Below are 72,089 nucleotides of genomic sequence, written 5' to 3' on the forward strand. Positions count from 1 at the left end.
TACAAACTGGCATTAAACTGCCTGTATTTATGACTCTATTAGAATATAGGAAAGGTTAAACATAGTATACCAGCTTGCTAATAGACCTTGTAATGAGTCACTTCTGACCTAGGGCTATGTAGCAGCACTAACACTGAGAGAATGCAATGACATCCACTTGAAAGGCAGATCTGTGCCCGCTATAGCTGCAAAAGTGATTGACTGAGCAGTCACAGACACAAAGTCACATGCATACTGTCTACACACATACTTGGCTCTCATGCATTATTAGACTCATAAAGCTATGTGAAATCCATCCACTTTATTCCTTCTGCATCCCCCTGGCTGAAGCCTAACTATTACCGATGCATATAGGGAGCATTCATCAGGGGATGAATAGAGACATAGAAAGAAAAAGAAAGACAGAGAAGGTGAGTGCATGGCTAGGTAAGGTAAAACAAAGAATTAAAGAAGAAGCACACAGAGGGAAAAAGCAGTAACACATCTGTCAGTAAACAAGAAAAGAGCCTGCTGAATGTTTCAACATTTACTTTTAGTCAGACTAGTCTACATTCAGTGCTGCTCCTTTTCCCTGTAGACCAAAATGACATCACCACACATATAAATGTAGTGTTTTAACTTTGCACTTTGCTATGCATCTTCAAACAGATTATGAGAGCCTTATCATGTCACTGCCAAGAAGTCCACACAAGCTTCCCATTGACAACTCCAAGAGTATGTTTGTGGGCATGTGTGTGTGTGCGCACATGTGCTTGTGCATGCAAGCAAGCAATTTGATGCCAGTGTTCCATTCTGAGAAAAGCAGTCAGTTTTATTTTTATTTTAAAGAAATTGCCTGGTAGGAAAAGTAGAGAGGCAGATTTCTCCATCTTGTGTGAATCATCAGGTTTTCATTGAAACCATGATTAGTTGCTTAGCGTAAAGCAGAGGTGGTGATGTGGATGAGGTGAAAGGTAGGGCCCCCTAAAGCTGGTAAGTGACAAGTAATTTATTTCTCAGTCACAGGAGAACTTACAGAGGTGACATGCATTTATCATCCACCACCTGCCACCTGTCCTCCCACAGTTTTCCTCTCTTTCATGAATAGACTGACCACATGGGTAGATATTGCACAGGTACAACCAGGTAATGTACACACAAATCCACAAATCCACTCACACACTGATGTCAATTATCGTTCTCATTGATTTAAAGTAATTACATTTGCTCCTGACTACTTGCTGCCACTGCCACTGCCACTGCCACTACCGCTGCACTATAGCACTTCTCGCTATCTGCATAATGAATGAACATGGGACACTTTGCTAGGAACTGAAATAAAACATGATTGTTACTATGGCAGAAAATGCACAGCTGTGTGGAGTACCCTACGTCCCAGAGACAATAAAGTGGACAGTTCTGTCACCAAAGCAGCTGCATGTCATTGAAAAAGGGCTTGCTGACCACTGCTGTCTAAAAATAAAGACTGTTGCTATTATTGAGCAGGGTAGAAGTACAGCATCAAGGAGTATCTTAGTAAAACTTCTAGCTGTGAGTGTGAACAGCAATAACTCCATTGAGCTTCTAAAGCATTGCAATGAATATCGTTCCCTATTTTTAGCACCTCTGTGATTATGATGTCTGAATATGTGAGTGCTGGCAGCCAGCACTTTGTCACTCAATGTGCCAAGCACTGTGTATTTGCTGTGGATTCAGCAGCAGTGCTGAAGCAGGCATTCTATACAACTTCCCTTCTTCTAGTGTCGCTCAATCATGGGAATCTATCGGAGCTGAGACATCAATACTTGCATCTGTACTGAATCTTAAACAACTCAGTGTGTCTGTGTGTATAACTGACAGAAATGACAAGCGTTTTACACACACAGGGGGTTAACTATTTCTACTCTTGTAACAATCCAAACAACAATAAAGGCTTGATTTATACACCAGTGATAATCACCCACTCACAGGCATACAAATCTCACTATTTGATTCATCAGTAGGCTTGTGGCAATTGTGCATAATGCTGCTGCTGTGCTCACTGCAAGGTCTTATGTAATATGTTTGCACATATGTGTGTAGTTTTCTTGATTCTTACAAAACCTACAACTCATCCAATGCCTTCTTTTGTCAAGCTCTATGGAGCTCCACTCTCATTCAGTATTGCCAACGATGGACTTGGGCTCTGCCATACACAGTCAGTGAGGCTCATCCACCCACAGAGACTACAGTCGGCATTGTACATACAAAATGACATGACAACCGGAGAATGTTAAGGGAGATCAAACCTGACATAACATCCATTTAAGAAGTTAACCTTGTACTAAGAGGGCTTTTTTTCTGCCTGAAATGCTCCTCATCCACACCTCTTCCTCCTCAGGGATAAATGTAAGTGGAGGAACAACATCCATGAGGAAAAGCAGATGAGTGGTGAACAAAATTCGTGTGCATGAAAATATGATGCAAACATAATTTATGTTTAGTTTATTGTCAGCACTGATCACAATTAAACAAATTAGCAAATTGGTACTTAATACAGTTTAATGGATTTTAGAAGATTTTACAAATTCACCATTTTGTAAGACAGTACAACAGTACAAAACTCTGATTACTTCACGCAACTAAGAAAAATCCTGCAACCACAACTGCTTAAACACACCCATTTCTCATTACTGCATGCATTATCTAATTTACTGTACGATGATAAAAATACATTGTTTGAATCCTGCACATTTCATATATTAAGAGTTAAATGTGTGCTCAAAGATTAATATCAGAGAGAGAGAGACAGAGGGGGAGGGGGATTTACCTTCTTCAGAGCTGACATTCTAGGTGGATCCTCCTCCTGCAAAGCCCGTTCACATGCTGAGGTCCCAAGCCAAGTTTGGAGGGTGCGCAAATCCTAACTCAGACCGGTGCTGATGCTGAGCTATGAGGTGCCTGCTTAGTATTCCCATCTCGCCTCCACCCCGTCCTACAGCTGGCTCGGTGTGCGCACGCCCCAAACCGCTGTTATTACAGGGTTCAAACACACGGGGAGCTCCAGCCCGGTGCATCACACACTGGCACTACTTGAGGGAAAGTTGGCTGTTGAATCGGCCTTGAAAATGTTGAATAGGAGGATAAGTGCGTATATGGTCCTCCTACATTGGATATCCCATAAGCAAATTTGCTTCGGTGAAATCTAAACTTATTATTCGGCTTAGACTTTTTCCCCAAAAAAACACAAAATAGTCGAGCGTTGTGTTTATATATTGTATCAAACGTAGCTGCTTTATAGGCCGATTTGAAGAATGGGCTAGACTGATTCAAACTATATATATGTTGGTGCTATAAATGCTATTTATTTTTCTGAAACGTTAAATTACGAAATATGTGTATGTAGTTTGGTGCGCTCTGGACTAAATGCCAGTCTCCTCTTCCTGTCAGCCCCTCGGTGTGTGTGTGTGAGAACTCGTTGGAGGAGCACAGCTGGAGAGGAACCGGACACTTTGAAAAGCGTACTTGGTTTTCAGTTACTCCAGCTATTCATTTAGCTAAATTTTTTTGACATGGGACGTTACAAACCTCAGTTATTTCACCGAGGTGTGCGATGTGAACCCCTGTTTACTCTCACTTTAAAAGCTAGCATGCGAGCTAACCTAACTCATTCAGCTTGCTAGCATATCAGCTATCAGTTATCAAATTTGCGTTTTTCCCCTCGTTTTCAGTCAGCTAATACATGACAACATGGCACACAGGAAAGAAGGTGAGCACCGCAATGTCGTTACCATTATCATCTCATACAAAACAGGTGTTTGCATTGTATTTAAGTAGCTAGCTAACGTAGCTAACTGGCTAAGTCTCGCGTTAGTACAGGTCGCTGTGCTGTAAACAAATACACGTGTTCCTCTGTCAGACGACAGCTTCACTGTTTTCACACTACATATATGTCGAAACGTTTTTATATATGTATGTATGCGTTTCACACCGAGGTCCAATGCAAAGTAATTGTGATGTGTCAACAGCAGTTCCGTTGAGCGTCACTTCCCAAAACATGTTGATTTCTGACAGCTTGAAAAGGCCTTTCAGATTTGTAAAGCACACATATTCAAATGTAGTTAATATACAGGAAGGAATTAAAGTTTAGGACATGTTGCTAGTAAGGCCACAGTGCAGTGTTATTGTTAATATTATATTAACCTTGGATGTATATGTATGTATGTATGTACGTATGTATGTATATATTACACGTGACTTATAAATCAACACGTTCAAATGAGTTAATCTTTTGACTTCATTGTCCTTTGTTGAAATACTGCACTTGTGGGGTTGATCACTGGCTGTGCAAATAAAGACTACTTAACTCTCCGTTAAAGAGCATTGTGAAGTTGGTTAGGTATATGACAGTAACAATGTATCAGACTAACAGATTGTATTATATCTGTTTTTTTCACTTGTGTGTTGTGTCACTTAGTGTTTCAGTCAAAGGTATTCCAGAGGCTTTACCCTGCAGCTCCCAAATTGGAGAAGGACCCCAGCCCACCACGCATTGTTGAGGCCTTAGCCAAAAAAACCCATGTGAAAAGAAAAGCTTCTCAAGGGGACACAGCTAACAGTAAGAACACATTTAGTTTACCATTGAAATGTGCTGCTTCCTAAAGTACAGAGTACAGTGTTTTCCTGACTTTTCAAAAAATACATGTTAACATACCAGCACATGCATGTTGCCATCCTCCTGCTCTTTTTAGGGTTCATAGCCTTAAGCCTTCCTTTATTTACTTTTTTTCTTAGGAGATGCAGGGATGACACAGAGTGACTCCAATCCCAGCAGGCGCATGTACACAGTCCTACCCCCTCCCGCAGACTACAAGACAGATGCAGAGAAATCCGTCACGCTCCCCCAGCTAGAAAACATAAATAGTGCAGAGAACCCAGCTGGTAAGATGACCATAATCTTACATTTATGGACTTGCGCTGTGCACCATAAACCTAGGAGAGATTTACGGCATGGGGTTTCTCCACATTGGCTCTCTCTAGTATTAAAGTCACTCTTCTTGATTGTCTTTGCTACTCTAGTTAAGGGAAACAGACAGTGATAATCAATTGTGCTCCTGAACTGGAGAGAACTTGAATGCAGCGCAGATGGTGTTTGAGCCTGGGTGATTCTGTTTTCACTTTGATCTTTTTTAAGGATATTCTTAACTCTTATTGATGCCATCTCTGAAGCAGAATTGTGAGTTGATGTAACGTGAAGGTGAAATATACTTGAACTATGAGCCAGATAATTAGCATAAGCATAAGTCACATGTCCAGCAGTTGACTGATGGATCATTTAAAGGCCGTTTATGTTGTCTGCACTCTCTTCTTGCCTCTTCTTGTCAGAGTCCTGGCTCATTACACAACTCTCTGTGCTCATCATCTTCCTTTAATGCAAAATTCACCTCCACCCAACAAGCTTTCAGTGAAAGGTCGGTGAAAGGGAAGAGATCTGTTGGCTCAGACAGTGAAACGTCTGAAAGTGCCCACTAGAATAAATGATGAGGTTAAGTTTGATTAATTCCACCCGTTAGCCTAAAAATGCCCGATGTAGTGGACGGTGAGTCTGAATCAATAATGTAAACTAGAGCCACATTTAAGGTCTGCAAAGGTTTGCTGATAATAAAACCATATATTATAGAAGCAGTACAACAATAACTAGTGAATAAGACAACCTCTACATGTTTGTACAGACTGTTCCAATACTGTCTGAACTCACTTAGATCATGAGATATAGAAACATTAGTCATCTAAAAGCTTTTTCCTTGCTTTTTTGGTGTTCACTTACGTCAAGATGTGTCTAAAGAAATATAGCTGATCCATTATTTCCTGATTGTGTGCTACAGGGCCCACTAGGCTGCAGTTCTTATCCTTGGGCTACCGGTGAGAAGCTCTGTACAGAAAAACACACTGACATGAGATACTTTGTTTAATTTTTCATCTACCTCAATAGGACAGAATTAATAAAAAGCATTATAAATATTGCATCTTTTTCTACATACTCTGGGAAAAAGTGACTCGGTGCACTCGCATGACTGCAGATAATAGGACTGAGCTGCCCAAATGGTAGCAAGAGTAACTACCGAAAGAAGAAGAATATGACAGCTAGTTTAAGTTTAGTTTCACCTTTTGAAAAATTGATGTGCATATAGACACATTGGGATTTTAGTTTGTCGTGACTATAATCCAAGTTAGGGTTAATTGTTGCTCAGCCACTTTGTCAGCTGCAGTATGTGCTGGCTGTTTGCCAGTCATCTACTGCTTGCTGGTGTGAGTGGGTCACTAAGAATTCGATTTGAGCCGGTTTCTTTGACCTCTCAAGACCTCTTGAGTTGTTAAGGAGAGCAGATGTTTGACAAGGTGGAAAAGGAGCTGCTCAGCCAAACAGGAGGGCTGTTTCTACATGGTTCAAATTAGACTGTAGTCATTTGTGGTACAGGTTTAAGGTTATACACAGTTATAAGACAGAACAGAGATTACAATCTGGACCCTATTTTCCCCTTATTTTCTGTTTAGAGTCTAATGAGGACAAACATCTTTGAAACTGGTCCAGTCCTGAGCAAGAAACAGCCTATAATGTAATTTGATGGGGCAATAGCATGGCATCAATATATGGCCACTAAAAGTATTTGTTTTTGCCATTGACAGGCTCAGATTGTGTGTCTAACAAATGTATGAACAGGACCATACAGAGAAATACAATGTTTTTCTTTACCTTTGGTTTGATCCAGTCTGTTTGTTATATCTTAGCAAGTCTCATTCAAGGAGAAGTCTTACTCTGAAATCTGAAAGATGAAAGAGTTTGTTGCGGTGGTTGCAACAGGATGACAACGGTGGAAACGTGAGTGAAAATTGAGGAGGAGAGTACCAAGAAGAGTTTGCTGTGTTGGAGTACAGAATGTATACCTTCATGTTATCTAAAAGATGTTTAAAGCCATGGCTGACTATTTAGCTGCAACAACTCAACCCTCAGGAGATTTCAGAGCGAGACTTCTCCTTGAGTGAGACTTGGTTAAACACAATAAAAAACAAACCAGATCAAGCCAAAGGTAAGAAAAATGTTTAATTTCCATAATGTTATCAGACACACAACAATCTGAGCTTGTCAGTGGCACATTCAAGCACTTTCAGTCGATGTACATTGACAGGGCTCTATATCCCCAGATGATTACATTGCAGTTCATTTTGCAGCTGCTGACTGAAGCGCTCTCTCTCAATACTGGACCAATTTCAAAAATTGTTGTCCCCATTAGTCACGCAAACACAAAATAATGGGAAAATAGGGTCCAGAATGAAAAATCCTTAAGTTTCCCTTAAACTGCAAAACAGCCCACAATTGCAGGAGCCCTAATGATGATCTCAATGAGGTAAGAGGAATGTTACCTTTAAATGTTAAATGTGCATAACCCGAGCTTTTTATTCATCTTCGATCAGACATAGTGCTAGATTCAAAATAAAGGAGCATGAAGTAATAAAAGATACAGGACTGTTACAGAGCAGATTAAAAAGACTTATTAGGAGATTTTGTCTATATACAAGAGGCAACACACATCACACATACAGGCGACTGATTCAACTGTACCTTTATTAACCACCTGTGGTCTCAACTTTGTTCCATGTAAGGCTAAGATTCAGCAGGTTTTTTTATTAGAGTATCTAATTAGTGGAATCACCTGGTGTAGTAATTGGCTGGAAGGGGAGCAGCATTCCTTTGGCCCTCAATGCCACATTGGACATTACCCAGATAAAAAAAAAACTCGACTGGTTTCAGCTTGTCTGTAGGCATCTTTTACACTTTGTCCAGATTGCAAGTGAAACCTGGTGAAATCTGCTCAATCCCAATATGTGACACTGTTCTATTAAAGTTGTGAACTTCACAGTCTGATGTTTTCAGTTCAGATTTAGGAATCTTTTGCTTAAGAGTAAAGGTGCACATGAAGACTAGTGTAATGTATTTATGAGGTCTGTCTTGTTGCCCACAGAGGAGATCAACCATGAGAGCAACGAAGACCTCGACCAAGATAAAGCAGAAGAGGAACAGAAAAGAAGGAGAAGAAGAAGGAAGAGGAAACCAACCTCTCTTGAAAACTCAGGGAAAGATGGAGCAGCTCAGATAAGTAAGACCTGCACAGGTGAGGGTCAGACTTCTGTGGATGAGGGAGCAGAGCGCATTAGCAGGAACAAAAAGAGAAAGCTAAAGAAGAAACGGCACAAAGAGAAGCTGCTCTCCCTGGGTCTAATGCCCCGGGCCTCTGCTCTGGAGTTCACATACCAAAAAGATGGAGAGGAGGAGGAGGAGGACGACGACGACGACGACGACGAGGGAAGAGCTGCTGAGGTGTCAGACTTCCTTAGGACAACATTGGAAATCTATATGTCTGACTGTGAGTGTTAAGCCCAGGCTGCTTCCTTTGGGATCAAGATTCTTACTCTTAACGTATTACATCTTCTAATCCAAGGAAAAGGGTGATTCTTTTTTTATTGCTTTTGTTTGCTGTGATGCCCAAAGCTGGTGGCATTCTGAGATGTAGTTTACAGAAATGTAATTGAATGCTGCCAAATGCTGAAAGTCATGTTTGATATAAGGATTATTGATGGCTGACACGCAATACAAAATCCAGTTGCACTCCGGTCATGGAGTTTTTAATCAAGGCTTTGAACTCGCCTAGAGAAACAAGTTCATTAAGCTGCAGTGTTTGCTGAAGATTAGGCCATGAGCAGTGTGCACAAAGCTCCTTGGTCCTTGATACCTGGTAAAGCAGCCTTCTTAATGACTGCACACACATGAGATTTTGATCTCGATGTCATTTGTAAAATTATACTAGTGATGGCCCTATTTATAAGTTGAGACAGAGTCTAAACAGTAAAGTGAGGAGGAGGCAACAATTGTGTAATAAAGATATATAATGTTATAAGTTAACAACAGCCACCAGTATATATGGTGCAGTGTATAAAGATAAACTGAATGTGTCAGCTTGAGATGTATAACGTGGAAGCCTTTTATCAACAAACCACTTCTCACTTCTTTTGTGCTTCCACCAGCCTTGTTACATGAAAAGAAGCTCCTTCTCCAGTCTGGGATGGTGGACGACCTTCTGAGCAGCATAACCAGCGGAAACAAGCCAGACTCTCTCCTAAAGCAGCTCTACAGCCTCAAGGCCTTTGTTAAAAAGAAAGAGACTGACAGACTAGCAAAGGCACTGGAAGAGCTCCACAACAACTCCTCCCTGTCTGCAGGTCAGTGATCCATCAGTCAGAATATTTGATTTTCCAAAAAGGTTCAGTGGTTTGTGTATTTGATGCTGCTCCATGCTTGTTACATGCCTTCATTTATGCACATTCTTGTCCATACTTGCCTCTTCTTGCTGGGATCTGCCCCAGGCACTTCATTGACCTGTCCCTGCAGGTTAATACTTGCCTCTTTCTGTCTGTGCTTGCCTCTCATGCTATACACGCTTGCATACAATCTTTACTGTTCACCTGAGTATACCTGTCCTTACTTGCCTTCACTGGCCTTCACCTGTACGTACGTGCCCTCAATATGAAATACTAGAGCCGATCTTGTCCACATTAGGTCTCACACACAGTTAACCTGCACTTTAGTTAACAAACATGTTTCAACTTGTTCTTCTTGCCTTACCTCTTGTCAACAGCCCAAACACCTCGAGCCCCTAGACACGTTTTTACTTGTGAGCGTGAGTCTGTGTGTGTTTGCTACCTTGCTGCATAATAGGATCAGCAGGGACTTTGCTGCTGTCACGTACACACTTGTTTATGTGAGAAAGAGGGGTAGAGTGAAAAAAGACCAGCCACGAGATTCAGGCCACTGGCCATAACGATAGCCACAAAGTGATGCTTGTCTCTGTGTTTCCCCGACGCCAAGACAGCACCGTGAAAAAAAAACAGTTTGCTATCTTGCGAGCACAGCCCACAATAGAATCTTCCTTAGTTGTATACCTATCCTCTCCAAGCACCTGCTCCACAGCTGCTTGAAACCTTTTCTAACCACCCCACCTGCCTCGCATTGAATGAGTCATTCTTCAGTTCACTGTTTTTTAATACTACTGCTTTTCAAATGCAACTCCACCAGCAGATCGTATCAAAGCAGCAAAGTAATTTATCTAACCTGAGCCGATAGCACAATTCTTTGTTCTGTTTTAGTGAGTAAAGATTCATTCTACTTAACTCCCCTTTGCTATGTTAGCATTTCACAGGGAAGGCATTGGCACTTTCGCAGGCATTTGACACATTTATGAATCACTGCAATATGTTGTTTTTTTTTAATTATAACATACAACTCGTTAAAGCAGCATTCTTCCATGCAGGAACTAATCCATGTGCTTCAAGAGAAGTGTGTTTTTTTTAAGTCATTCAAGTGAATTCAGTAAAGCTCCCCTCACTCTATCAACCTTTGCAGTGGCAATCAGTTGACTGCAGGAGGAAGTCTAAAGAAGATTTCCATTGAGCATATTTTCTTCCCATGAGTGACATTTTCTTGACTGGTCCCCTATTTATACTGTTCATTTTATGTTCTACATAGATTCACTGATCTAAATCATTTTTTTAAGAAGTAAAAGAAAGATTCTGTCTTAGGTGAGAGACAGGTGTGTTGTGATGAATCACTACACACAGAGAAGTAGGACTTAGATTTTAACCCCCACTGCCGATTTTTGATTTATTATTCTCAAAATACAATCGCAAACAAGTCCCTTTGTGAAAATACTGACTGTGACTCTTGTATTGTGTTGTCAGCAGTCTCAGCTGTAACTGAAATGTTTCTCTTTGTCTCTTTGTGTTTTAGAGGAAACCACTGCAGTTGTTTCACTGTTCCAATACTGGATCACAGACATTCTTCCCATGCAGGGAAACAAGAAGACAGAAGAGTTTTCTACAACACACCCATGAGACTGTCAGTCACACAGAAACAGAGACTCTACTGAAGGATTATTTCCACTGTGTTTCATCATTTTAGACAAGAATATTCTTGAATTTTTTTTCCCCCTCATGTACTGTATTTCAATGGGTATTCTATTATGCTACATGGATATTTTTATTAAATATTGTTGCTTTGTTATACCATCTAATCCTTTTTTATGCTCACAAGAAGAAAAACAGCCAGTTGATCCTGAGCTGGGTCTTTCACCCAACATGAATAAGATTGAAGTTGTTGTTATCGACTGAGTTGTTACTTAACTTAGAGTTAGAGTTGTTTTGTATTAGTTTTTTAATGTAGTTTAAAATGAATTGAACATTTAATTAGCATTAGCATCACACCCGTCCACCTTATCTAATTGCCAGCAAAGCAAATGTCAGCTCTGCCAGAGCTCCAGTCTTGTTTGCAGATGTTATGACATTTAAGCCCAGCCGGCTAACCTAATAGCCCGTCAATTATCTCGACTTTCCCACAAATCAATTTCCTACCAAGTTGCTATTCCATATGCCTTTTCAAATTTAATGTTTTACCTAACTGCACTGGATAGACTGATAGTCTTCAGGAAGGCAATAATAATGAGACTAATGATGTCTCTGCCAATATTACTTATGAAGGAAATAATTAAGAACAATAACTCATTTTATTACCTGCTCCCCACAAACATTTGTTGCAGTTATCTAACTGTATTCTCAGTATAGCAACACAGCAGGTTGTTGATGGACTTTAGGAAACCAGTACCACCCAGGGAGCCTGTGGCTTAACCTTCAGCACTACCATACCATCTACAGCTCAGGTAGTCTATTTTAATACATTTACCCATAGCTTATTGCCAGGGGATGAGTTCAGAAAAAGGGCAGAGAATTATCTCGCCGAGAAGTGCCATTGTGATGACATGATTTAGAACTGTCTGCCACGTAGCAGCTTCAGAGGAATTGTTGTCTTTCCAGAACTGGGATGTGCCAGTATCCACCAGCAGTTTATACTGTACAGTGCAACAAAAAGCTCTGTGCGTATGTGTGTACTATTATAGTAGTGAACAATTAACATGCAGGCTGCCATCTGTGGCCTCCATTCATGGATGGACGCATCAGGTGCTGTGTCTGATGGAAGCTCATGGGCTCATGCTGCTGACATTAGCTAGAGATAACAATAGGGACAAAGACCACATTGCCTATCATTCTTGTATAAATTATTTTTATTGGTTGGGGCGCTTTCTGTTTTTCGTCCTCAGCACACCAGTTAGATATATTTTGTAGCCATTCTGGCAACATAGCTCTAGAGATGGCCATGGTGCAGACTGAAATATCACCAAAAATATAGGATGGATTAACATGAAATTGTTGTACAGCTATTCAGGGTCCCCAGAGGATGAATCCTACTGACTCTGGTGAAGCCCTGACCTTTCATCTCTAACCACCCGCAGATCAAACTTTTTCACTTAAGGGAAATAGCTCAATGTCCACCGCCACGAAAAATTTGGTGGACGACATGGTTCCCAGAGGATGTATCCTGATGACTCTGATGATTTCCTCTAGCACTCCAGCACCTCTATGAGTTTGACATTTTTTGTTTTGTGGGAAATGACTCAACTATAGCATGGATTACCAAACACTGATTAAGACATAACTGGGGATCCGGATGACTTTTTGTGCAGTACCACCATGAGGACAAATTTTGAATTTATCCAATACATTGGTATTCGACCAAATCCCTCCAAAACAAATGACATAACCATCAACCATAGAAAATGATAGCACTGAAAATATGGTAAACAAACCTCCTTAACATTAGCATTTTACTGATGGTGGCATTTAGCTTAAAGCAGCACTGTGAAGTAGTCTCAGAGAAATGCGTGCAAGTCCTCTAAATGTTTGACTTCATTTTGTTTTATATTTCATACTACTGAAGTCAGTGAGTTTAGTTTTTTACTTACTGTATAATACTTACAATCCTGTATCTTGGCATGTGTAACAGAAAGCATTGCAAGTTCCTGTGGCATCATGAGTTTGCAGAATAAATTCCAGTATTTTGAGCTTATTCATGGATGCATGAGTTGGGAGGTAAAATTGGTTCCTATTACCAAACATGAGAGGAAGGTCATTGCTGGTTGCTCCCACTGAGGAGATTTAGTTTGTTGTCCACTGAGAGAAGTTATCAGCACAGCTACCTCATTATAAGACCGCACTCTGAGTTGACAACCCTGGGGCCAAAAAGGATATTAAAGCTGAAAGAAAAATGCTGACATGGCAAGAGAAACCTGTCTTAACATCAACAGAAAAACATCCAAATCAACCAACCTTGCACATTCTGATGGGTTCTGGTGTTTCTGGCTTTAAATGACTTAGCTCTGTCTATACTTTTAAAGGAGCTGCTGAAGTCAAAAAACAGTTACAAGTTACACATTTTGTATATTACTTAAAATTCATATTTTTAATGTAGCATATGCATGCAAGATTTAGTTTTTATTACAATGAACTCTTCTTACAAAACTGCATATAATAACTAAGCATACATTTATTAGTTCTTCATTTGTATACTTGAAGTTAGTCACTTCATCAACAGTATTTTGTAGAACAATAATAAAATCTAATAATTTCATATAATGATTGTACTCAAAGTTGATACACTTTAACATGTAGCTGTCACCCTGCCCTACACTACGCTCAGCCTTCCTTCTGTTCAGACTGACTTCTTTGTCCCAGTCTGCTCCTGTAATCCCCTTAGGCACACCACCTGCAGTCGGCCTGTTATGTAAAAGACAGGAGGGAGACTGTATAAGGGCTGACCAGACCGTCCTGAATCAGAGAGTTGAGCACAGGTTGAAGTGTCCATACCCGGGCAGACCCTCTCTCAGTGGGTTTCTTGTCCTGGTAGTCCAGGAAGAGGAGCTTTGAAAGAGCCATCATCGTTCATTTGTCACCTGCCCTTTAACTCACTCTCCTTTAAACAGGAAGAAAAAAAATCAGTAGAAAGCTCTGATATGTTTTTCAGAATTCCAAGACTGACTCCAGGATACATCAGGCTGCTGCAGGTGAGTGTAAGCCATTTGTTTGAATTCAGCTGTCATCTTGAATATAAATGAATCAGGTAAGACTGCTGAAGAACAATGAATTACAATGGTTTGGATCTTTCAGTGTTACTTTGTTATAAAAGTCACAATTCACAAAATATTTGAAGTCAAGCAGAAAATAATAAGTAAACCACCTACAGCATATTTTCATGTGCTGTGATATTTTTTAGCCTCAGAAGAATAGTGACACTAAAACTGTCAGTTAAACTGGGAAGCAGGAACGTAAAGTGTTGAGTCATTAGATGGTACTTGCCTGTGATCTCAGGAGAAGTGGCTTGGAATTAATTTGTACCAAGTAGCTCGTTTTGTTTCAAAAAGTCAGAAAACCCTCTTAATTTTTTGGAATTGAAGTTTAGATTACATTGACTTGGCATGTGCTGTCTCTATTTGTCTTAAAAGGGATAGAATGAAACAAGTTGACAGTTCTGAGAGCAACCACTGAGGTACAGTGTTTTCAAGGTACTGGTTTTATAGCTATGTAAAGAGGTTTATAGCCAGCAAGTTTGTATCTCTTTAGCTTTATGCTGACATTATGCAGCCATTTTTTGAGTCAAGTGTCTCAAGATGCAGTTGTGACAAGATGATGAAATGCAGTAATATCATATTATACACACACCATCCACCACTACAAAGTCTTTCCAGGCTGCTCTTCCAGTAATTGTAGATGGCATTTGTTTTAGCTCACAAAACACAATCACCTTTTTGGTGGAGTTTCCCACAAACAATGGAAAAATCCAAAATTGTGACAGTTCATTGCATTGTAAATGGAAATGGGAACTGGGTGAGTGAGCTACAGGAATGGCTTTCTCAACTGCCTGTGACGCATCTCCATTAGAAACTATGATGTTTCTATTATTTGCTCCTCTGTGCTCTTTATTATTGTCAAGGGCCTACTGAGGAAATTGCCCATGTCGCAAAATGTATGAGCTTTTTGTTTGTCAAAAGAGACAGACCACGATTTGGTAAATGAGAGAAGATGGGTTTTTAATCTCTTGTGGATTGGTGGGTGGACTGGATGTGGGGCGTGGGCTGAGGTGAGCATATTGGGGCTCATCTGATGCAGACAATAGTTTTGGAAAAGGCCTGCAATATATTCTGCCTTCCTGTGCTGTGCTCCTTAGGCATGAATTGAATCTCTATCCATGCACATGGACAAATCCGAACTCTTTGGCTGTTGTTTGCTTGGAATTTGTCCTATTTTTGGACTGCCTTGATACCATTACAATTTATTTGTCATTGAATCATTGAGAAAACATTCCCCTGATCACATTTTATCTAAACCTTCATCTCCTTTCAGACTCAAGCCTACCACAATGCGACTGTGACACCTCCAGCTGAGAACGCCATGCCTGGCATGGCTATGCTGCTGGGGGCCATGGGGATCGGGATGTGTGGCTACAGCTCCAGGCAGTTGGCCCTCCACCATCGGCCCTCTGCCCGTGTGCTGCAGTGGGTTGGCACACACACTGACGCCAGCAAGGTGGGCACAGCTGCCCACAGGACCCCTGCTCTGGAGGATGTGCATCGGGCTGGTGCCTGCCAGGAGATCCCACCTCTCTCCTTTGTGGCACAGAAGTTCCCTTAAAATAACTTGGTTGGATATAGATTGGCCACCATCATAGGTTAAGTTCCAGTAACTACACTTTTGCATGTTTAAGATTGTAGCTATGCTGGCCCATTGCTTCAGTGTGGCCCATGTGCTCTCTGAAAATATGCAAGTGTGTATGACTGACCTCAACCTGTGTGTTCGCAGGAAGTTGGATGTGATATCTATGTATTAGCAAGTGTAACACATGCAAAAATAGTTGAAATTCTACCGGGTTGTATCAATTACTCACTAATATTAGAGTCCTTAATCCACTTTGTAGGCACCAAGCTATATAAATGATTAGATGAGTATGTAATGATGCTGGAACATCCCAAAGACTGCTGAATGCAGCTTGAATGAGCTAACATGTTTAATTTAGAGACATTGTATGTCTTTTTGAGTCCTGGCGAAAAGGGACTGACGCTTGGCAGTACCCCTTTGTACACAGATGGTTGGTAAACCTCTCTCTGTGCCCCACTCCTCTCCTCCCCAGGCAGACAGCCATGTGTAAGTGCTTGAGTAGCCCATCCCTGCCCATGACTTTAATTGATTTCCTCTGAGGAGGAGCAGGTGCCATCCATCAACAGGCCTTGGCATTTTCTGCCATAATCTGGCAGTGACTGTCAATCAACAGACTGTAGTGGAAGACACAGGTTGGCTTTGTAGCTGAATCAGTGACTGGCACTTCCTGTTATACAAAACAGTTAACGTCTCCAAAGGTATGATCAGGGTGGTGAAGAACAGCAAAAAGTGGCAGGAAATTTTTATGACTAGAAACATTCTGTCAGTGTAATAGAAGCAAGGTGTTCACCATTAATATAAATACCTGCGTCAAGTAAACAATGCTTGTAAACACCTTGCTGGATTACCAATGCTGATTTACCTGGCTGAGACAGTGATGGCGGCAGACAGACAAGGTAGACTGGTGATTCCCCCAGGATAAGCCTGTGTCCTCTGTGGGGATTAAGCCATGTGGAAATCATCCCTGGCACACACTTATTAACCTAATCTGGTATTAGAATCAAGGACCCATGAGAGGCAGACAGTCCTGTGTATCCCAACTTTGTACCATTCCCCCTGCGGTGTCCACCATTTGTCCCATTGTCCCATTGATATGGAATTGGTGTTTCCATTTGTGGTTACGCCAAAAATGTGGCAGTGAAAAGAGACTTAAAATTTGGCGAGGCACTGAGTGTGGTTGAGAATGTGTGCTGTGCCTTATGAAGAGCACAGGGTCATAACTGTCCTAATCCTCCCTGCCTCTTAGTATGGATATGCAGAAATCCATTGAATGTCAAGGTCTGTGTATCAGATGTGCCGGTGACACAAGTGACAGTAATATGCCATAAAAAGGAGAATTTTATGGAAGAATTCTTCATGAGAAGGACACAGACAGAGGAGGTACTGTAATATGCTGGTAAATTGTGAAAAGGAAGGTTGATGGGAAAGTTGAGTATTTTATCACGTAGAGGTCAGCCAGACCTTGTAATCCATTTTTTTGATGCTGAAGAGCCATCCTTGTCTGTCTGCCAAATTGGACCAACAGCTAGTTGTGGCAGGCTGGGAGTTTTTAGAGCTGAATATTGGACCTACAGAGCTCTAGCTCAGTAGGTCATGAACAGAATGGTTGTAATACACTCGGCAGAGGGACTAATGGCTCCAATTGGTCACCTTACGTCACCTCTGGACAGAAACTGACACCAATAAACAATTTCATAATGGGCTTATAATAGTCTCAAAACAAGATGATACTCTGTGAGTTCAGTATAAACTGTTGAGGGGAAAATAGAGGTTGGAGCTTTCATTTCTGAGAAATAACAGATTCATGTCAGACTCACTGTCTCTCTCTCGCACACACACACACCAACACACACCCACACACGTATATATATATCTATATATATATAGATATATATAAGTGTGTGTATATGTATATATGACTTCACCTGTTCTGACATCCAAGTTTGAAAATATTTGTCATGCTGGTACTGAACTGTAATGCATAGTCATTTTCAGGCATTGCACTCCCATGAGTGTGAAATCAATATGGGCAGGGATTGGAGGTTGTGAAATGCACCTGGCTGGTTTTGATGGATTCTCTTCTTACTGCAGTGGTGCACAGTGAGAACACAGCAGTGTGAAAACCTATTGATCTCAATCATGGAGCTGGAGAGCGCTTGTCTCCTCACTGCAGCAAACTTCCTGTTTCACTCAGCATTGCATGGTTTATGAGGGAGTACTGCCAAGACGGTGCACTGACAAAAATGAATATCTGAAAACATGTTTGTGGTTAAGACCTGGGTGTTGGAGTAAAATACTGGGAATGTTCGAAAGCACTATATTCCTCATTGACCTTGCTTGTGGGTGTCACACACTGGCACTATTTTATGCTGTGAAGGTATACAAACTTGAGTTCAGCTTGTGCCCATTAGATGAATGGTTTGTTCTGTTAGCAATATAATTCATATTTAACTAAGTGATGTTGGAAGAGATTTATGAAATAAAAGCTTTTGGCAAACATGCTGATCTACTGTTGCACTTTAGTCACACCTGTGTCAGATTATTTTTGTACAGTGTTGTGCGATGAAGTTGTCCTTTTTGTACCATGAAATAAAGGCTTCTAGTCAAAGTAAAATCTGTTTTGCTGTAATTAGGCTTAAATAAATAGATTTGAATCAAGATGAATTATGCAGCCATGCGTAGAATTCAGATTCCCAAACCTCAAATGTAGGTCAGAGGCTGGCTTTCACCGTTAATTCAAGATACATCATTCATTATACTTTGAGACAACAATTACTGTATGGAGAAAATCACAAGCCTCAATATGTATTTTCAAACTACATTACTGAATGTTATAATAAAGCTGACTTGAAGGACATATGCATATCTATCCATATGTATATGTATACACATTCACAAATACACACACACACACACACACACACACACACACACACACACACACATATAAACAGGGCAGATCATATTTTGACATTAACATGCGCTATTATCTAAAGTGTTTTTGTAGTTTTTCCCATTAAAGTTAGCAGGTGGATGTCATACTAATGAATCTGAAAAATGTCTGCTGGACCTGAAAATACCAGTGACCATGCAACCTGCACCACCTACCTGTTTACAGATGCTGGAATCACAAGTGGATATTTTACATCTCAGTGCCTACAGATAATATTCAGCAACAATGAACTCAAAAATCAAACATTCTGCCATTAACAACCTACACATAAAACTAAATATTCACAAAAAAAAAAATGAACAAAATACACATAATCCAACAAGGCGCCTGGACATGCAGACACAAAACCATCAATGCTGATAGCTACAGTGGCTGCAGACTACATGAGATAAACAATGCAAAAAGATGTGTAGGTAGTTATTCGCATAAATGGAAGGGTTTTACAACATTCCCAAACAATTTCAATAATACTAATGAGTAATCAGGCCACCCATTAAATCTGTAGAAGCAGATACACTGAAACTGGCATCTTTAAATTCAGTGTGATACAAAAGACAATCATCCTTTGAGGAGGTTTGAATCTCCACAGTGTTGAAGAGATGTGTAGGAAATGACTCTCTCTGGAGCTGACTGGCACTGTAGGTCAGTGGGTCATCGGTCTGTGTGAGCCCATCATCATAGTAAGTGATGAGATAAATGAAGAGGGCAGCCACATCCAATAGGCAACAGGTTTTTCCTAATGCAGCCTAACTGTGCCCTCCAGTGGACACATCCAGCGCATGATCTGTGCCATCAGTCATCGATGTTCTAACTTTTTTGGACTTTGCTCTGCTGTACGGGTCAGACAGTCAGGCCTCGTCTTCATGTAAATATGTTTTCTCTTGAAAAAAATATAACGTGAATTGAACTTTTCTCAAAGAAAATGCAGCTGCAGTTCTCTGCCTACCACTGGCTCTGCTCAGTGAAGACTCGGCGAGGCAGTGCGCTTGGTTGAGCAACGCTGGTGGAAGCAACGCGTGGAGGAGACTTTACCAAACTCAGAACAAAAGGATTTGGGATTTATTTGTCCACTTTCAAGGGTTTGTAACCATTTTTGTGTAATCCTTTCCAAACTAGAGGTACGGTGTTTAAACCAGTTGGTCACAAAGTATCGCAACATGTTTTCAAATTTTTGGATACGGACTTAATTCAAGCTTCCGTGTCAAAGTTTGATCAGGCTTTAAAGTTTATGCCGTTAAATCGAAATTGTACGTTAGTTTTATCAACATGTGATCTACAAACTATTTTGCCAGCTTTCTCCAGTTGAATTGTTTTTGATGACCCTCTTATTTGTGTCCTTCTGTGTTGGTTTTGGCGCATTCCTCATGCGTACTAATTAGATGCATTTAAGCGAAACATGCCAATAACTGTGTTACATGTGGTCACACTGGAGTGTCCTGCAGATAACCTCACCCAGCCTCGTTGCGTAAAGGCACTGACTTGTCTTATAAGCTGTCATTCGAATATGTAACATGAATTCTCCGTAAACTTGATCAGTCTATCATAAATCTGGAAGGGTCGGTCCAGATTTGAAGTTACCGTTCTTGGAGAACAGTGCATATGTGTGTTTGACTTCATCCATCATTTCTGGATGTCCTGTGTGTGTGTGTGTGTAGGTCACCTCCACAGTACCACTTTGGTCCAGGCTGAGTGAAAGTTCAACAAGCACCTGCGGGGCCGCATCAGTGGCTGCAGTATGGGCAACTTTTCCAGCAAGGACAGCCATGGACCCACAGGTAGGTCAACACATAGACACACACACACTTGAGCCTGCGTTTCTTTCTCTTTCCTTTTTTCCAAATTTGCTAGCTCTACTCGAGTCACTTTCTTTGACTCTCCTTTGGTGTGTCTCTGTGTTCTTAAGTATATTTAAAATGTTTGCCACTGCACACATGATTGGCAGTGTGTTTTGGCCTCATGTTTAGAGATTTGTTTTTTAGAATAAGGGCATTAAACCTCAAAGCTCATGATACATGTAGAAGAAAAGAATGGCAGAGGGAAAAAGGAATGGTACAAGAAAAGTGAGTATAAAAGAGGGGTGGATGAGGAGTAATTGTGAAAGTGAAGCCAACAAAAGGGGAAGCAGGCGGAAAGGCTAAGTGTATGTGTATGTGTGTGCGCTGAGCGGCAGCAGGAATCTTGGCAGCCCTCCTGTGTGTTGCTCAGTGAGTGGTCATTCTCCTTGCGTCCCTGTGTGATTCGTTCTGGCCCCGCCGGGCCAGCTGTGATGAATCGGCAAAATTCCCCGGCTCAGCACAAGGGCAGCAGATTAATCATAGAAAGTCTAATGCTATCTGACACACAACCTCACCTACAGACTTCAACGAACACACACACACATACTCTCTCTCATTCAGTCAATCTGCCACCCATGCGTATGGTTGGACGAGCACATTAAGGATTGGAATGAAGAAATAAAAAGCAGGGGTGGCATGAGAAAGTTATTAGACAATCCTGTCATTCTTTTCCAGTGATTTGGCTTACAGCAGGTGGTGCATAACTGCTGTTCTTACAACATAAAAAAAAATCATTCATTTTAGGGAGGCTTTTGTCCAAACAAGGAAAAGGAGGAAAGAAAAGGAGACATGCCGCCCAGTGGTTCCCATAACTTCTTAAATTATTATTGGTGACATGCTGTGAAGGGCAAGGAACCTTGACTTAAAAAGTCTAAATGTGTTATTGTTACTGTTAACAAGTCAAGCTCAAATTTATGCTGTAAATACATGCATTTGTCTTCTGTGTATGTGTGCCCCTGAATTAGAAGAATGAATGTCGCAGCAGCAATGTGGATGAGCAGTTCAAGAGGAATGTCTCAATTAAAGTATTCATCTTCAGGGGCATGGCCTGGATGATTGCTAGCCAATAAGGGCCTTACTGGTCTGGTTACCTCATTGAATGGTGTTCTCAGTGTCAACATGCCAGACTAGTGACCACTAAACTGTTTTCGTCCTTCGTTCTGGCCACGATTCACTTCTGTCAATCTGTTTTGCTATGTCTCAATTATTCAGAGCTTAAAGTTCCTCTCAATTCAAAATAGATTTTGTATATTTATACTTCATTTGAATGTTTGAACTTTACTGTGCAGAGTGATTTATGTAGAGTTTGACACTAAAAGGCTGTTTTCACATTACATTCATCTCCTGAAAGGAGGGAAGTCTCTGTGCTCTAACACTTACACCAAGAAGGTTTTTTTGGTGGAGACTCTTGCAGAACTTTTGAAAGGAAAAATATATTTATATTCATAAATTCAGGATCTTACAAAGAGGGAGAGGGTCTAGATTTTGTACCTTTTTTTAAAAAAAAAGGGGAAAAAAAGATTTTTAATTAGGTAATTGATCTTTTTTGGTGTGTTTTCAGACATCAGTTTCTAAGCAGAGAGTTAGTCTTACAGTATTTTTATACATCTTGAATCATGTCTGGTGTGGGGTCTTTAAATATGTGTTTGCCTTGCTTATTTCATCTGAATTCACTTGTTTTTTCTATAGGGGCCCCAGTGGATAGTTTCCACACTCCTCCTACTTCTCCACAGAGTGACCTGCCAGCTGCCCCCCAATTCCTTCCCCCTACATCACCTCAACCTTCTTCTGCAGCCCCAATTTCATCACCACCTCCAGTCCCAGTTCTAGTCCTCACCTCCAGTGGGAAGAAATCACAGCCGAGTACCACCCCGACCTCTCCCGTTCCCCCTCCTGATTGGAGGCCTCATCCACCAGTCATCTCAAACAGCTCTACAATTGGTCCAGGAGTTAGCCCAGTGCACAGCAAGCCAGGAAATACTGTGGCAGTGAAAGGACATGTTGCTCTGGGGAGGAATGGAGGTCCTTCTACCTCTACCCCTCGGACTCCAGTCGCTCCGGGGAAGTGTGCGGCTGTCAGCCCCACAAAGAGCCTCTCATCTCCGAGTAGTTCCTTACCTGTTGTGCATAGCTCTTCCAAGCAGAACTGGAGAGAGAAGGACAGTGGTCTCAGCCAGTCTCTGCTGCCAGGTCTGGAGGCTGGGGACAGCCAGGGTGAGGAAGTGGATATGCTGCTGGAGGAATGTAAGACTACATTGGGTGTCACAGCAAGTCATGATGGGGCCACAAACATAGCAGGCAAGAATGCTTTGTCTTTCAACAATAGTACTTTAATTTCCAATACATTCCCTCTTTCTGTATTCTCTATACTTATGAATAATATTCCCGCTTACAAAGTTTTGTATGACATTTTATTTCATTGTGGGTTCAGCATTTCACTGTTTTAAGAAGGGCAAAGCTATTTCCTTGACATTGTTTTTGTGTTTGATATGCATGTGATGTTCTCTGACTTGTTTGCACCATTCCCTCAGATATACTGAAGTGTCTAGTGACAGAAGTGAAGAGCCTGAAGAGTACTTTACAGGTGAGACATGCTCGAAAAGGCTTTTGTTTTTAAATATGCTCTGTCCTGTTCTTTTTTCCAGTTAATGGCATCATGGTAGGGGTTTTTGGTTTTTGATTATTAATTTCAAAGGATGTGTAGTGCTTTTGACCTTTCATCTGAGAGATAACAAACTGTCATCCCCCAACCCCCCTATCACAATAAGTCCTGGAATAGGCCCCACTTGGCCTCCTTGAAGCCTCAGCTCTGCTAATGGAGGTCTTCCTGTCCTCTGTTTCTCCTGAGAGGCCCAAGAGAGGAAAATAGTAAAGGTCATCTTCTGTCCAAGTGTCTCGTAGCTCACGTGTGGTGATCAAAGACAGTTGCGTAAGTTGTGACTCCTTTTTACAAATGGAGAACATCAATCTTGACTGTTAGCAGGACACCTATTGAGAGTGGACAAGTTAGAAGCGAAGATTCAGTTACAGGAAGACTTCTCAGAAATGTTTCAACCTTAAAGTTTTTCTGTCTTTTTATTTGACCCAGACACGATATGTTTGTTTTATAGGGGGCTTACCAGCTATTATGGAATGATTCATTATTTAGTCCCTGACTCCATTTATGAGTCATTATAAGAATAAAAGATCCACAAGCGTTCCGCAGTCCAATTGTTCAGGCATTCCATGCTCTTATGTGGATGGTGATATTTTGCGGTAATTTCCTGTCAGTCGGTCATTCCAATTCCTGACCCTCCCTTATGAGGATTGTAGCCTGAGGCTCCCAGCTTCCTCTAGATCTGTCACAGATTACAACAGCTGGAATATGACCTACAGTATGCCTCCCTCAAACCCACTTCTTTCTCATCTTTTCTTCTCTCAGTGACTACAATTGTTTCTATTATTCTTTTTGCAGTTTATTAGAATCAAAATTATTATAATTGCATTAAATTGCAAACAAGTGCTAATCTGACGCATATGACCATCATGTAGCTACTCACTTTCTCTTCTACCCATCACACCTCCTTCATGCCACCTTTTTCTCTTCTTGATATTCTAACCCTCCTCTCCCCTGTCTTTCCTTCCTCACTTTTCCACTTTCCCACTTTCCCACATCCCCACGAGGGCCTGGATATAAAAGCCTAGCATAGGCCAGTAAAACCTCATAGAAACTGTGGTATAGCACTGAGCGGTAGCCAAGCCATGTATTAGAAATCGGGGCAATCCAACACTGTGTTTACATGGGCTCTCGGTAGGGCAATATAAGCTAGCAAAGCTCAACTTTATGAACCCTCTCAGTCTGTTCTGCTGTCCTGGGAGCCTTTTTTGTGGAGAGCTGGAGAAGGGGAGAGCAGTGCGGAGGAGGGGGTTCACATTCGGCTGTTCAGGAGACAAAACTTGTTTTGTGCAGTGTGGCGAGGCAAGGGGGGAGGAGGAGGAGGAGGAGGGTTGAGGGCTGCAGCTTGCAGAAACTGGCTGGCCATGTGTTTTTGTGTGTGTGGTGCACGTGAGACAGAAGACTTGCAAACATGTACAGATGCATTGAAAGTCTTGGCGAGTGCGATTGGTTTTGTAAGGAGCCCCACCACCCACCTCCCTCTCCCCTTGCTGTGCCTCTCTGCCTTTTCTTCATTCCCTCATTCTTTCTCTATCTGAGAGCTGACCGCTCCTCCCTAAGTGCAAGAACTCACAACAATTACCCTACAACTTTTGGTGCAATACTCTTATATCTCATCCCTTGCTTCCTCTTTCTTTCTTCTCCCCACCCTTCCTCTATCTCATTTCCTCCCCTCCTACTCCGCTTCTATCAATCTTTCTGTCTAATCCCAAGTTTCTTAAGCTCTTTTTCTTCAGATCTGACCCCCTGTTTTTTAACCTTTTTTTACTGTGTTATTTAAGTAGCCATCATTCTTCCAGTCACATTCTGTCAGCTAAACCTCTTCTCAGTGCTGTCTTCTGTCTTCATCTCCGCATTCCCAAATGCTTCTGTCTGTCTTCTGTCAACCAGTAGTAATGTATTTCGGATGTACTGTATTTAAACTGAATGTTGGGGGAAAAAAGGATGATTACCCAATGTACAGTAAACGACTAAGGATGTTATTCAATGTGCCATCTGTCTGTGCTTATGTGCTCCATCAGTCTTCAATTGTCTTAACCAACAAAAATGAAAACACTCCATTCATGGCTGGGTTGTGGGTGTGTGTGGGTGGCTAGTCAGATTTAGTTACCTCCTGGAGATTTAGTCGATCTCAAAACTCAGGAATCAGTTCCAGGTGAATGCTGCCGGAGATTTCCTGGAATGATCTGCAGGTCCAGCAACCCTGGACTCAAGAAGCCATGTATCTTGAGGCTACAGAGGCTGTTCAAATTTAGAATGAAGATTTTGTGAGCTTGGATTGGAGAATTGGAGGAGGAGGGCTACATTCTTGAATGCTCATGCTGTGCTGAATTTGCAATGCAGAATAAATTACATTGACTTGTTACCTTTTTCTTTGATATCTCCGGATGTTTAGGAATGCAACTTGTAAGTGCCAGTGCCAGCTGAGGGGAATTTTGGCCGTTTTGTATCTGTATGGCAGCTGTAGAGGGATGAAATATCTCTTAATAGGTGGATTCAGTGGACTGTGGAAAACTGGAGAGAGGAGCCATTACAGAGTTGGGATGTTTCTAAAAGTATGTTTTAGAAAGACTGGGTGTGGAGGTGAAATCGGGACAGATGGGTTGAACACACACGTGCACACCCACACACACATACACAATCTCCAAGGGTGCTGGACCCTTTCCAAGAACTGTCAGAAAATGAGATGCGCATCAAGAGTATAGATGTGTGTTTGTCTGTGTGAATGCTGGATACCACATCTGGTCTTGCAGTGGGGCACTAGGTCAGCTCTCTAGAGACTAAGTGGGTGTGCGCATGTGTCTTAAAACTGACAATCCACACCCTTATCACTGAGAAGCGCCCCTTCCTGTTTCCTTAAACAGACATGCTCCAGTTGGAGTGTTCACATCCAGATTACAAAGGCTCTGTGATGAGTCCAAGTTCAGTTTTAGTATTCCCTAATATAGATTGTCTCCAAACAGGGACCAATATCCTTCTATTTATTTGACTCATATCCAGGGAAGAGTGTGTATTCCAACTTACGAAACTGATGTTTGTAAGAAAACTTAACAATGTGGTTTGGTGGTGAGGTAAAAGAATAAGGGAGGTGCAAGTGTGGGAGAGAAAAATGGAATATGGTCTATGTGTATTCAGTGTAATCGGGTCCAGCTGTGGTCTTGAGTCACTGGTCAGACAAGAGAGCAACTTGGCTCAGATATCGCCTCCTCCTCCATATCGCCATCCATTCTTCATCTAATTGCTAACCTCCCCAGCCCCCTCCTCTCCTCAGCCCTCCCTCACATCTCTCTGGCTTACATTTCTCCACAGTCACTGTGCTGTCTCTGTTAAATCTTTGGATGATTTCAGCCATTTTTTATTGTCCTTTCTTTCTCTGTTCCCTTCGTTCTCATTTCGTCTCTTATTTTATGATGATGGTTGCTAAACTGTTTTTTAATGGCCTGGTATCATTTACCTATTGGCTTCATTGGCTTTGGGAGCCTCTTTTGATGAGTATGTACTATATCCACAGGGCAGTGTTTGTGCATGTTCTAGGCTGGGATACTTTCAAAGACCGTGAACTGAAATCTTTTTCTACGTTAGTCACTCATCTTCTCAGATATGAATCTGATTTTGTTCCAGAAGGTTCTTGTCTTCTTCTTATCTGTTGCTAATTTCTGATGGATAACAAGGAAAATACCTTTGGAGTGACAAGGCTGATGACATAGAAAGCAGTTGCATTATTTGTTCTTGGCTCCGCTCCAAAAAATGTTGCTCAATACTTATTTTGTGTATGTGTGTGTGTGCCGAAATTCGTTAGATGTCCTTTTTTCTAAAAATTGTGCAAGTAAACACATATTCGTGTTTACTTGATGTCAGATGATATCAATAAAACACCCTGGGCAAAAATGTTTGGCCCATGATTCAGTTAGACTTCATTAGAGTTGACTTATCAGCTCCACTCCCCTCTGCTTGCTGAGGCTTGCCACTCAGTTCACTTTTAGTCTCTAATGAGGGTCAAATGGATAGTTGTTCATTTGATTAAAGTCATTGTCTGTTGTGGGTTCAGCTATGTTTGCTTTTGATAGTCATGTCCAATTTGGGTTTAAACATGCCATTTCTAATCCTTTTCAAATAGAAGTAGATTAATGAAGTTTGTTGGAGTTTTGTAGCCTAACCTGTCTGTTTAGACTGTAACAAAACCACAAGCAAAGTGAATCTGGCAACGTTTTTGTAATAGTTCATGTTTTTAAAAATCTATAATAAAGCTGCTCTAATGATATTTTTCTATATTACAATGGATCAAATGACTATGTGTAATGTAAAAGGAATTCCTTGTAGTTTCCAATCCACAGCCAATTACCGCCATCTCTACTGTTACCTCAGCTCTTCAGTGTTAGTGTCTTTCAGCAATACATTTTGGTTTTGCAGGCAGTTGTCACCGTAATGGCATGCTACATGACACGTCACTCAAATCACTAACTCTAGGCCTGATCCTAACTAAGTGTCATGTAGTAAAGAGGGTGTGTTATGTAATTTCTGTGGGTCTGTATATAGACCTACTTAAATTTATGAGCCATGTCACTTTTTATGAGGTTTGCCTTTACAACTAGTTGCACTTCTGTATCAGTGAATTAACAAGGGTTTAAGTACACATGCACTTTGGGACAAATACACACCTTTATAAATACAAGTTTTGACTTGCAAAGTCAGATAAATGAAGTGACAACTGGTGTGTTGCAGTCTGTGTTATAAGTGCACACTTTTTTTGCCTTCCAGACGGAGCGTGGGGAATGGCTACAGTTCCAGGCTGACCTACAGGTAGCGGTGTCAGTTGCTGACCGTCTACGAGCTGAGGCTGAAGAAGAGCTGACTGCGCTCCGAACGGCCCAGAAGGACGTTGAGAGGGAACTGGCTGCTGCCCAGCAGAGACAGAAGGAGGCAGACATGCAGCTGGTCACCCTGAGAGGGGAATTGAAGGAGAGCAGGCAGAGACTGGCTACTCTAACCCAGACTCAAGGCAAAACTGATGTCCAGGCTCCATGTCAGGAACCGGAGAAGCTCAACGGCGAACCAAATAATAGCAAAGAAGGGACTCCGAGGGGCAGGGAGAGGGAGATGTACAGATTGGGACGAGAGGCGTTGCAAAGTGGGAGTCAGAATGAAGTGATGAAGAATGACGTCAGCGAGGAGGCCAGAACAGACTGTAAGGGTGTGACTAAACGTTATCTGAGAAATGTGACCAATGAGGATAGAAGTGCAGAGGAGGTGCGCTCTAGTGAGACACGAAGGACAATGGCCACAGAGAGGTCAAGGTGAGATTGGCTGTTTATAATAATGATCTGAAAACAGTCCACTTAATCTGTCTCTCTTTATTAAGGCACTGTATGCACTGTAATGTGTCAAATATTTTAAAACAAAGTCTCTTTAATGTTTTGCACATTTTCTGTCTGTCACAAAGGGGTAACAGTCAACCAATTTGGTCAGGACTGTGATTGTGTTTTTCTTTCAAAGTATTGCACTCAAACCGCAGAGCTTCACAGGGCGACTTGAAGACAGATTGAACTGTTAAATTTACAGCTGGAGTCGTGTTGAGCAGCTGTCTCAGAAAACCGCTATTAAAAACAGTCTTGTTTATCGGCTCTGTTCTTCTAATACTGTATTGTAATGTTACAGAAGCCTGTCCAGATTACCAGCATCCTCAGACACCCCTACTTTGCAGAATGGAACTTCCCAGTCCAACACTGCTACAACAGCTGGATCTACAAACAAGGTGAGATACTTTACCTTGTCCTTAAAGAAGATATTTTATTACTTTTGTCATTAGCAAGGAAATTGCAAAGTGCTTAGTCAGCTTCTTTGCTGTGAATTTAATGATTTTACTTAATCCAAAGGAATTTTGTTTGTTTTCAAGAATGTGGGGCAAGTTAGAGGCAGAAAAAGTCTGGATTGGCAAGACAGCAAGCTGAACACTGATACAGGTGCGTGTGTATGTGTACACAGTATGATAATGTATCATGTAGTATGTATTTGAGTTACAGTTGCATGCAAAAGGTTGGGCACCCCTTGACAAATACCATATTTTGTGATTTATTTATTTTTTGATTGAAAAGATTTCTAGGATATGGCAAGCAAGACAGTTCTTGATTTGGGATTTTCTCCCATTCTTCCTTGCAAAAGGCTTCTAGTTCTGTAATTGTCTTGAGACATCTGGAATACACAGCTCTATTAAGATCTACCCACAGATTTTCAGTTATGGTCAGGAAGCTGTGAGGGCCAATCCAAAACCTTCAGTTTGCATGTCCTGAGGTAATCCATGCTGGATTTTGAGGTATTTTTAGGATTATTATCATGTTGTAGAAGCCATCCTCTTTTCAGCTTCAGCTTTTTTTTTTTACAGATGGTACTGTAGGATGTTTGTTTTCAGAATTTGCTGGTATTTAGTGGAATCCATTCTTCCATTCATCCGTGCAATGTTACCTGCAACCAGCCGCAATGCAACCCCACAGCATGAAAGATCCTACCCCATGCTTAACAGTTGGCAAGGTGTTCCTTTCATGCTCTTTTCTTTTTCACTAAATATAACTTGCTGAATGTGTCCAAAGCGCTTGTTTCCAAAACACATCAGTGGTCTGTAGATGTTATGTTGCATTCTTCTGATGTTGGATTTTATAATGAGGACACATTTTTTCTACTGTCTCTTCCATGAAGATCTTGTCTGTGCAAGAATTGCTGCACCTTGTTGAGTCTGCTTTGATTTGCCTTTCTGACCAGCATACGAGCTGTTGTGAGTTTTCTTGGTCTTCCAGGTCTCATCTTGACCTCCGCAGTTCTCCTCAGCTGCCACCTCTTAATTACATTTCACACTGTGGAAACTTCAAGCTGAAAATGCTTCGCTATCTTCTTGTAGCCTTCACCTGCACTGTGGGCATCAATAACTTCCATTTTTAAGTGTTGCACAGCTTAGAGGAACCCGTGGTTGCTGAGTGTTCACACAAGGTTTGAAGAGTCAGATTTGTAAAGCTTTCAAAGATTGCTCTAGGGTGCACAAACATTTGCACGACACAATGTTTATTTTGTATGTTTTTCCCCAATTATTTAATATGTTTCCATATCCTAGAGACTATATTGTTTGTCATAAAAAATCACCAAAAATGAAAAATTTGTCAAGGGATGTTAAAACTTTTGCATACAGTTGTTTGTGTTTTTTTCACTTTACTGTATACAGTAGCTCAAAATGTAATGCGAAAAAAACATTTTTTACAAAGATTATTGAAGTGGCACTAATCCGTTTTTGAACATACATAATCGCTCAAATGACTATGTGTAATGTGAAAGGTTAAAATAGAGCTGGGTTACAACCCATGCACAAACAAATCATATACTGTATGTATGTGTACATGTTAGTTGTAAGTATTGCCTATGTTTTTAAGAATTTCCCCATGAAATAGCCATCTGAATAAAGGTTATTAAACCTTTTGCCAGAAGGGTGCCCTGGACCTTTCTTCTGTTTTCAACTTTTGTGTTCACTATCAAAGAGTACCTTCATCACTTTTGTTTGAACTTCCCAGCACTCCTTCTCTTTATGAAAGAGTTTACTTGTAGTAGTGAACCCACAGATAATAATTACCTGATTCTGCAGTTTCCCTCAACTCTATGGAGTTTTACAGCCCACAATGTTTGGTTCAGTATCCCTGTGGTCCATTTAGCTCCAAAATAGCCAGATATGTTTCTCAGGAGATGGTGGAGACCAAAACAAGAGAGTGAAAAGAGCGAGAATATTGGACTCACTTTCTACTGGATGTTTGAACAGGCAATTCCTTGCTAGCAAGTTTGCCATTACACTCTTTTTTTTTAGCCTCTTTTAGTTTTTTAGCTTCCTTAGCTTGTTCTGCATCCCCAAGTGTTCAAAACATCAGTTAATGCTCCTTCAAACATCTAAACTCTAATATTTACATGTTTAAGGGTCGTATAACTGCACTTTTCATAATCATGACTTGTTAGGCGCCACAGTATGTTTTGTTTTCTTTACAGGAAAGCGTGAGGAATCTTTAAATAAGTACAACTCTTCCCTCACTGAGCTGCCACCCACCAAGTGAGTATACACACACACAAACACACACACACACACATAGAAGCACAGACAATTTTGTCCTAGAGACAAACCTGATTGTTACATCCTGGGTAAATCTAATTACTTGTTTCAACCCAAGTACCTTTGTCTTATGAACTCATAAGAATCAGTACTGAGGCCAAAACACCTCTCTTACTTGATGTTGTTCATTACATTTTCTTTCTGATAACCGAGTCCACTGTGTGACAAGATTTTCATCTAACTAAAGTTCAACTTATAACAACAACTCCTGCAGCGTTAAAATAAAATAAATTGGAGTCTCTCAGCAGTTTGATGTTTTGTTGTTGTCAGGTCCCAGGATGGTTTCAATCTGCTGTTGCGTCGCCATGGAGGCTCGAAGAGAAACTCACTGCTACGCTGGTGTCAGAGCCGAACCCAAGGCTATAAGGTGACCCTGGATATGAGGTCTTCCATAAAGCTTCACAAGATTATGTTTATTAGCAGTACTTTTTAGCACGTTAGCACTGATAATATTTGACAACAGTAGCTTAGTACATGTATGGTTTGTTCAAAATACGATTACAGCATATATTCATCTTGAAAAAATATGTTAAGTTGCATGAATACCGCATGCTGTTGTGACATTCAGTAACTACAGGAGTAGAAAGTCAGAATTTTAGTTTACCAACATCTCTTGAATGCATCATCCTTTTCGGATTTTACATTTTAATTATAATATAGTTGTTCTAGTGTTTTAAATTTATATGAAACCATTGAAACTCATGTGATGATCCCATTCTCCTTTTTATCGCATCTCTCCATGAAGAATATTGACATTACCAACTTTAGCAGCAGCTGGGTGGATGGTCTCGCATTTTGTGCTGTTTACCACACCTACCTCCCTTCACACATCCCTTACAGCACCCTTAGTCCTGAGAACAAGGTAGGAAACAGTACCTGGTACCTGTGTAATGGATAGGACCTGGTGATTTATGATGTTCAATGCATCAATTGTTCTATTTTTTTTGTAGAGGGAGAATCTCAGTCTGGCATTCAAAACAGGAGAGACTGTTGGGATTGCACAATCTCTGGTAAGCCTTAGTGTGTTTCAACAATTTACTGTAGAGCTTAAACTAACTTCTCTATGACATGGTTGATTTTGTTTGAGTAAAGTCTTTAATTTTGGTTGTTTAACAGACTGTGGTGGAGATGCTGAGAGCCGGTGGCCCTGATTGGCAAAGGGTCCTGAGCTACGTGGAGAGCATGTACCGACACTTTGAGATGTAACTGCTGGACGTACTAACAGTCAATCCTATTGTGGTACCTTAAGTACTCATCACACACTATAAGTCAGTTATAATGATGTCTCCCTAAATACTTTACCATACCTTTGTTGGCTGCCTGAAAACCAGAGAAACTGATGTTTTTCTGTCAGCAAGAAATGATGTTCAAAGCTACAATCTGCAACTTTTTGACATTAAAATACTTGCTTGCCCTTTGAGGTGCAGCACATCTTAGATTTTGCAAATACTTGTGGTAAGAACTGAGTAATGTGTACTGTTCATCTCAGTGTGATGGAACCATTGAAAAAACAACTATACATTTCCAATTTAAGTGTAGTTTGACATGATAGTTTCCAAAAAGATGAGAACAGCATTACATTGGTTATTGGTTACACAGTCAGTGTTTAATTCCTTGTGTTTGCATTTTCAAATCTTACATACTTACATACTCTCCTTTTTAACACAGAAAGTCACATATTGTAGCCTTTAGAATAAAGACTATCATTGACCGTCATATTGCAATTCAGAATATCCAGACACACCATTGAGGAAGGTAGTGGTATCTACAGGTTGAGTTGCTGTAATTGTCTCCACACTGGTACTTCACTGGCAGAAAGTACTGTATTACATCATGATCTTCATTAAATCTGTAAGCAGTTCTTAATCTGCATTTGGTTTTATTTGCGATTATGTTTTGACTTTTAATCTTGTACAGTATGTGATGCTTTGCTAAGACTCTTCTTTTTCTGGACCTTTTAGCACTCTTGTTAATATGCACTCATGTCAGCACTTTGTTTGTGTATGAATGTATTAATGTTAGTACAGATGGTAATGAACTGCTGTGGTCTTCCACCAGCTCAGTAGACATTCAGTAGCAAGGCTGTTCAGCTGGAAATGTCTGTCCAAGATCAAGTTTCTGTTTTTGAATAACACTTGATTTTTTTTTTGTTTTTTTTGTTTTTTTACAGAAAGCTCATTCACATACAGCCATGTGTGGCAATGATCAACATTTGAGTGCTCCTCTCTGTGTGTGTATGTGTGTGTCAAGGTGCTCAGGGATGCACATTAGAGGAGTGACATACAGTAGAGCAAAAGCAACTACAAGCCTATACAGGCTTGCACATCCTGTTTCAATATCATTTCACGCAATGTCTGCATCCTCACAGATGCACAAAGGCACCCTTATTACTACATCGGCACTGAGAAACCAAATACCTGGTAATGCTAAGACACGTTTAAAGCAGAGTTTGTGCTCTATGTTGCCAAAGTCATATGTGCCGAATATTTTGGTCAAATATACCTTGTAAAACATGTTTATAAGTAAATAGTGTGGAAAAAAAGTGATACCAAAGAAATAAAATGTTAATATGAAGCAAGTAATACTGTGTGAGTGTTTGTTTTTTCCAAGATATCTTACATTTAATAGTACAAGGAAAAGAGCCCATGTATGGGCATTCAACCATCTCAGGATTCACAAAGGTTGTCATTGGCTTAGATGGAGCAGAGATTAGAAGTGTCCGCTTAGCCTGGACTTCACTTCCACCTACTGGTAAAGAGGAATTACTACAGGGAATATTTTAATTACTGGTTATTGGTTAAATTATGGTCAATGTTCCACCCATAATGTCATTGTATCTCCTCCATGCTGCTATTTTTGCTGCAAACTGTGTAATCTGTATTTTTGTGTCACAATGGTCATACAATGCAAAACATTAAAACATCCTGTATATGATATATTCAGTTGATTTTGTTTTTTTCAGTTTCAAAGTACCCAAAAGCAATTGTAGTTGTTGTTTTGTATAGGCAATGTGAAGTTAATTGGATTTTGGCCATAGATCAGATTCTACCTGATGTCTCTAACCCCCCACTGCTGTCCTATCACACTGTGTAGTCACATGGTTATTAAAATAGTTAAATAGCTGAATGTTGATGTATGGATTTGTATTCCAGTGAAAGCCATATAAAGTTATGTTCAAACAATACTGATTATAACAGGTAGCTCCTCTTTGTTTTTCAGATAATAAGCCAAGATTTAAAAACTTGATGCTTTTGTGTCACATAATGCATGCGGGGGTTCTGTCCCTGCAGACATTCAAGATGTATTTTCTTCTTAGTATGGATACAGTAACACCAGAGCGTCTCTGTGCTTTGGACAGGACAGCACTGGGAATTGTCAGACTCTGAATAGACAGACGAAACATGTCCCCTAGGGCAAAGGCGTTAGGAGTATGTGAGCAACCCCCCCCCCCCTACTTCCCCATTGTGTGTGACAAAGGATATATGTGTGATAATACGTGTATTCACCCTGGTGTGTATGAGCATGTGAGTGTGGCTCCAAAGGATGTTGGAGGTGGGGTTTTGTCTCATGCAGGTCCAGGTCAGTTGAGCTTGTGGAAGTGTTCAATATCAGTTTGAACCAAAGTCAAATCCCGATAGTGTGACGAAGCTTGCCGCAGAAACATGGACTGGATGTGGACGTTTGCTGTGTGTTTGGGACTTGTATGTTCAGCTGTGCCGGGTTTGACTCAAGATTCATCCGAGTAAGTGCCGTGATTTGTTCCAATCAATATTTGACACTGGGAAAAACACCTAAATGTATATTTTATATATTGATACAGTATTTATCTAAACCCACATTGTCTGACTATTAAATAACAACCACTTCTTCCTCTTTCTATCAGGACATTGTTTTTGATCTCAGGACCAGAGGTGGTGCATGCTGGGACACCCACTTCGTTGGCTGTCACTGTCCTTGCTAACTTCTCTGGCAGGGTAATGGCTGAAGTGAAATATGACAACAACAAAATATCCCAAACTGAGGACTTCCAAGGAGGTGACAATGATGTTACATTTTTGCATATTGACGTTTTGAGTTTTAGAGGGCTAAACATCATTCTACTTTTCAGGTTTGACCAGACTTCTCACACTCCCTCCTGTGAGTATGATTTTCCTCTTTTTTTCTTTGTAAAGTTTGAAAAATGGTCACTTCTTTCTTACAGATGAGATTCTTACAATGAATAAATATCCTGTTTCTACCGGTAGCCATAGCCTGATATCATATGTATATGTTACTAACGATACTGTCTAAACTGTTTCAGATTTCTGCCTCCACAACCCAAAGTTCCCTCTTAAACTTGACAGTAAGGGGCTACAAGGGGAATGATCTCATTTTCACCAACACCACCACCCTCAGCTTCAACCCCAGGAATGTCTCCAGTTTCATTCAAACTGACAAATCACACTACCAACCGGGTCATACCGTTAAAATCAGAATTGTGTCTCTCCAATTAGATAATCGCCCATACAAAGGCAGAATGGATATCTCTGTACAGGTAGGTCTCTGTTTTCTGTGTGAGAGCACAAAGCAAAAGGGGTGTGAATAGATTCTAGTCAGGCATTGTGTGGTGGTGGGAAGTTTGACTGACATTCTTTTGTCACACGCAGGATCCCGGTGGGAACTCTGTGGACAGGTGGAAGTCCACAGGGAATCTGGGGATTGTATTGCGGGAATTCAGTTTATCCCAGACATCTCCTCTTGGACAGTGGGCGATCACAATCACAGTGAATGTAGGGCTGACATATATCATTTTATATACCTTTATTTGTTTAAAATACTGCTATTTGAATTAAATGATATTATTTAGATTAAAAAAACATTTAACTTCCCATCCTCTTCAATGCAGGGCGTGACTGATAAGAAAACATTCATTGTGAAGAATAATGGTAACAAAGCTATTTGTTTACAACCATATTGTTGATGTTTTTTAAATAAAGAATAGGCTTGCATTGTTTAAAGGTCTATCTTAAAACAATACTGACTCCATATTAGGTTTGGCTTAACTGAAGACTGCATATTTGCAAAAGACTGTGGATTTTGTCCTTTGCAATTTACACTGAAATTGCTTTAAGAGCTGATCTCTTTATTTTAAGCATAAACAAAAGCAACGTTTGCAGTGACCAGTAACTTCTTCAGTATACATATGGGGAAGTGAGCACTGTATTAAGGTAGACTTTGAAAAGTGAACCGATCTTTTCAATTAATGCCATTCCTACATCTTCACTGCCCATTGTTTATCAGAGCTTCCTCGCTTTGAGGTGCTGGTCAACATGCCAACACAGGTCCTGGTTGGAGAGGACATTACAGGAACAGTGAGAGCCCTGTAAGTTCACTGAGATAATGCATATCAATGTTATCATATTTGCACACATTAAGTAAGTATACTGTAATTCTTTGGATTTTTCTTGTAGTTACCCCAGTGGACAACCTGTACAGGGAACACTGGCTCTCTCTCTTACTCTGGTGCCTGCTATGAACCATTCAACCCCTGCACTCATGCTAACACAAACCAAAGAGGTGAGGTTTTATTGTCACTCTAGGAGACTGATTTTAGCCAATATTTAAATGTATCTGCATTCTCAAATGTCTTTTGACCCTTCATTTTCAGATCTATGGGTCAACACAGTTTTTCTTCAACAATGATGAGCTTCAGGCCTTACATACTTCATCAGGGATGGATAATGATGGCCATGTTGTAGCATATGTTACTGCTTGCCTGAGCTCCACAGGTAAGGCATGCACTATATATTGTATGAATGTCAGTTGTATCCACAAATCTCAAACCTTTCTGTTATATCATCTGTTTTATCACCCAAGGATTTAAAGTCAACAAAACTGTTGAAGTTCATCTTATGAAGAATACATTCCAGCTTGAATTCTATGATTATCCACTTTCACTAAAGCCTTCTTTACACTTCTCAACAAAAGTGAGTCAATTGTTATTATTAATTTTATTTGACATCTATTTTAAACAGTTCTATGAACTAACTGGAAACTTCCCCTCCCTGCTTTAAATCCACAGCTTAGAGTCTCTAGATATGACAGAAAGCCACTGAGCTTACAGGATCAATTTTACTCTGCTGTGGTTGAAGTCACTCAGTCAACGTCCATGATGAATACAACAACTATGACACTTCCAGTGCCTGAGGATGGGAACGTTCACATTCAATTTAAGTTACAGGCTCAAGTAGTGATGGTTTTTATTCGGGTGAGTATTTTGATATGCAGTTCCTGGAATGTTCATCTGCGGAAAAAACACGTTTTAGCTGTTTCACTGCATGAAAGATGAGGAGTTTCAGTACAGTAAGGTTACACATGTTTGCCAGAAAGTAAAAATGTCCCCTTTTTTGTGACTAGATAAAAGATCCATAACATCTAAAATTCCAGCAGATTTGATTTTTAGTTTGTTTTAAATCTAAGAGCCCAAATTACTAGTTTAGCCCCCAGGTTTTTATTTATGTTTATCTTGTGTTTACATTCAGGCCAGATTCCACTCCAGTGAGGAGATTCTGAAGGTCCACAACAACTTCTCATCTCCTAGCAGCTCATATATTCAGATCTCCCCAACCTTATCTGCACAGGTAACAGTAAACATGTATTTGGTAGCATTATGCTACTCTGGTACTATGCATTAAAAATCTATGTACAAAGTGAACATGCTTGAACTATATTGTTAATTATGAAGCCAAGAAATATCTCATACTGCATTTTTAATTTACAGATTGGATTGACCCTTCAATTATATGTGGAGAGCACCTTTGAGCCAATTGAGCTTCACTATGTGGTATGTTGGCTCAAACATATGAAATGATCCTTGCAAAACATTTGTAAAATAATATAATTTACAATTTTCTTTTAATGAGATATTGGCTGGGCACAATTGCTGCATGGGACAAACTTGGATGATAAAGTAGGTGCAATGGAGATGTGTGTAGGTGTTTTTTCTGTTTGTGTTGTTTTTTTATACTTATTGTTGTATTTACAGGTGAGCTCTAGAGGACAAGTGGTGGCTGCTGGAACAAAGACTTCCTCGTTTTTTTCTCTGACCCCAACAGTGTCTTGGTCCCCTGTGGCCTTTGTTACTGTCTACTGTATCCTCTCTGATGGAGAGGTCACCAGCGACACAGCACAAATACCCATCAACCAACATGGATATGTACAGTAATTTGTTCTTACCCTGTACTCATGTTTTTCTAATAGGTACATAAAGTTATTTGACGTACCTGTCATTTTCTGTGCATTTGCTTTTCAGGTATCTCTAAACTGGAACAATGATGAAGCCCAACCAGGTGAGCAGGTATCGCTGACAGTAACTGTCCTCGAACCCAAGTCCCAGGTGGGAGTGATGGTAGTGGGGATGCATGACGAAGCTCTGCAGGTTGACCTGGACTTAAAAGTGAAACAGGTATGATAACCGTTACATGCGCAAACATCTAAAGAATAGCTCTTATTGAGGATCCAATCACTGATTAGCTCATGCAATGTGTTTGGGATTTAAAGTCACTCATTATGAACCCAGAAGCCACACGAAGCTGCAAAGCTTTGGCAAAATTATGTTTAGGTCTCTCTGAATCTCTGAAACCTATACTTCTGTGAACCTTCTTCAGGAAGTCAAAAGACGTTAAGATTCTGTCAAATTTGCTTGATGTCTCTTTTGTCCAACCTCACAGTTTGATCACAAAGCAACAGTACACCCAGTCTCCTACATCTGCTATTAAATGTTCCTGGAGTTGTTTTTTCCAGCAAGTTACTGTATCGCTATTCAGAGTGTGACCTCTAAACCGGTTAGTCTGGATGTAACTTATCTCTCTTCTTTGTTAAGAAATGACTTTGCTGTTTCTAAGAGCTGGTAACTCTAGTGTGTTGGAAGCAGGGGTGTATGCATGACCTGAGGGTTAATGATGGATATTTGATGGAGGAAACAAAGCTCCTCCACAGTTGGCTGTCTTAAGATGACCTTCTCTCATCTCCAAAGCACTGGCCGCATGTTTTATGTCTTGTAGAATAGACCACGTAACAACCTTGATCTCCTCAGGCATCAACAGAGCTGAGACTGTTTTACATCTTACATCACCCACTAAAACTTGACATATATTTCATGGGCTTTCACACTAGTGATACATCATTATGGACTGTTTAGTTCAGGCTCTCTTATTGGTTCTCAACAGTTATCTAAAAACAGTTTATAGCTATATTTTTAACAGCTACAGTAACACATTCACCTTAATCATCTTTTTTTGTGTCTCCCACATCACAGAAATCTGATATTATTATGCTGACCAATGCCAGACTGTATAAGAAAAAGCACCTTGATGGAACTAAAGAAGGTATGATGATGAATAGCACAGTAAATCAATGTGAGGCTTTTAATATACAGTAGCATCTATTTTCCACAAGAGTCCCCCTTGTGGGCACTTAGCATATTGGATTTCTCTCACAATTATATTACTGGATTTAGACTTCATTCTCCAGATATGATGTATATTAGCCCTCTGAGTTCCCTCCCTTTCCTTTGGGTTTTCAGATGGAGATGCCTTCATGGTGGAGAAGTACAGGAGCCACTGGCTGGATGCTATTGAATCCTTTCTGTGGTTAGACGTTAATGTTAGGTGAGTGCCGGAAGGTGCATGTGCTGGACATGGGTAATAGGGTAAACTAAGTAACAGATAATAATTGTCAAAAGTGCAGTATTAGCACAGGTACTTAGAAAAAGAGTCTTTACATTAATTGTTGGTGCTTTTCTCATTTGTTTCTGTCAGTAATGAAACATGGAGGAGTGGAAACATAAAAGTACCAGATGGTGTTACTTCTCTGGTAGCTGTAGCACTGGTTATGTCAGACAACTTGGGTTTTGGCTTCACTGCTGTGCCACAAAAGGTAACTAAATACTCAACATGTGCTTCAATATACTTAATGTAAATGTTTCTCAATTTCCATGAAAATATATTATGCAAATTGCACTGTTTCCTTTTGCACAGGGTAAGTTGTGTTTTCTTGCCTTCACTGAAAAGGTCATAAACCAAACAAATGGACATATTGAAATTTTGACCTGACAGTGGCATCTGAGGAAATGTCAAGGCACCACCAAAGTTGTTAGAATTCATCTTGAGAGCAACATGAATGTGTGAACCATATTTCTGACCAGCAGATTGACATTTCCATTGAATCGTAGGCTAGCCAGCTAAAGAAAAACAGTAGTCATTACATCAATGTGACTATGACAAAACTCCTGTTTTAAAGAAGTCCAAACTAATCAAATTTACAGAATTTTAATGCACATATACATTAGTATGAACTATCTGACTAAGGTTGAAACCGTACTGGTAGGAGCCCTGATCCCTCTAACTTTTAATACCCGCTGCTAAAGCTGCTGTCAGCTAAAGTCCCTTTTAATTTTTTCCTAATAACCTCTCATTCTCAGTTGTCAGTGTCCAAAGATTTCTCCTTGTCTCTTGATGCCCCATCATACCTCATCAGGGGAGAGGAGTTAGTGTTGGATGTGCACATCATCAACCATTTGGAGCGGGACATAGAGGTAAGGAGGATTAAAATCAAGCAGTATTCTGCTTATAGAACCTCCCTGTCACTGTCATTCATGGCACATAGATGATGTTATATTCTTTATTTAAAAAGATCCTACTTCCTCCACATATTTGTCTCTCCATAGGTCATCCTGCTGCTATCACAGAGTGAGGCCTTTGAGTTTGTTTTGGCAGACCGAAGTGATGTCTCTGTCTTAAGTGCCCAAAAATTTACCTTAGGGAGTCACATGTCTGCCTCAGCCCTGTTCCCTATAAGGCCTGTGGCTCTGGGTGAGATGGAAATATCTGTGGAAGCCATATCTGCAAATACCTCAGACAGCCTTGTTTGGAGAATGCTTGTAAAGGTGATGATGGTGGAAACTTTGGATAATATCAATTGATTCAGCTTCAACTTCATCTTCTATTGTTGGTAAAGGGTGCTGTTCAAATCCCCCTTTTTTGGCTGTACAGCTACTGTGCTTTATACTGTATGTCCACAGCTACAATAATGTAAAGTGGGGCCTTGATTGGTGAATAAGATGCAGAATGCTATGTGCTATGTGGTACAGAGTTATTCCTGTGATAACTGTGAATTATTCCTATGTTTCTGAAGCCTGAGGGAGTTGAACAGTCCTTCTCAAAGACTCTATTTCTGGAGCTGGCACCATTGAAGCACAACAATTCCAGATCCGTCTCCTTCTCCTTTCCAGCAGATGTGGTACCGGGCAGCCGGAGGGCCCATGTGGCATTGGTTGGTACGTCTACCATTTGTCCTTCCTGTTTTGCCAGTGAAACTTCCATCCATGTGCAGTTTATGTCTATTTTTAGTAAATTTGACATATGTATGTTTGCAAGTATTTCCCTTTAGATTTAGATGATGAGTGTGGGTATTTGGGCATCAAACAGCGCTGTCCTGAAAGCATTTAGGTACTAAAATGGAAATGATGGACATGAAAAAGGGATGTTTATGGAGGGCAGATTCTGAACAAATGTCAAGATGTTTGGCTTGCCATGGTATTTGTCATACCATTTGCCATGTTAAAAAGGCAAGCCTCAGTACTTTTGTACTCAGTTGGAGCCACATTTGTGGTTTCTGTGCTTGTTGTGATAGTCAGTTTTATTAAACATCAGGGAAATGTGCAGGATTGTTGCTGTCTGCTTGTGGTGGTGTTTTATAGATTTTTTTCTCCATGCTTCCATATCTTGTAACTTCAACACTGCACTGAATTTCCAAGTGAGCACTTCAGAAGTAATGCTTTCTTTTATGCTTTCTCTTATGCTATGATTTTATGTTTTTCTTTAGATACAGGTCACTAGCTGGCACATTTGGACTAGTATTTTGTGAACCTCACAGTATTTATTAATTATTGAAATTCTAGATTTTAAATAACAGACAGTACGAATCAATGTATCTACAACTGCCCGAGGAGTGAAGAAAAGATACATATTAAGCACCAGTATAAGAAGAGATTCTCGTTCACACAATGTCTTTGGTGATGGTGGGACTCTGGAGTGTCTTTGTGTCATACTATTTCCTGCTCTTCTGCCAGTTTTGCTCCTTGTGTTCATTTTCACACTTACATGGTTCAATATCCCTTGGTTGGGTTTTTGAAGCTATAAAAAGGCATGATATCTGGTGTGAAGCACAGACACTTTCTGTCCCTTTGAGGTCTGTCTGGTCTGAAACCTATCCATTGTGTGTATAAGTTAACAAATTGCACAGCAGTTAAATCAATTGTCATTTTTCTCTCATATTGCTTTACACAGGTGATATTTTGGCCTTGTCCATCCACAACTTGGATTCGCTAGTTCAGCTGCCTCTTGGATGTGGGGAGCAGAACATGATCCACTTTGCTCCAAGTATTTATGTTCTCCAGTACTTGGACCAGTCAAGACAGGATGATCAAGAGATCAGACGCAGAGCCCTGGATTATATAATGAAAGGTATGAAGCCTTTACATGACTCATTGGTATCATTGTATTACAGTAAATGTATTGTGTACAGTATAATGTACTTGTGTAAGGCAAGGTTATTACAAGTGTGACTTAAATATAATAGGGCATATTCTGATTGATAATCCACCAGATACAATTAAAAGGTTTATTGATTTCTGTATGACTGCATAGTAAATTTACTAGTTGGATATCATAGCAAACATATTACTGTATGTTTTTTTTTTCTTTTAGGATATCAGACAGAACTGTCCTACCAACGAGCCGATGGTTCCTTTAGTGCTTTTGGAGCCAGTGGCACTACTGGTAGCACATGGTAAGTCTTTAATTTCATGTTAGAGGTACAAGTGACAGCAGTTGTTTACCAACCAAGTGAAAGATTCTGTCTGTTGAACTGAGACAATTTCATTATTCATTAATTTAATACAGTGTTCACTTGAGAATCAGTAGTTTTGGGGAAATACTGTCCTAAAACTTATCCTGAAACATGCATGAATTGAATTTAAATGATATCTAATTCAATCCTTTTTGTTGCTGTTTATGGTCACAGGCTGACAGCCTTTGTGCTAAGGTGCTTCCTCCAGGCTCAGCCCTACATGCAGATAGACCGGAGTGTCGTGACCAGGGCCATGACCTGGCTCTTACGTCACCAAGGGCCCCAGGGAGAGTTCAGTGAGGTGGGGAGGTTGATCCACACGGAGATGCAGGGAGGACTGGATAATGGTCCTGTGGCACTCACTGCTTATGTGCTGATGGCGCTACTGGAAGACGACAACTATGCGGTGAGAGTCTCACATAGGGAATAGCCTAAAATTCAGTTTGTGTCAACAGACTAAATGAAATTGTAACTCAGTAATCTCCCATTGAATCACTGTCATGTCAAGTATAGTATAGGATGTCAGCTGACACTGGTTCTTTTGTGTAAAGGTCATGTTTCCAGCCAATGTGTCACTGGCCCAGAAGTACTTGGAGAGCAGAGTATCCAGTGGAGTGCTCAGTAACTACAGTCTGAGTCTGGTGGCGTATGCTTTGGCTCTGGCCAAGAGTCCTGTGGCTGGTACTGCTCTGGATGAGCTGACCAGGAGAGCTGACTACAGAGGTAATTTAGTGAAGGTTTTCTGCTGTTTTATTTTCAGGAATGTGCAGGGTTACCTGTCTACTTTTATTTTCTTATCTAATATGTACAATACAAGATTCATTACATCTTCTGATACTGAAAACTGTAGTGACATGTCCTGCCTAGGTTTAGTTGCATTTTGACCTGACAGATATTGGATTAAGAAATTACTGTTATAATTATTATAGCACCACCTTCATGGGATAGTCACTATCAATTTGATATGCTGAGGTAGGATGGTGAAATAACTAATATTTCAAGGGTAAGGATGTAAGTGTGAAAATGAGAGTCTAAGAAGAATTGTAAAAAAAAAAAATGCCACTAATGACTGAATATGTTGCTTAAGATACCCCTTAAAACAGAAAGAATAATTATCATGAACTGAAAATACTTTTGTTTCAATAAGTGATTTCTGTGTCTTTAGACTGTTTGCAGGTATTGTACCACCATCTGGTCAATTTTTAGAACTTTTTTTCTCTCAAAGATTCACATCCTTCTAATGAAGAAGAATAAAAACAGCAACAATGGCAACAACAACAAAACCAATATGCGTGGCAGATTTTCTTTTCATTGTGCCCCATGATGAATCTGTGGACAATATTGATTATTAATTACATTTTCATGTCTAAGATGGAGTCATGATGTGGAGATCGTCTGCTGGCCTGGACTCACATGACTGGCAGCCTCACTCAGTGCAGATTGAGATGGCCTCGTATGTGGTGCTGGCTCTTTTTCAGCGTGGCAATTTGGTGGAGGGCATTTCACTCATCAAGTGGTTAAGCAAGCAGAGAAACCATCTAGGGGGCTACGGGACCACACAGGTACAATCAGGCTAAACCTTTTTTCTGTTACATGCAGGACTTATGTTTAACTATGTGACTGGAAATACAACACAGCCTGTTTAGTTCAGCCCAAACGACACTTGGACTTATTTTGGGGCATTTTATCTTATTTTCCAGTACCATTCTTGGGTTTGACTGTTCCTTTGGCTAGCCATCATATTCTGTATGCCAAATAATAGAATATTTATTTCCAGCTTGTTATTTCATTTGTGAAAAAGAAAAAAAAAATGCAAATCCCAACTAGCTAACTAGGCCACTATATTCTGAAAATATATCCCAATTCCGTACCAAATTATATCTGGTGATAGAATCCAGATGCACAAGACATGATCTTCAACCTGCTTTTATACTTCAGGACACAGTCATTGCCCTCCAGGCTCTGGCTTACTATGCTGCTTTCAGTGGTGCCAGTGCCATTGACCTCAGGCTGAATATATCTGTCCCAGCGTCTTCATTTGTGTCGGGCTTTCAAATTAACTCCACCAACTATCGGATGTATCAGAGCCAAGAGGTAATGGATGACTGCATGTGGGTGGAATCGGAAGCTTGTTTCCTGATGCATATATTAATTGATATTTTAAATGGTGCTGTATTCACTGTATGACAGTTTAACTTTTCATCCTGAAGTTTATTTCATCTTCTACTTTTCTTAGATTAATGCTGACAAAGATCTACACCTAAATATATACATGGAAGGAAGAGGGTTCGCCATATTTCAGGTAGTTATACAGCATTGTACTTTTGTCTTACTAACCATTAAGAGACCACTGCAAAATGCACCTTCACTCTGAGTAACAGGTGACAAAATCCACCTAGTTCCATGCAAAAGTGTATTTGAAAAGGGGGATTTTTTTTACCTTGTAAACACTTACACTTGTTTAAACATAAATTGTCTTCATGAAAATGATGTAGGATTACAGTGAGTAAAATCATCTTCAATGTTCATATAGGCATCCAACAATCATTTTAAGACAGACTCGAAAAATTATGAGACTATCCTTTTAATATGATTTCTGCTAAGCGTTTCCATGTTACAGGAAAATATTACACCACAGCTCCAAACAAGCCCTCACAATGTGGGAATGTTTCAGTATATCCAGCATATTCATCTCAACATAAAGTATAGTTTAACAACCGGAGCATGACCAGAATAAATTGAACACAGCAGCTGTGTGATATTTTCACCCAGCACAATGTGCTGCATTGTAAATGCTAAACCAAAAACAGCTAAATGCAAATGTAGCAGGATAATGGATTCCCAGCAATTAACATCTGGAACACATACTGTAGCTCCAAGTTCTGTCTGCTCTTTGTATGTTCAGATAATATCAGTCAGAAGACTAAGTGAGAGGTTAATTGTTTTACTATGTTTAATTTAGAACCTATTGTCTTCTGTTCCAGCCCCCCTCTACCACATATCCTATTTTATTGTCTATAATTCAGTACTTTTAAGGTTGATTAAAGTAAGCAAATACAGAGATTCCATCTTTATTTTGTTTTTTGCTTTATGGAATAGTAAGTTTTTCCAAACAGATACTGTTTTTGTGGCCTTGAGGCATTATACACTTTTAATCTCTGGCGGTGGTATCAGACAGTAAACAGTAAACTTCAGCTCTTCTCCACTAAATCTAACATTTACAATTTTAAACCTTTCCATGTATCCATCCAGATTAATACCTTTTACAATCTGGAGAGCAAAGCATTTTCACAGAAAGTCCAGCATGCCACAGATGAGGAGGCTTTCTCACTAGGTGTGAATGTTACTGTTGAAAAAGACCACTATCACACAACGTTATTAATATGCATGAGGTAAGCAGTGTTATGCAGGTAGGCACATATGTCAAGTTCATTTTACTTTTTAAAACATTTTTTGCTCCAGGGTTTTTATTTTATGACCTTTTGCTTGCTTTTCCTCTCTAGATTAAAGAACAATCAGGTGATATCTCAAACAGGCATGGTTATATTGGATGTGGGTATGCTCAGTGGTTTCAGTCTTTCCCCCAATGCTGCTACCCCAACAAGTCTTATCAGGAAGATGGAGATACTGCCTGAGAAAGTCAGCCTCTACCTCAATTCAGTACGTATTTCACAATCAAGTCAATCTTATGAAATATAGGCAGATTGTTGTTGTAGTTATACTCCCCCCCACCCAAAAGGACATTTTCTTGTTGGTAGTTTTAAATCTAGCCAGGACCATAACCAGGATTATAAATCACATGTCCAAACTCTCCCAAAGAAACCTACATTTTATATGTAATTGTATTTCCTGCTATGAATGTTTTAAATCTGTTTTAAAAGCCTTCACCACACTGCCCAGAATATCTTAATTTTAACTGTATTCATTAAAGCGTTACATGAAAACAGTTTAGTTCAGTCAAAAAATATCAGAATGAGCCCTCAGGACCCAGCATGTGGAACTCGTGTGTGAATGTAAACTCCTCCTCTGGTCATCAAAACCTCAAATTCCACAAAAAAAATACCAAGAACATGACATGGCCTGTATCTACAAGTAGCCATTGAATGCTTTGCAAACAACTACAGTTTTCTTATGAAGTACACTTAAATGCATTATAGAAAAGAAGGATGACATGAAGTGTGGTTACTCTTGCTGGTAACTAAAAAATATATTTAGCTGCAACCTAGGTTTACTTTTTGGCTGAAGTCATGTCACGTTATTGCCATTCACTTGTTTAGCACTTGTTTAGCACGTATGTTTATCATTTGGCTAACTTTGGATTCTGCTTACTGCTCAACTTGTCCATTTAAGGCAGCTGTGCTTTTAAGAAGATTTAATAAACAAAGACAGTGTGTTTATCAGAAAAAAGTCAAGTAAGTCAGTATTTTGCTCTATTTGGTTCTGTGACATGGCTGAAGATTTCTGTAGGCACTTCTTATTGGCTTTAATTGACTGAAAAAATAATATATTTTTTAATAGAGACGAGGTAGATCACAAGATACTTAAAAATTAGGTTAAGCAATTAAACAGGATTTTGTATGCACAGATTTATCATCACTCACCACTCTCGTGTCTTTTTCAGCTTACCAAATCAGAGGTTTGCATCAGTCTTCCAGTCATCAGAGATTACAAAGTGGCCCGTGTACAGGATGCTGTGGTGCAGGTTTATGACTATTATGAACCTAGTAAGTACAATGGACAACACTCGTAATGTACTTGTAATTTCTAAGTATGCACATACATACAAAATGTAAATGTAAGTCCAGATCACTCAACATGTACGTAGCCAGTATAAGTTTACAATGACACACACAGAGAATCACATCATAATATCATCATGATCATAGTCATCTCATAATTTCCTCTGTTTCACAGCGAGAAGAGCAATAAGGACTTACAATTCAGACATCCTGCACAACATGCACTCCTGTTTCTTCTGTGGTGAAGACTGTGATAATTGTAGGCCAGGAGTCTCCATCACTGTGCCCTCCCCACTTCAATCTCATTCTATAAGTAGTTCCACCTACAGCTTAAGTTGCCTGTTTCTTGGAGTCACTGCTTTTTTAACTGTAGTCTAATTAAGTGGAATTTTAAAAAAAGCCAATTTTTTAACTAATTAGAAGTAATGGATATAGATTATAAGATATATAGATTTGGTGCTGTTTTTTTCTTTTTCATTTAATATTTACAAAAATCATTACTTCTTGACAGATTGGTGACATGTCATTTTGTTTAGTGCATATACTCTACTTTTTACCAGTTTTTCATTTGTGTGTATTTTAACAAAACACTGAATCTGTGATATTTCAGTCCATATTTTTGGTTTCTTACAATAGAAAACACATTTCTTCACTTACTTACCCGCCATTCTCAGTATGATTTCATGTGACGACTTGAGAAAAATGTTTTATACAGAACTCCTGTTTAGTTTGCAGCAAAACAAATGAAAATGATTTATTTCTCAGTTCCGCCGTGTCCTGTTGTCACCATTTTGGCAGACTATGCAGACACATTAAGCTGCCTGAAGCAAAATAAAGGCTCTAGGATTTATTCCCCCAGCTCTACTGTACTTCCCAGAAAATAGCAGACTTTTGGATGTAAAATGTTTTTGCTCATGTTCATATATAACAGTGCTGCCTGACTTCATTGTGTTAGTGTGTCGTTATGGCACCAGGCAAATGCCCCATAAGGTAGATTTAGAGGGAGATAAAGCACACCTTACTCCTTTGCCACGTCATTTAACTCCGAGCCAAAGGAATGCAGGCTGATCTGCAGAAGTATGCAGAGGGAACACACACATGTAACCCATCACTGAAGAATAATCAGATTTGACAAAGCTGAGGTTTGATAAAATATGATGTTATTTCTAGGTTTCAGCCTGCTGTGCTCAGTCCATGGCAATAAACACTGGCAGCATTTTACTTTAAACATAACAGCAACTGTATTGAAATATAGACTACCATGATACGTGTATATTTATATTTTTTCTCCACACAGTGTAAATTGATGCATACAGGACTGTTAAAACTGTTACTAAGATATAAGTAGCTTACTCTTAAATCCTAACACATAAATGTGGAAAGTTATATGTGTAATACCAAATTTAAATGTAAATCAAACCTGTCCTTCAGTAAGTCACTGAATCCCATGAGTGGCAGAAGGAATCTGCTGAGAATATCAGTTGTCACAGATAAATCAAATACATACTTCATACATACTTAAAACATTTGACATTTAACTTTTGTTGAGAGATGAAAAACCTGCAGATTTACAGCAAAGACAGTTTTATAAATTTGACAGGACATTGTTACTGTGAATATCTTGGTGGGTCTCAAAATCTGACCATCTGTAACCACACTGTAATGTGCTTATACCCCCCATCTATTCTCAATGGTGATCACACATGCTGTAGTTTTAAGACATCACAAAAAGGGGGAGACACACACACACACGCACCAATGCACACAAACCCCCAACCTCATCATATGTGGATATAAACACATCAAGCTGCAACACAATCCCCAAAGCAGAAATAAAGCTTGTAAGCTGATTCCATTGAAACAGCACATCTTTGCTGCAAACTGCCGGTAAGTTTAACATAAAGTTGAAAAGATGCAGTACCAGATTCACAGGCACTAGATGGCAGTATTGGCATCATAATAGGGTGGATTTCAAAGTTTATTAAACCCATATTGTATCACAAACAGGAAATACTTTTTGCTTGCACACTTTACATGTGTAACATTTGATCTTGCTGTTATTAATAAATACTGCATGTGTTTATTCTGGAAATGGTGTGTGTCAAGCATAATACTTAACTTTTAAAATAGTTTACAACCAAGTTTTAAACAAATTTGACCAGAGGTACAGAATGTATTTATTTTTTGTGTGATGCAATACAGAAGTTGCTATCGGTATGCTGTCTGAAAAGTTCATATCTGTTAATAGTCGTGTAGGGTTTTTTTTAACTGTCCAGGGACTCAGAATATGTATCCATGTGGAATATCACTGCAAACATTAAGGTCATGACAGATGACCCTTACTAACCTGGACCTTGTTGTGGGTCAGGCTACAAAAACAGACAGTCAATCAAGGGCATACACTGGTCATGATGTCATACATTTACTGTGTCAGTGGGGTTCTTCAAAGGGAGGCTGTCCAAAGCCGGGGCTAGTACAGAGCTTAGGTTAAATGCAGTGGAAGTATTAGGAGTTCAAGATGAGTTGTAAGACAGCTTCCTTCACAAGATTTGTCTGATAAAGAGATTTATAGCCTTACAGAGCATCTACCTTTAAACACTTTTGCAGTTTTAGTTGTGAAAAGTAACATGTGGTTTAAAAGAACAAAATCTCCCAAAGTGAAGCTTTAGCAGTCTTCTCTATTTCTGCAGACTGTCTGGAGCTTGTGGTTGGGTCATAACATGCCCAGAACGACACTGAGTTCTAAAATCCTACATCAGGGCCATTGAGTCTGCTGACATTTATTCATATTTGCTCCCGTCAATGTGGCTGTGAGAGGAATAATATTGGATGCAAGCCTGTCACCCAGGAGATGCAGACGGGGTAAACAAACTGAAATAGATGATTATTTATGAGGTACATCTCCTGATGGGAGCCATTAGTGAAACATGCAATATTGTTGTTGGACTCACTGTGACAGATGGCAAAATGAAGTGTGCGTTTTGTTCAAATAAGCAATTTGTATTGACAGCAGGTTTTGTAGATGATTTTTCAAAATGGGATGTATTGTATTACTGAAAGAACGCTGCCTCTTGCTGAATAGATCAAAAGGAAACTTCAAATAACAAAGCGCTGTATCTTTTAGTCTATAGTGTTGTACCCTTGTAGCTTTGAATATGTAGGGCATGATATAGTAGAATATTATAATGATGAATTGCATAATAAAGACAATATAGTTTACAGTCTGTAACCAAAGTCATTCAGGGTACGGATAGATGACGTGCTTCTGGCAAGTGTGATACTTTATTTCAGTAAAACATTTATTCCAAAAACAGATACAAAATTGTTCCCCATGGACCTGCTCCAGATGACATCAGTAGGAAAGAATCACCATCACAACAAATAACCATATCATATGGGACCCCAATGCTGTTGGTGTCATGACAGAAATTAGGGGTGGCAGCAACAACATCTGATGAGTTGAAGGGAAAACTTCCAACTCCCTGGTGATGCTACCTAAACGACTCCCTGTGTCTGCCGTTGGGAGGAGGATGATGCGTTTGTTTGGCAAGGCACGCTCCATTCACCGGGGCGAGTCATGGAAAATCCCTTTGAGCTTCCATCCCACCCAGAGTGAGTGTGTATTTACACAACCCCCAGGTGACCCTATACAGGCCGTCCCAGACAGTTCTGCTAGAGACGGGAGACGAATCCATCCCAGACAAAGGGGACTCCAGGGGAACAAAGCGCGGCTGAAGGCCCACTCAGTCATCGTGCTTGACAGAAGCCATCCCTGACATTATCACTATGCTATGATCCTCTCAGTCCGGTTCATGCTTCGTCACCACCACAGAGTATGTTTGGGTGAATAATGTCTGTGTGTGTGTGCGGGTGAGTGCTATCTGTGTATCTGAGTCACTGTCTCTTTGTGTGTCAGCAGACATTTAGATACATGTGTCTGTATCACTGCTTTTTGTATGAGTTGAGACAAGCCCAATAAGACATAACACCACCAAAAGCATATAATGAAGCATAGCATTAGTTCAAGCAGAGCACTGAAGTTGCACTTGTAATAGTTGTTCGTATCAGCTGTTTCATACAGTATATGCTTCACAAACACTGGCTTATTCACAGCTGTGTGGCTAGTAACATCCAGGCGTATTCATGCAGGTGTACAGTGTTGAAATCATAACCACTCATCACTTATACTCTGCTGATTACTTATATCAGAGCCAATTGCTGAGGCAGCGACTGTGTGCTCAGGAGAGTACTCAGTATTACTCACATGTCAGATGAGAAGGGCTCTGCTAGCATTCATAGTGAATTACCACCGCTTGTTGCATCCCTTAGGTTAGGAACATTTCGAGTATTTCCCTTGGACTGGTTTACTTTTAGTATCTCACTATCTCCCATTTCAGTCACAGATCCACTCATAAAAGTTGTTGTTGGAAGAGTGTTGAATTCACTGGATGGTAGGAAAGCTTCTTTGTGACGTTGAACCAGGGGGAAAGAACAACCGCAGACACGTGTAAATAAAATAAAAAAACACACAATTTATTCCAACAGAGACAGGTCTCATTCAAAAAAGTTAATAGATATGTTTTAAAACTATACTATATGCTAATTACAAGCAGGTTTTGAGTATGGACTCAAAACGTGATGAAAAGTACCCTGAAAACCTTGTTTTTTGACTGTTGATTTGCACTATTCTCCCACAATTCAATGCTCGAAGGAATGGAGGAACTGCCTGCAGCTGCAAAAAATTAAAAAGAAATTGTGGATGGTGGTGAAATAGCTCCAGGAAACTTCAGAAACAAACAAAAAGTACTATATAAGTTTTGAAAAAATATATTTTGCGTCTTAGTAAAGCTTATTTATTAATTTTTGTGGCGACATTTTTAAAGACACAGTTTGATAATGTATTGTATATAATTTCCTGCTAGTATAAAACAGTTAAGTATGATTTATTGTATTCTAACAGCAAATAATAGTATTCTGTAAAGGTTATTATGTACTGTGTGCAAATAGTATGCAGTATAGACTCACTATGTGAAAATAAAGATGGTGCAGGACTGCTTCTTTGCTCATTGATTGGTGTATTGCTCTGCAGCAGAACAGTTAGTTGGTTGATGCCCGAAAGTTACAGGATATTGCAGCTATACAGTGAATAAACTGTAATCTCAATACATCTTTTGGCCACCTTTGGCAGCATTGAGGTTTTGCAGCAAAGCAGCAGTCAAGCTTAATCTTTCATTCTACATAGTTTATATGGAGTTTAATGGAAGGGATCTGTCTCTGTAGGAATAAATGATGCTTAGTGTTAGTTTCCTTTTTGTCCCCAGCTAACTGCATAGGTTGCAAATAAGATTTATCTCAATTCAGTGTGTTTATATTGTAAGCATTCTTGCCATCACAAATTTCATGAGCAGATCTGTGACAAAAATGTCCAAATTCTAAGAGATAGCCATGCAGGATTGTGAAATCTGGGTTACAGATCTGGATCAGGGCTAAATACCAAACAGGTCTTTGTGGCTTTCTCCAACACTCCTCTTTTCTCTTCCTCATACATTTCACAGCTACTACCATAACATTCCATGTATGTTTCCTTTCTAGCCCCATTGAGGTCCACTTGAACAGAATGAAGCCATTTCCATTGTGGAGAAAATTCATCATGGGGAAAAGCTTCAACGATTGATTGATTCTGGATTCAGGATGGTTCATTGAGTCATCGCCTCCGTGCTCAGTTTAACCAACTTCACACTGTTTAGAATGACTCACTAAGTCAGGCATTGAGGTTATGTTGCATTTGAGTGTATGTGTGTATTAAAGAATGATTGAGAGAATGAATTATTCACAGCGGGAGACAGACTAAACTAATAGAAACAAGGAGCAGACTTTGACTCCAAATACTGCTATGACTTTTCTCACCTATGTGCTTGCCTAGTTTTCCACTCATTTTTCAACAGGGTCAGTTTTTCTACCCCAAATTCAGCTGTCACACATTTCCTCAACCGTACTGGCCAATTAGAGTAATCAGGAACAGGTGGAGGTAGGTTTACACCACTGTTCCTGACCGTCTGTGTATGTGTGAGTGTGTTTGTACTGTATGTGGACATAAGGGAGAGTTGAACACACAAAAAAGAAGAAGAGGAAATCAAAGCAGGATTGTTTATGTGTGTGAAAGACAAGGGGGAGACTTATGAAAGCAGCACATGTGTTTGCACAGACATATGTGACTGACGTGAGATTATTATGTGACTAAACCGCAGAGGGAGTGGAAGTTCCTGAAGTCTGATTAGGACGTCTGGATTCGTGTGATCAACTGCTTTGATTACTCTGTGTGGAGGAAGCACACAGGCCCTTGCTTGCCTCAGTTAAACATGTGACATGAGTCTTCCTGCAGTAGCAAGGATAACGGGATTGATGAATGGAGGGAGCTGTGCAAATAAACGCTCCTGCTCTGTTATTCCACTGACGTATGGCTCAAGGATAATGAACACCTAAATGGTAGACCTGAATACTGCTGGGAATTCCTGAGTCACAGTTGAGATGGAGTGTAAAGAATACGATGCAAGTTACAGTGTCTCGTCTAGCAGTAGTTCATTAATTTCATTTTTATCAAAGGTTGCAAGCCTGCTCTTGCTTAAATCACTGACTAAAGGAAGGAGACATATTGTGTGGGGAATAACAGCAGGGTGATGCAATGGAGGATATTCACCTGACTCAAATTATCCTTCAGACCTCATGGTGGTGACTGTGCTGAAGTTTCACTGAGCAAAACACAATGTGTGTCCCATTTTAATACTATATATTGCTCGTGTGCAGTATGTACTGTACTAACTTTTATAGTATGCAGCTTTTGTAGGTAGTTTTAGAACTCTGCCATTTATATGACAAGGAAATTATACATCTTGCAAAGCCTGAAATTAGTACTATGAATGCAACTGAAAATTAAACCTAAAGGCACACTAAGCAGGATTTATTGATCAATTACTGTTTGTGAACACAACATTCAAAGTTGGCCCCAGCTCCCCTGCAGAGGACAGCATGCAGAGTGACTTTATTCATGTTGACTAGGACTGCTTGCTGTCGTAAGTGCAACAAAATCTGGCAGTAAGGGAGACAGTTGTGCAAGCAATTTGTCAAACAACTGCTGAACAAGCAGAACATCCATTTTCATAGCTTCATCTTGGATATGTGCTTATGATCTGGCACGGTAAATGCTACGTTGGATCAGCTGGAGGGAACAACTCTCGCAAGTGTGGTTAGGATTAAGTGCACAATGATGAAATCTAACGCATACAAATCTTGCAAGCGTTTTGCACATCATTCCTCCAGCTGATCCAATCCAGCACCAACCATCTGTTACCTGGTCGCTGCATTCTTATACACTCACTCCGGGTGCACTGCTATTGGCTGGGGTCTACACACCCACCCAAAGATTGCAGCCCAGAACCAACCCAAACATGGCAAAGTATTAAGAAAATACAGGAACTCTGTAGATACATATACCGCTACAAACTTGTAATGGATCATAAGTGATAACTGAGAGGCATTACTTTTGTATTAGTCTACTTTTGTATTTTTATTTATTTTTGTTCTAGGGAAATCCTGCATAATATTCCTAGAATTCATATAATACTCATAGTATTGCATGTAATAGAGAAGCTTAATGTACTGTGCAAAATTGAGTTTCCAAGATGCCATAAAACACTGTGTTTTGACATCATCTTTCTGTTTGATTAATCAATTCTTATTTTGAAAGATGGTTCTTACCAGTTATACATATTTACAAATCATAAATCAGAGAAATGCATCAGTTTTACACATCTTGACTGACTTATTGGGAAAATAGTTGTATAATGACATCTGCAGCACTGAAGGAGCTATCTAAGTTTAAGCATAACCCTAGAAATGCCATCAAGGGGCCTGAAGACTATTGTTTTTTAAAAGAAAGCCTACATTACTCTCTGAGATGTGGGTTTTTGCATTATCGGAAATTTGGGATGCAGTTTCTTGGTGCTGAACTCAGGTTGCCTTAGTCTCTGCTGCGCCATCTTTGAACATTCTCTTCCAAATTTGTAACTCTCAGTTCCCTCAACTCTAAGGTAGTGAAATGAATACATTAAGATCACAGACAATGTTAATGTCAAGAAAGCAACCGAAAGACAAGTAAGTAATAAGGAAACAATAGAGGCCTAAGTCAAAACAGAAAGGACACAGTTGTGATCATGCCTATTCATAAAAAGAATCATCTTCTTGTAGACTAACAATGTTTGCTGTATGTGTAGTAAAACATTTTCTTGATACCATAATGGGACAATTACCATGCCATAGTCTTTTTCTCTGTTTCTTTTTCTTTATCTGTCCGCAATTCTGTCTGGCCCTGTCTGTCCTGTGATTTCAACAGAGCTGATCTTGTTGTCTAAATATTTCCTGTCACAGTTTAAGGAGTTTTGCAGGATGGCAGATGGTATAAAACTCAGAAGCATAATATTTCCATTTTGCTACTGGGCTGCGAGCCACTTTAGGCCCACTTCAATATCATGAGTGACAGAGTTATAGGGAAGCACCATGGGTAGACACAGGCAAGATAATCAAAGCTAACTCTTCCAGGTGTAAACTGTTACCACCCCATTACCATTAATGAGCAAAGATGTCTCTGTGTGTCTACATGTTTTTAGGTCTACACTCAGCCATGGCATTCAGAGATGTGATATTTTGTCAGCAGGTCATAAATCCAGACCATAAAATGCACACAGCCTTGAAACGTCCCCTTTACAAATATATTTTACATGTTCAGATGTAACGTTAATGTAATCAGAATGATAAACTTACACAATCACGTTAAACTAGAATTCAAGTTGTTCAATCTCACAGTCAAAGGTCATAAACTTTACAGCCTGGACCCTGGTCTCAGACTAGTGAGTGAGGTCACACTGCTCCTTTTGTCATGTAAAGGCCCAGCAACACCAGTGAGAAGACATTTCTTAGAATTTTTTGAATTGAAGAGTCTATCCAGTTCTGCTTTTCCAACTGGAAATGGAGCTTGTAATGATTTCCATAATCCTTTTAAACATCCCGGATTTTCTGTCCCATTAAAATGTATTTATTGATAGCATAAACACTTGATCTGTTAAATAAATTAGACTGTTCTTGGCTGCTGAATGCCATTGTATGGAGAGATATGGATAATGTATTTTTCTGTTTTCTGTTTTGTTCTGTTTTGGAAAGGCAATGTGGGAAGTTCAGACAGTGCTTATGCAGGACTGTTGCTTATTAACAAGGAAAAATTGTCTGGGGTTTTTGGCAATTGCTGCATGTGATATGTTACGCCAGATGTGCACACAGATACAGTATAATTACACACCCATACAGTCATACAAAATTCCCACATCTAAGTTTCAAATGTTGAGCTATTCTTTTGAAGGTGTGCTGCTGCTTTGTGACACCTAAGATATTTCCAGACAGCATCTGTATATACATGTACTGTGTGAATGAGTGAACAAGCGCTGCTGACACATCAAACACCTCAGGGAAACACACCCAATCTGCTCTTGATTTTTACACTTAACTGTAAAGCCTCCCTTTAAACTCATGGTGCTTGGAGACAAGCTGAGCTCTCACCACAGCAGACAGAACAGGAATGTCTGTCAGGACGACATATGTGACTGTTTGGAAGGAAACCAAGTGCGGTCTAAAGGACCACTGTAGGCTGCAGAGCCAAAAAAGAACCTGATTTCTCAGCCCTGCTGCACCACATACATCTCTTCATTCACCTACCTGAAGTACATATGCAATAACCTCATGTGTGTGATACTGTATCTGTTATGATATATGTTACATTCCATGGTATGGAAAAATACATAATGATGTCCTGTTGCTACAGTACTGTCTTTCCTTTCTGTTTGCACATAGTGTTTGGCCCTTGACCACAAATGATTTGCATTTCCTTGTCAATTTTGAATGCATGCTATATAGCTTTACATTTTTGGTTGAATTCTCACTACTGTTCCAAGCAGCCACAGATTTCCATTCATTTATGTAAAATATGAAACTTAGTAAGCAGACTCCTAAAACGTGTTAATATGGTTAATATAATCCACCCCATTGAACAACAAGTCTGTTTTTGTCAGTTTCGCATCATCATTGTGTGGTGCACTTTAAGTGCAGATTGATGTGAAAAGTCTGCACTCCATCACCTTGTAATAATAATGAGCTAATATTAGCCAGAAATTAATGGATAGCCAATCAATGCATGGAAAAACAGAGACAATGCATAGATCTTTCTAAAACATAGCAGTATGGTTTACAAAATTATTATGGTGATAAAAAAATGTCATGATTTGTACCAAATGAAACATGCAAAAGTACTGGTATATGCTTTTAAAGATGTGTAGGAATAATTTGATAGGAGATGATTAGCTTGTGCTAGACTATATCTTGGCCGGGAGCGGTGGTTTCCTGAAGTCTTTTCATCACGGTGAGGTTGCCAGGTAACCTGCTGTGATTATGTGTTAAGTGACCCTTGGAGGTGGTGGTGGGTGGATTTTTATTTAACTTTGGACAGAGCCAAGCTAGCTGTTTCTGGTAATCTTTTAAGCAGCTTCGTCTTCTGTCTCTCCATCATCTCTACACAGTGGTAACAGAGCACAAAAGTAGAATAAAGGGATGATTTACTTTTTTTTTTGACTGTTTATCAATGAGTTAGACATCATTTTAATGCCATCATCGTTATCATGACTTTATCCGTGCTTGTTAGCCAGGGTCATGCTGTGGTCAGACTGTTAATCTAAAGCCCCTAATGTTGACAGGGAGACCCCGCACTTAAATCAGGACCATCAATCTCCCTGTTTTCCCAAGATGAATGGTCCCAAGTCAGCAATAGTACCATAACCTCTCTGTGCCCTCATCCTCCACATCTGAAGTGACCTGTCTGCTGAAGTCTTCACTGACACAACTGTCAGCCATGTTGTTTTTGTTCCCTATTGATGACTTCTGATCTGCTCATACCATACCATACCATACACTGTCAGCCTGCTGCAGTGCCTGTTGAGTTATTGTTTGTACTGTGTGGAATTTTCCTTTTGTAACAGCTCGTCTTAAACATCTGAGGTCCACATGAGACTGGTCAGCCATCTGCTGCCATGGATCTTCTCCAGCATCGGTTTCGTGTAGCTGCTTATGTACCTGGAAACACGTCCAGTCCAGCACACCCATGCATACACATTTGATTTACGGCTCACTGTATCTAAATACACACACACGAGAACACATTGAAAGGATATTTCACTTGGAATAACTGAAATGGAAATCATTACAGCCCAGTGCTTGAGCACAAGAGATCCATGACGGTATTCTAGTGGTGTGGCAAATAACAGTAAGTGATGCTTTGTCATGTGATACATTATATACTTGGTTGTAAATATAAATAAGCGAGAGAAAAAGTAGAGGTTGGCTGTGTTATGTTTAATATAAGAAAAAAATACTGCATACATTTGAGGAACAGTATTTGGTCATTTGTTTACTTTCTTGCTGAGTGTTGGATAAGAAGGTTGTTACCACTCTCATGCTTACCATAAAAATGGAAACAGAGAAACAGCTAGACTGGCTCTGTTACAGTTGTGTTATTGAGTGTTATCACTGTGTTGCCAGGAAAACACCGGTGACTCTAGGGAATCACTGCACCCAGCCAGAAAAGAGTGCAGGACATAACACCCTGTAAAACCACAATGTGTCACTGTGTACACTTTGTTTTCTGTACAGATTAAATAAACAAGATACATGCAGTGTGTTGGTAGGTGTAAGAGTTCCCCCTGTTTCCAATCTTTATGCTAAATTAAGCTACAGTACCATTCAGATATGACAGTTGAGTATTATCAATCTTCTTATTTCAACAAATGAATATACTTTCCCAAAATTTCAAGTTATTTCTTTAAAGTTCTTCTATCCAATCAATCTTTGTTAAAGGCTCTCTCATAAAATGTGCTTCATACCAGATTTCTCTAGTTGATATGCTCAGTGATGACAGTGTGATGTCAGTGTGGAAGTGTGGAACTAGACAAATGTCAAGAAGGTGTTACTTAAATAGAACACACAGGCTGAGCAAGCTTCCTCTGACATTTCAAATTTAGAAAAAAAAACATTTACATTTTCTTTTCTGTGTTTTATCATTGTGAGGACTGTCCTCCTTGTTTCCTTTAAACTATGTACCATACATAAGGCAGAAACATCTATTGGATGGAGACAAATGGAGTCAGGGCACTCTGAACCCCTAAACTGCTGAGACAGGGAACAAGGGTTGAAACGTAATAGCTCTGACCCAAATAGATTTTACAGCCGCTCCTTCCGTGCTGGGGGAGCCAACATATGCAGAAAACATCAAGCAGAGGTGAGCAACAGCAGACATTATCTTCCTTTTTGCACAGTCTGGCATGAACTCTAGTCGGGTCAACCTCAATGCCATGCGGGCCACAGCCTGCACTGTGGGTATGAGCTGAGGGAGGCAGCAATGCCAAGACTTACATAACCCCACCCAGGCAGGCTGTATTCCAACTTGCTCAAATCTGGTTACAAAGGTAAGCTGCACAGACAATGTTTCTTAGAGAGTTTAATGAGAGCAAGGCAGTTAATTGCTGCCGCAGTGAGAGAAAGCAGAGAGCAACAAAATCGGAAGGGAAAGAAAGAATGGGCTGGGGGGAAGAAAGGTACTGTACAGTTTAGGATGTATGGGTGAGAAACGTGAGGCTAGAAAAGCCAGAAGATAGTGAAGATTGATAGAGCACCGCACAACAGAGGCCTCCATTTGTCTTAAGTGTAGTATGAGCCTTTATGTTGTCTAGACTTCCACTGATGTATGACGGAAGCCTGAACCACTGAACCCTGGGGGACTGGAGGATGGACATCCATCTGTATCACAAACCACCATCTCCCTGTCTCAGGCCTCTTTCCAGGAGACGCTGTGGAGCCTCCATGGTGAACACTAGAAACTGCTGAGATTAAGTCATGGAAAATCTGGGCCCCAAAGCTTGTAATTGCTTAATTGGATAGCCTCACTCCCTCAACTATTTCTCTTTCCCTATCTCGATACACGCATTGATGAGAACATAAACCAGGGAGCTCTGTCTGAGAGGTGTGTATGTGTACGTGCCTGCACGTGCATACTAGTGATTGTTCAAGCTGAGCTTGGCTCCCTGTGATTTGTGGTTCTCTGATTTAGAACCATTTTTTCCATTTCAAACCACAAGGCTCACATGCCTGTGTGCTGGTCATGGAGAATACAGCTGAGGAGGGGTGTATCGGTGTGAGTGTGCATGTGTGTTAGAGGGGGTGGGGAGTGATTTGTATCTTGTCTCTGGTGAGTCAGACTGTGACCTTCTCCGCCCATTGACGAGCAGTAAAAGTGAAACATGGGGTGCAATGAGCACACTCAGAGAAAAGAAACCAATCAAAAAAGTTTCTTTGTCTCACTTGCTGTGATTTTATCAGTCAGTGGCAATAAATTCTCTATATATTATCTTGTAAACAAGGCAAATTAACATCCTCAACAACTCCATGATATGATTGTTTGTTCATATATGCCAAAGTAGCATTAAAGAGAGGCATATTGCTTTTAAACATCCTGTATTTGCTTTTACAAACCCACAGAGAAAGGCTTGGCCCAATATGAGCCTTCTATACAGTATACTTTACACTACAGAACATGGGTTATTCATAGCTCTCAGGGGCCGCACTTATACCGCATTTACAGTAATCTTAACATCAGCGCTTGCTTTTCTGGCAGAACACCCAGGTGAGTGTCTGCCTGGCCAAGTCGTTATGCCACTTGAGCTCTGAAGCGCTATGAAAGTCAGCAGACCCTGAGGCCCCAGAGGGCCAAAGTGAGGGCCACCCTGATACTGCATACATTAAAGAACCAGAAGAGAAAGGAGAAATATTCAAATTTATTGTCTTATTGTCTATGCTATAAGATGACTTGTTCTCAAGGTCTAAGGCTTGCCAAATTGTATGGTTCTGTGATCAGTCTTCTCTGAATATCTCAATGCTTAAAGTGTCTAAAGTCTTTGTATATACAGAAAATGGTGCAGTGAAAACTTAAGAATGGTTTTCACCACTGATATAATCTTCATTCCTTAAAGAATAATCAAACAGTTTTGAGTGTTCTCACTCAGACTCAGTTGGTCCCATAAGAATATTAGAAGTCCTTGGCTGTCTGATAACGCAGCAACACACTCATTCATCCATTCAGCTGAACTGTTGAACAGATGCACATCAAGTCAAAGGATTTCCTCTTGTCCTAAATTTCTGCCATCCCTGTCAGTGTGCAGAAGAGTTATGACACACGTTGGTGCTGATGTCATTATTGTCTAAAGATTTAAACAACAGATTGAAATACCAGCTGCAGACAGAGAGCAGGCCTTACTTGAGCACATATGACTTAATTTCATAGAAAAATATTTTGATTCTCCTTCACTGTGGTCTGACTTGAGTGCAGCTTCAGAAACAGTCTTACCTCAATGTTTTTGTTAACATTTGTATGTATTTTAATATGTTTCACCACATGCACTGGCAAAGCATTTTCATTTAAAGAACAGGGCTTGGTGGATGCATCTTGATAGGCTCTATGAAGTAGTAACTCTAACCATAAAATCACGATTACACCCAAAGCTGCTCAACAGGAGAGTGATAACAAGGCCCCGGATTTCAAATAAGTAATGACACATTTAATGTCATCATGCTGCAGATTGTAATTCTGAGAACTTTTTTCCCCTGAAAAATTGAGACAACATTATTCTTGGTATAAAAGTGTCATAATCCATTTCCAGTGTTTCCAGACTGAAATGTGGTAATTTTCAATGTAGACAAATTAACATGTCTTCCAAGAAGCAAGGTTACAAAACCATCACCCTCCACCACGTCTGACTAATAACATCTAAATGAAAAGCTTTTGCAAACAATGATTCAAGTATAAATAAAACAATAAAGTAAGATATGTTTAAAACAGAGGAGTCCTGTTGTTCCTGTCCACTTGTGGTCTGAATTTTTGGTGATCTTAAAGATGCCAGACTAAACAGAAACAGCTCAATAACACAGATACAAACAGGATGCTTGAGTCTTGTATGCGTGTGTGTGCTTGTATGTGAGTGTTACAACAGTTCAAATGGGCAAAACAAATCACTTCATGGAATTATAGGTGGGTGGACAGATAGAAGTAGTGGACATTTACATGAAAGGGTAAGAAATGCTAAATAGTTTCACTCCAATACTTAACTATTTATTTATTGAGTTGTTAATACATCTTGTTTAACCACATCATTCAAAGCATTTGGCGGTGGAAATTAAGGGGAATACATAAACTTCTAGTTTAATGTCAACCCTCATTCTCTCTTTCAAGTAATTGGATTAAGTAACTAAGAATTTGTTAGAACATTGTGTGACTGTTCAAGTTGGTTGCTTTAATGGACTCAATTGTAAAACTATGTGCTAGGTTGCAGTTTTATTTAAGCCAAGAAATGATAGGCTTTAAAGAAGATAACATATTGATAATAAATAAAGGAAATCATTGATATAATTCAACTCAAACAGCCCATTCTTGATCTTTGAAAGAGCAGTTGGGAAAATAATGTCTCCACAACATCCATCTAGTAACTGTTTTGGAGCTTTTAATCATATCACATAATATCCATCTTCAAGTGCTGTTTAACCAGTCGTCATGGAGCTGTAGATTGTAAACACTCCCACATAAAAAAATATTTAAAAAAAATTGAAACATTGAACATCTGCAATTCCATGGAAGTCTGTTGATGAAGATCATGCCAGGTGTTTGAAAGATCTGGAACAGCTATTTAGTCAGGCTCCATGGTTTTACCACACGGATGCTTCTCTCTATAGTAACTGATGATTGTACAATATCTGATCCCTATTCATGTATTAATCATTCTAATTTATTTGCTCTGATTCAGCTCGGGATAACAATTCAATGTAGTGTATTAAGAAGTCAATTACATTTCTCTCAATAACTGTATTCAAAACTATTCAACCTGTAGCAAGGCACTGGTTTAATTGTGTCATTAAAGCAAGTAAGGCTGATGACCACTGTGGAGGGCTTTGAGCAAAACATGAGCCAGTTCCTTCACTGGTGCCTGGGCCTCTCAAAGATCCTAAGCAGCATTGCCTTTCATGGGCACACCAACAAGCTGCAGCCTTATTTCACTGGCCTGACAGAGGAATTTAAGGTCACCAGAATCACAGAAGGTGATACCTTATAGGGACTCAATTGAATCTCCTCTGCAGGCATCACAGGTAGAACAGGGAGGAGGTGGCGGGAAGTCGAACATCAGGCTATGCTGAGACACGCCATCCTAGTAGGCTCTGTGGCAGTCAAATGAGGGACCAATTGGGACAATACAACTGCAGTGATATCACCTGGGCAGAACTTTGGAGGTCAGAACCAGAAAGACTCAAGATTCCGATCCAGTCACTGTATGATGTCTTTCCAAGCCATCCAACCTGCATTGGTGGGGTCTAGCCAGTACCTCCACATGCCCACTATGCTTTGCAGAAGGTTTCTTGGAGCACATCTTGAGCTACTGCCCTGGAAGCCTTGGGAGAGGGGAGGGACAAATAGAGCCATGACCAGGTGATCAAGGCAGTAGCTAATACCATCTGCATGAACATCAGCTCCCAACATGGCACGGCATTGCCTTTTTCAGGGTGGGAGGAAAACCTCAGTTGGAACTCAGGAAATCAACTAGGCTGCAAGCCTCAGCTCATGACCAGCAGCTGAAGGTGGACGAAGGGAAGCAGCTGAAGTTTCTGGAATACAGTGCAAGGACGGCACTCAGGCCAGATCTGGTCTTAACATCTGACTGTTCTAAGCAAGTGGCTTTGTTGGAACACACTGTCCCTTGGAAAGATCAGATGGAGAAGTCCCAAGAGCGTAAGAAATATCCCAAACTGGTAGAGGAATGTAGAAGGAATGGGCGGAGGCCCACTAATGTGGTCAGCAGGGACTTTGCAGGGCAGTCTCAACATCAGACCCTCAGTTGGCATCAGAGGATAACAGGAAAGAAGAAGTACCAAGTACATCATAGAAGCTGCAAAAAAAGCATCAAGGTGGCTTTGGATCAAGAAGGATGGACCATGGAGTAACAGGCTACTTGGACACAAGCTGGGGACTGATCCCCCACTGGGTTGCCAGGAGGAGAGTGTCTGATGATCTAAGACCCAAAAAAACCCTTGACCCTGAGTTAATTACTGGTGATGTATCCAAGTCACCCCATCTGGTGTTTCAAGAACATTGTGTTCATCCATCATTATTATTAAAGATTAAAATGTCTCAATTTTTGAATTCCAGACCTACTCCAGACCAAAACATCTTCACTGGATTTACTGATTTTGAGCTGTTTTCAACACAGCATACAGCATGTTGATCATGGCTGGTAGGGCAGTGTTATGGTCAGCTAAACATATTCTTCTCCACAACCGGAAATATTGTATTATATTAAATGACAACAGGTACTGTATAAAGCATAAAATGTTGCATACATTGCTTGTAGGCAAAGGATATCAATATTTTAATACACTTTCCAGACTTCCTGTGTATTTTCCCAAACCTCAAGATCTGGAAACAGTATTTATTGAGTGTAGTTTATCATCTCCACAATATCAGAACATTTTTGTTGTTCATTTTAGATTTATTTTTGGGCTTTTTTGTATTCATTTTTGATAGTGCATGGCATAGAGTCCAACAGGAAACAGGGAGAGATGGGGGGGATGTAGCCTGGTTCCCTTCCCGGATTCAAATCAAGGACATTGCCATTATATGGCATGCACTGTAACCACTGGCCAACAAAACTTAGTTTACCATTCAATTAAAAATAAATTACACACCAATCAAATCAGTAAATATTTGTAATTTCCCACAAATGATCTAAGCACCTTTGCATGTTGTGCTAGAAGGTTTAGCAATGAGATAAGGGTCAGCTTGTTACCCAGATTAATTTGCGTTGACTAATAGCTGCTGCTTATCTCCAAATGTGGCCTAATGATCCTAATGTGATAATGAGATTAACAGCCTGTCGTTTTCTTATTTTCTTTTTCTTGCAAAAAGCATTGTAGCAGGAAAAAAGGTGACGTCATGACATCAGTTTAACTCGCCTATTAACAATTTTTGCTTCTGACACAATCTGTCTACCAAAAGAGTGACCTCATACTTAATTAACACATGGAGAACAAACCTAAATGGAGGGTGCTAATAGGAAAAGTGTAGATAATAAAATTGCCTAAAGGAAAGTGATGAATTCACTGCACCAAATGAAGTCATGTAACCTTCTCGATACATGTGCAAAAACGTGTGTTGAAAGTAGCTAATCTTGGGAATTTGAGCCTCGGCTGACTATGAACAGCACAGGGATTCTGACTTTTCCAGCGCCCACTGGGCTTCATGATTAGTTTCCAAGCCTTTCATGCAAATTCAGCTCCCAGGCTTCATTTTCCGCTCATTAAAAACAGACCCTCAAACTCCGGTTCAGCACGACAAATCTCTCCGGTCATCACATTTCTCCACTAAAACAATACAACAGTGTGTCGACTCAGCACTTCCTCTTCTTCCCACGTTTGTTGTGGGAGTACGCCTGGTTCTCAAGCTAGGCCATTTTATTGGCTGTTGGAGAGAAGATTCAGAGGTGTGCAGATGGTGACTCACACACAAGCACACACACACATACAATAAAATGTACAATACGTCACCGTCGTCCAAGAGTTTTTGGCCATGGAATTTGTGAATTGAATTTGTGACTTGTGTTTTCTGTCGTATCTTTTGTCAAAGTTTCTCCACTTCTCATCTGAATTTTTTTCATTTCCCAGCTTTAACACATCCCAGTCATGTCAGTCTTTATAGTTGTGATAAAACTAAATAACGCTGCAGGAGACTTTTTGAATGTAATAACTACTGTATTTGTGTGCAGGGACACCACTGATTGCATGTGTAGAAATAATAACCATATAGCAGGAAATAGTGCTGTCTGAAACAGGTCTGATCATTACTTAGAAGCATGACCTCATTTGGCTCTGGCTGGTATAAGCATCATAATGAGCTCATGAAATGGCTTGTGTGAGTTATATGTAGCCTTAAGCACCAGGTCACCACAAAACTTAGACTGTTCCAGACTGGCCTGTCATATCTGACACTTCACCGACTTCCCCACTTCTCACAGGTCAAACACTTGTATAATGTGATCAATTTAACCTTTACAGTAGGATGCACAAACTTGGACCATCAGTGCAGGGTCATTCATTGGCTTAACTCTCCTGTAATAGGTAAACATTTTAAGAATTTAGCTTTTTTGCAGAGTGTTAGATTCTTATCTAACACTCTGCAAAAAAGCTGAATTCTTAGATCAACACCATTTTCATAAGTCTGTTCAATAGAAAACTGGACCCATTATATGCTTAGCTTAGCTTCTGGCTCTGACAGCACCTCTAAAGTTCACTAATAAATATGTTATTTCTTGTTTGTTTAAGTTGTGTAAAAAGCAGTAGTAAAAAGTTGTGGTTTTACAGGGGTCAAGCAGACAATTTCTTGGCTGGCTGCAGTGACTTGTTACACACTTTTATTTTTATTTTAACAGATTAAAAGTCATTATTGGCTTTTTAGGGATGATATGGTTGAACAATTTCATGATTTCTGTTTTGGAGGACTGTATCATAGTTTTTCTTTTGTTACTGCTTAAGATTTGGCAAATTTAGTGTGGAAACCAGAAAACTAGAAATGGAGCACAGTTAATTAGGTTTATTGAATTGTATTGTATTTTGTTCTGTTTTTATCCATGCAATTTAATGTTATATGCTATGACTAATATGACTCTGAGGACAAATGTTCAGCTCTGTTTGGACAATAATATCTTCAGAACTGATAAGAACCTCAGGAACTGGAACTCCTACTTCCTGCAGGAAGAGTTCTGTCTTGTCAGATATTACAAAGTCTTCAGCAAATCAAATCCATGACTAAAGTCTAAGCTGTAGTTTTGGAAATAAAAGAGCAATTAGCATCATTCAATCAGAATGTGTGTTCACCATATTTTCAGCTGTGGAGGATTTGTTATAAACTGTGACCAGAGGCTGTCTGCAGTCTGCTTGCCTCCACGCAGAGACTGTAGTTTCTAAGACTTTCTTCTCTCTTAAGGCAGGATGTCAATAAACTCACTCAAGGTTTTGGTCAAGCCAGACAGAGGAACTGCTTAGAGGCATTTTATGGAGGATCTCGTAAGTTCAACACACAGATGTTGAGTATATTCTGGGGGTGGAGGGAGAGCAGGAGTTGAAAAGGAATCTGCAAAACTATGTACATTATACTCAAGGGTCAATGCTGTTTCGCAATACCGGGACTTTAAACCTCTGCAGAATATTTAGTATTTGTTTGGAAGTTTAGCAACACATTCAGCCTCTCTTTAGTCATTTATGTGACCAGTGGACCACAAAGTGACCATGGTGTGTACAGTCAACCCAGCCAATGGAGCAGTGATTCCATCTGACTGTTCCATGTGTAGGGTTACACTAATACCAAGAAGCAGGTCAGAACGCCACAGTGAGTAATGCACTACTTAACAGGCCTTTTATTTGTTATTCTTTGCTTCTTAAACCTTTAAAGGGGTCATGGGTCAAAGTGACTTACTGGGGATGGGTTGATTAAGTAAACAACTCGGTGGCAATATCAGCTGAGTGCAGAGACATCGCAGACTCCTCAGGGAAGGAGGAGAGGACCAGGATCTGGTAATAGGATCCAGAGCGAGCGGTGAGGGATGATGTCATGAGGAAAGACAGGCAGGCGGCCAGGCCATTCAGTGTGTGGATGGATATATGGAGAGGCAAAACTGCAGACAGATCACAGATGTATCATCAACTGTGAAGACATTTGGTCATGTTCAGCTGAATTTGTAGCACTTAGTTGTACCTTCTCCTCTACCTGGTTATCGTTATTTCTCCATACATGCTGGACGGAAGTTGGTAAATTCAAGTGAAAGCATGAAAAACCATGTGTGCTGCAAAATATCATACTCATATTTATGTACTTTTATATAACAATTCTGGCCTATGTGGGCATATAGGAATGACAAGCAGACTTAAAAAAATCTGCGGTCTCATACATGATTGACCCCAAAAAACATTGAAAATGTGTTCTTGAAAAGTCGGGCTTTACACCATAAATAATTTCTGCAAAGTCTTGTCACGGTTTAAAACTCCTGTACTCAAGAAGCTCATGATATTGGGGATGATGTGCAGTTATCCTTTATCATGCCAACAGAGGTGTGAAATTTGGACCAGGAGAGCTCATGGTGGTCTTTCAGTGAGGGTGGGGATTGGAGGATGGGGCAGCATTTAACCAGCAGATGTCACTGTTCATCTTCACCACCAAGAAAAAGATGTGGAGGGTTTTTGCTCAGATAGCATCAAAGCTCCTGATAACATATCAAGTCTCTATCAACCCTTGTCTGAAAATTTGGAAAGTTTGTGACACATGCAGCTGTCTTACTTTATACAGATGCCTCCAAGAATATCTCCTCAGAACAGTCTAAGCTGAAGCAGACTCATAGGCATGTCTGTTTGAAGAAGTGTGTGAACATGTGGGAGAGAACTTGGAATTCTGCTTTGTTGGGAGTGTTGCTGTGGGGTGAAAGTGTTGTTGAAGACAGCATGAATACTTTCTCAACTAGGGGTGTCTGCTCTTTGACTTTTATATAAGTGACCACCTGGGGTGCTTGTTTATAGATTTACACTGATGTATTGTAACAATGAGATAATTTACCAAAGTATATACTGTTTATTTGTTATTGATTCATAAAAATCTTTTTTTCAACATGAAGGATCCATGGTGAGTTAATTCAGATTAATCTTGTTTTTGACTGTATGTGGTGAGTGAAGTGACACACAGGCATAGTAACACAGACATAATGACCACACACAATCAGATGCACATAAACCTACAGTAATTAACTGCTTTGGAGATGAAAGTGGCTTAGAAGCTATTCCCCAGACTGAGCAACATCACTTTGGTCTTCTCCCCTCCTTATTACCCATAGCTGTGTGTTGCTGTTTTTAAAGCAAAGACAAGGAAATCCAAAGGATGCATACAGCTGGAGATTATTGGGCACAGCCATTTTCAAATTTTTACACGTGTATTCCATATCATACCAGAGAATTACTGGTAATACTTGGTTGTAAACACTTCAGCATTAACTGATTCATTCTTCCCAACAGTTCTATGGTAGTTATGTCATTTGGTTGCATACAAATTTAACTTGAATGCATTTTATTACACACAATAAAATTAAGTGCATTTAGGCCTCCTCTACTAACTGCTGTGTTGTACCACTGCTTTAAACCTCTCTCATAAAAATTACAATGAACTGCAACCAAATTCTTGATAGGTGACATACATGGATACAACATTTGAGGTACTATTGGACAACCTTAAGTGTTAATTTCACTACAGTGGAAGTTTATAGTTTCAGTTAAAGAAGTGGCTGGTCATGTATCATGCTTATGTTACTGAAGGTAGTCACTGAACTTGCTTTCACTGTACATTGACCCTGCTTGCTATCCAGGTCAGGGTGGTTATCAGAAAGATGGATCACTAATGCACCAGGGGATGCCTTTTTAATAGCTAACTGCTGACATAGAGTGCAGACAAATGCTCATGGATTTTTTATGCGTTATGAAACCATTAGATCCTAAATGATGATTGCAGCTTAATTCGGAAACACTGTTGCACTGGAGCAGACTTGCTTCCAGATGTGATCACCTGCCTTTCGGATGAAACTTTTTCAGCATTAGTGGGACCCACGGCAGGGTGCATTTTTGACTGTGTTTGTATGCAAAAAGTTCCAGTCACAGTCTTTTGATCTCATGTTGCTTCCATAAACTGCACTGCTTTCAATCCAAACCTCTCAGATCTCAGATCTCTCAGATAGTTTGCCTTTTATCATCTGCAATTCTGTGTCTTTTATCAACCATTTCTCTAATCCTCTTGTCTCAGGGGTCTCAGTGAGTAAAGATGTGGGGCACTACACTCTGTGTTGTGCAAAGTTGGGTGAACAGATGAGTATCTCTCTCTCATCTTCATCTGTACCACAGGCCACATGAAGCCTGACACACATCTGCCGCATCTGGATGCTGCAAGATACACTCACACAATACACACATACATACAGTCTTACAGATGCTTGTAGAAACAAACACATGTACACACAACCACAAGATTCCCTTATTTACTTCATATGTTCCCACACAAATGTATGTATTGTCTTTTATGTACAGATGGTCATCTTTCTGGCCTTAAAAGAAACTTTGATCTTTTCTTGGTATTTGCATGGATGACATTTATTTATTATATATATGCTTTTCAAAAAAATAATTCAAAACATAAACCTCAGGATGCAATCTTCTTTAAATCTGCCTGGATAGAGTGGAATCCATTACTCCAGATTCCAAACATACCTAGCTTAGATAAAACCTCCAAAATCGCCGGGTGATAACTTTAAAGACCTCTAATAGCTCTTAATTGGCCAGGTCTTTGAGTGGCGAGGGGGTGCCAGAGGGTGCAACAAGTTTCACATTGCATGCCTGAACATGAATGGAACTAAGCAAGTTAGTTAATGATTGAACACAACCACAATAGTCAAGTCACTGAGTTTGTTTCTAATAGAAGCCATCATAGTGTGAGTTTTTGTGTGTTTGTTTTTCAAATCTGGCCACTGCTCTTGGGTGGTAACCAAGAAGAAAACACAGCCTAATTAAGCCCTGGAGAACAGAGGCGACAAGTCTGTTAGAATGTAATTAAACAATCACATGTTAGATGTTGCCACATTTTCCAGAAATCTCCTCAAAGAAAGAAACAGTTTTTGCCTTTGCAGTTTTCCATCTTAAGAATGGGGTGGTGGGGATCAAGGTGAAACTTCGTACTGGGTGATACTCACAAAATATGAGCAAAACTTCTGATAAAAAGGAATTACAATAATTCCAGAAGTCATCTGTCAACCATTTCCTGTGGCAGCGTGTCACTGTTTAGTCGCGTGCAACAATTATGTAGCCACAATTCCTTTCCAATATCGAGTCATACCAGTAACCAAAACACCAGTGCCTTCTGTTAAACGCCCTTTATTTACCAAACTCTATAATAATGGCCAAAGGAAAACCCCCAGTCTCTTTACTGGCTTCTATATAGGGGACATCAATCCATACAAGCAACCAAACCAAAAGAGATCTGTGGCCATCCAGCTCTCAGTTGTGGCAGTTC

At 40.0% G+C, this 72,089-nt stretch overlaps 3 protein-coding genes across 4 annotated transcripts; all 3 read left to right on the forward strand.

The window, feature by feature from the left end:
- Positions 1 to 3,074: 3,074 nt before the first annotated feature.
- LOC128375551 (glutamate-rich protein 1) lies at positions 3,075 to 11,015 on the forward strand. Of its 2 annotated transcripts, none has more exons than XM_053335929.1 (6): positions 3,075 to 3,105; positions 4,436 to 4,576; positions 4,753 to 4,899; positions 7,980 to 8,381; positions 9,040 to 9,234; positions 10,799 to 11,015. In XM_053335929.1, the coding sequence occupies exons 1-6, from the start codon at positions 3,087 to 3,089 to the stop codon at positions 10,900 to 10,902; spliced, it is 1,008 nt and encodes a 335-aa protein (XP_053191904.1). In that variant the 5' UTR covers positions 3,075 to 3,086; the 3' UTR covers positions 10,903 to 11,015. The 2 variants fall into 2 exon arrangements, with proteins under 2 accessions (XP_053191904.1, XP_053191905.1); XM_053335930.1 differs by lacking the exon at positions 3,075 to 3,105 and adding an exon at positions 3,658 to 3,727.
- Positions 11,016 to 20,222: 9,207 nt separating this feature from the next.
- si:ch211-195o20.7 (cytospin-A) lies at positions 20,223 to 32,623 on the forward strand. The gene is made up of 11 exons (XM_053335181.1): positions 20,223 to 20,337; positions 22,087 to 22,641; positions 22,929 to 22,981; positions 27,812 to 28,347; positions 28,709 to 28,805; positions 28,947 to 29,013; positions 31,067 to 31,127; positions 31,458 to 31,554; positions 31,933 to 32,049; positions 32,138 to 32,197; positions 32,304 to 32,623. Exons 1-11 carry the CDS (start codon positions 20,298 to 20,300, stop codon positions 32,391 to 32,393), a joined length of 1,773 nt encoding a protein of 590 aa, XP_053191156.1. The 5' UTR covers positions 20,223 to 20,297; the 3' UTR covers positions 32,394 to 32,623.
- A 2,226-nt stretch (positions 32,624 to 34,849) lies between these two features.
- On the forward strand, positions 34,850 to 51,591 carry LOC128374964 (CD109 antigen-like). The gene is made up of 33 exons (XM_053335182.1): positions 34,850 to 34,929; positions 35,071 to 35,222; positions 35,296 to 35,324; positions 35,488 to 35,721; positions 35,834 to 35,956; positions 36,073 to 36,120; positions 36,470 to 36,549; positions 36,638 to 36,743; positions 36,835 to 36,955; positions 37,044 to 37,153; positions 37,249 to 37,434; positions 37,709 to 37,807; positions 37,948 to 38,010; positions 38,212 to 38,382; positions 38,479 to 38,631; positions 39,484 to 39,553; positions 39,751 to 39,835; positions 39,986 to 40,103; positions 40,648 to 40,761; positions 40,894 to 41,112; positions 41,361 to 41,502; positions 42,515 to 42,691; positions 42,935 to 43,016; positions 43,251 to 43,482; positions 43,628 to 43,799; positions 44,448 to 44,638; positions 45,015 to 45,170; positions 45,313 to 45,378; positions 46,329 to 46,468; positions 46,580 to 46,736; positions 47,698 to 47,800; positions 47,991 to 48,166; positions 51,469 to 51,591. Exons 1-33 carry the CDS (start codon positions 34,850 to 34,852, stop codon positions 51,589 to 51,591), a joined length of 4,278 nt encoding a protein of 1,425 aa, XP_053191157.1.
- The last annotated feature ends 20,498 nt before the right edge of the window (positions 51,592 to 72,089 follow it).

The sequence above is a fragment of the Scomber japonicus genome, chromosome 16 (genome assembly GCF_027409825.1).
Source record: "Scomber japonicus isolate fScoJap1 chromosome 16, fScoJap1.pri, whole genome shotgun sequence".
Taxonomy (NCBI): Eukaryota; Metazoa; Chordata; class Actinopteri; order Scombriformes; family Scombridae; genus Scomber; species Scomber japonicus.

Coding starts and splice junctions, on each gene's coding strand:
- si:ch211-195o20.7 (XM_053335181.1), top strand. CDS start 20,298: ATGGGCAACTTTTCCAGCAAGGACAGCCATGGACCCACAG. Junction 29,014..31,066: donor CAAGCTGAACACTGATACAG/GTGCGTGTGTAT, acceptor TTTTCTTTACAG/GAAAGCGTGAGGAATCTTTA. Junction 32,050..32,137: donor CCCTTAGTCCTGAGAACAAG/GTAGGAAACAGT, acceptor TTTTTTTTGTAG/AGGGAGAATCTCAGTCTGGC.
- LOC128375551 (XM_053335929.1), top strand. Junction 4,577..4,752: donor TCAAGGGGACACAGCTAACA/GTAAGAACACAT, acceptor TTTTTTTCTTAG/GAGATGCAGGGATGACACAG. Junction 9,235..10,798: donor CAACTCCTCCCTGTCTGCAG/GTCAGTGATCCA, acceptor TTTGTGTTTTAG/AGGAAACCACTGCAGTTGTT.
- LOC128374964 (XM_053335182.1), top strand. CDS start 34,850: ATGGACTGGATGTGGACGTTTGCTGTGTGTTTGGGACTTGTATGTTCA. Junction 38,383..38,478: donor CCATCAACCAACATGGATAT/GTACAGTAATTT, acceptor TTTGCTTTTCAG/GTATCTCTAAACTGGAACAA. Junction 41,503..42,514: donor GGCCCATGTGGCATTGGTTG/GTACGTCTACCA, acceptor TGCTTTACACAG/GTGATATTTTGGCCTTGTCC.